The following is a 72,089-nucleotide window of genomic DNA, read 5'->3' on the forward strand; positions in this document are numbered from 1 at the left end:
AATTATACTACAGAGCTATCATAAGAAAAATAGCATGGTACTGGCACTGAAACAAACCTGAAGATCAATGTAATATAATACAATATACAGAGAAAACTCACATAGATAAAATCATCTGTTGTTAGACAAAAGTGCCAAAAACATTCATTGAAGAAAAGCCAGTCTTTGAAACAAATAATGTTGGGAAAACTGTATATTCATATGTAGAACTATAACCCCTATTTCTCACCCTGCAGAAAAATCAACTCAAAGTATATCAAAAATCTAGAAATTAGACCAGAAACTTTGCTAGTTTAAATAGCAAATGTATGCCCAACATTTCAACATATTGACATGTGGGGAGCCATGACTTGGATCAGAGAAAGTCTGTCTAACTGTCTCACCAACAGGAGGCTACACCTGCACTGAAAACTTCCTGTGCAAATGTGCAGATCCAGATTGCCCGGTTGCTATGGTGACACCTTCCTTAAAGAGATTCTGTGCAAGACACATGACTGTCAGTTTTGACCCTGAGTTCAGAAACCAGTGACCAGAGTTAGAGAATTATAAGTGCAAATTGATAATTATAATTGGTTACAAGTAATTTGATCTTTAACATACCTGTTTTGGAGAAAATTTCCCACAGAAAATTCTTTTGATGATAAAACCTATATAATAAATGTGCTGAGATAGCTCTGGGTCATTCTTAGCTCCATCACAGGATGATGTCCTATCTGATCCTAGCTTTATCTATATAAATATTTATTGGTTTTTTTTCTTATACCCCATTGCTCTTTGCCAGCTTCTGAATTAAAGGCTGTGCAGGTCACAGCATCGACACAAGAACAGACTTTCTTAACAACACTTATAAAGTACGGCAAATAAAACCAAAGATCAATAAATAAGATGATATCAAAATAAAAACTTCTGCATGCAAAAGAAACAATTAAGAACTTAGAGAGCCTACAGAAGGAAAAGATCTTTGCCAACTGTTCCTCAGGGCATTAATATCCGGAATAAAAAAAGACTCATGAAAGTAAACACCGTGAAAACAAAAAACCCCACATCACTATATAGGCAGAAGGAATAAAGAAGAAATACAAGTTTTCAACAAATATTTGAAAAAATGTTCAACATCTCTAGCTAGTAGGGAAATGCAAGTCAAAATTACACTAAGATTTTATTTAATTGATTTGTTTCTTTTGTGGGCCTCACACATGCTAGGCAAATGCTTTACCACTGAACTATATCCCTAGCCCTTACCTATTGTTTTTGAATACTGCTAAGCTTGCTCAGCATTTTATATTTCTCCTGAATCATTTTGGCAAAAGTTTTGGTAAGTATGTTTTTTCCTTTTATATGAAATCTAAACAAACATAAGAAACTCATAAAACCCAAAGACAAAAGTACAGATCCTGACAGCCATGAGACATTGCAATTATTTAAGAACTAACTTCAGTCTTTGAATAGTATGGCTATCTAATTTTTCAGTTTTCAATGAATCTGCCTGAAGTGACAGTATGCAATGTTTTGTAACACCTCCATAGTGGCATAACTTAGAGAACAACTTATTACAATCTTTAGCTTCATAACAACAACAAACTTCATAAATATCTGAGCATTTTACCTGTAACCCATGAAGAAAACCTGACAAAATACAAATGAGGATGGTTCAGAGAAAGATGAATGCAATATATCCCATATGTTCAGGGTTTTTTCTCCTAACTCCTTCCCATAAAACATGACCATACATTTTTAATATAAGAAATCAGAGAAATAAAAGTTAAAACTAAACAGATTTAATCTCACTCTAGCCAGACTGACAATTATTAAGAACACAAATAATGGTAATTCCTGGCAATGACATGGAAAAAAATGTTTATACACTGTCCCTTTCCTTGGTATATACTCAAGATCCAAAATCAGCATAATATAAAAATACAGCCACTTCAATATTTAGAGCAGCACAATTTACAAAAGTAAACTTATGGAACCAATATATGTGCCTATCAGCCCCGCCTTGAGTCTGGCAGCTTGCAGGACCAGCAGGCAGGGCTGCACCCAGTCAGAAATTTGAAAGCGATGAGGCAAGAATGGCTAAGTATGGAAATTGAGATCAAGAGTCCAGGAAAGGCAGGGTCCACTGGTAACAGAGTGGGCAGAGGATTGGCTTATTTACCACACAAGAGGAACCCAAGGAAGATTCCTGAGGTGTGGTCTCCCAGCAGGGACCTGTAGCTCCTGGGCCCTAGAGGTGCACTGACTTAAAATCTTCAGATCAATTACTGTCCAGGGGCCTACAGAGACCTAAATACCACCTTCAGAGACTTTGCCTAAGGACACTCCTCTTATATAACACTACAGCAACCCCACCCTGAGGGTGGAGCAGATATTAAACTCCAGCCCACTCTGCTTAACTCTGCTGGGAAGCAAACTGATAATTTCTGAATTCTAACTGGCATGTGATGAACAACTCAAAAAGAAGATTTTGACAGCCTGTGGCTAATACTCTCAAATGCACCAAGAAAAAAGGAGAAGAAAGAAATTTGAGAATAGATAGCAAGTGTGTGTACATATATACCAGGGATTGAGCTCAGGGGCACTTGACCACTGAGCCACATCCCCACCTCTATCTTGTATTTTATCTATAGACAGGGTTTCACTGAGTTGCTTAATGATCTACCATTTCTGAGGCTGGTTTTGAACTCATGATGTTCCTGTCACATCTTCTAGAGCCACTGGGATTACAGGTGTGTTCCATCATGCCCAAGCTGCAAATGTGTAACCTCATTGAAAATTTTTGACCACTTTAACAGAAAAAATATTTCTTACTTGAGCAGTTTAAATCTTTTTTTTTTCTTTCCTCTTCAAACTGATCATGGACACTTACATATGCACAGATTTGTCTCTTTTTTCTCATTTCTAGCATTTTTTGAAGGCAGTTATTTTTCTTGGCTCAGTGTTTTGAGGGCTAGAAAGTTTGATTAATATATTTTAGCTTTGTTTGTATGTTTTATCTTTTTCTGTCTCACTTATTTGTTTACCTTGATTCTCTTTCTTTTGTTCTGCTAACAGCCAAATTTTATACTTTATTCTCTCAAGCTTCCTTTAATTTTTGCCTTCTATTTTCTCTCCTCCTCCCTCATAATTATCACATCTTACATCTCTTCTGCTTTTTGTTGTTCACTTTTCAGAATTGCAAATCCTTTTTCAAACATACTATTTTTACTATAGGGACATCATTTCTGTTTATTGTGACAATTAACATTGTATATATTATAAGATGAAATTTTTGGTTTAATGCTGTATATTATTTCCATTGATTATTGTTATTATTTTTCGTCACCTAAACTGTGAGGTACCAAAAATCTTGAGGGAAACGCTAAACGCACAGTGTAGAAACTCTGCTGCTTCAGATCCATGTTATTATATGAGTACAGACACAAACAACATGAAAAAGCAAAGGAACAAACCACTCCAAGCAAACCAATATACTTCAATAGCAGAATCCTCTGATACCACAGTTGAAGAAATGTCAGAAAAGGAATTTTAAAAATTCATAATTAACCTGATCTGTGAGGTAAAGAATGGTATAAGGAGTGAAATCAGAGAGAAAATGCAGGAAGTAAAAGATCACCTCAATAAGAGAATGATTCTGAAAAAAAAAATCAAACAGAAATCTTCAAAATGAAGGAATCAATAAATGAATTCAAAAAAATCATTCAAAAGCATTAGAAGTAGACTAGACCACTTGGAAGACAGAGTTTAGGCAACACAGGGAAAATACATAATTTAAAAAATAAAGTTGACCAAAGAGAAAAGATGCTAAGAGAACATAAATAGAAATTTCATAAAATATGAAATAACATGAAAAGACCAAATGTAAGATATATTGGGATAGATAAACAATCAGAAATACAAACCAAAAGAATGCACAATCTTTTCAATGAAAAAATATCAGAAAATTTTCCAAACCCAAATAAGAAAATGAAAAATCAAGTATAGGAGGTAAACAGGACTCTAAATATACAAAACTACAATGGACCCACAAAAGGCATATTATTATTAAAATGCCTAATAGAATCAGAATATAATTTTAAAGCCAACTAAAGAAAAATGGCAAGTCACATTCAGTGGGAAAGCAATCCAAATTTCAACTAATTTCTCAAGCCAGCTCCTAAAAGCTAGGAGGTCTTGGAATAATATAAACCAGTCTCTGAAAGGAAATGGATGTCAACCAAGAACACTATACCCAGCAAAATCAAGCTTCAGATTTCATGATGAAATAAAAAACTTCCCTGATTAAAAAAAAAGTTAAAAGAATTCACAATTAGAAAACCTATAGTACAAAACATACTCTTTAAAATATTTCATGAAAAAGAAACAAAAATTAAAATTGAAAACCAGAAAAGAGAGGAACTATACTAGAAGAATAGTCAATAAAAGGAGAAACTGATGCAAATTAAAATCTATATGTAAAACAAAATCAAAGGGAATAAAAATTTATTTCTCAATAATAACATGAAATATATATGGCATAAACTCATCAATCAAAAGACATAGACTGGCAGATTAGATTAGATTAAGACACCATAATATGCTGTCTCCAAGAACTCACCTCATAGGCAAAGACATCTACAGACTCAAAATAAAAGGATGGAAAAACACATATTATTCACATGGATTTTGTCAACAAGCAGGGGTTACTATTCTCATATCAGATAAAATGGACTTCAAGGCAAAGTAAATCAGAAGGGAGAAAAAAGAACATTTTAAATTGATTTAGGGAATTATACACCAATAAGAACTAACAACCATAAATATTTATGCCCCACACAATAGAACAGCTACATATATCCAACAAATACTTCTCAATTTTAAAAACTAAAAAGACCACAGCACAATAATACTGGGCAACTTTAACATACCTATTCAATCAAAGGATAGACCTTACAAACAAAACTAAATAAAGAAGCTATAGAACTGGAAAAATATATAAGTTAGACTTAACAGACATACATAGAATATTTCATTCATCAGTGGATGGATACACATTGTTGTCAGAAGACAAGGATCACTTTCTATAAATAGACCATATCTTAGGCCACAAGGCAAATAATATGAATTTATAGAGAGAGAGAGAGAGAGAGAGAGAGAGAGAGAGAGAGAGAGAGAGAGAGAGAGAGATAACACCTTCCATTCTATCAAGTCATAATACAATGAAATTAGAAATCAAGAATAAATTTAAAAATAGAAGGTACTCTAACACCTGAAGACTGAATAATATGCTATCAAATGACCAATAGATAGCAGGGATGAAATTTTTTAAAAATACTTAAGAGATAAATAAGAATAGTAAGACAACATATCAAAATATATGGGATACTATGAAGGCAATTCTAAGAGGAAAGATTATAGCATTGAGCTCATTCGTTAGAAGAACAGAAAGCATCAAATAAAAAAATCTAATATTACATTTCAAGTCCTTAGAAAAAGAAGTACAAATCAGCACCAAAAAGCAGTAGAAGACCAAATAATTAAAATCAGAGCCAAAATCAATGAAGTTGAAACAACAAAGCAATAATTCAAAATATTAATGGAAAAAAGGTGGATCTTTGAAAAAAATAAAGAAAATCTATAAACCCTTACCCAACCTAACAAAGAGAAAGAGGGAAAAAACTCAAATTACTAAAATTTGTGGTGAAAAAAAAAATATCACCACAGACACTACTGAAGTACAGGGGATAATCAGAAGCTATTTTAAAAATTTATATGGCAATAAAATATAAAATCTCAAAGACATTAAAAAGTTTCTAGAGATATATGATTTACCCAAATTGAACTATTTTGATTTAAAAACTTTTGGGACTTAGGTTACATTTTAAGTTTTAGAACTCATTTTTCCAATCATCTACTTTCAGTAGCAGGAATGGCAATGTTTAATGAGCTAATGGTAGGATAAGCATTTGGGATAGTGTTTTTTTTTAACATATTTGTAAGTACTTGTGGAAATGTGTAGTTGACTAAAACCATATGTAGCAACAAAAACCAGTTTTCTAGTTCAGAATATACAGGTTTTGTGTGAATTTAGCTTACTGCATTAAATTATTGCCCTTAGCTTAAAATAAGAATTAAAATTGCATTTAAAGAGATCACTGAATGTTACTGTTTGTGAAACTGAACTTTTTGATTCTACTTATAAATAGTATCTATAAATCAGTACCTGGAAAAATTTTACTCTCTTAACCTATTGATACAAGGAATAAAATATAAAAAATTAAACAGAAAAAAATAATTATAATCATAAATAATGTAAGAAGAGAAATTTTTTGCAGGTGGGTTGTGCTGATAATTTCACAGGTATGCATTTATCTTCAAATCAACAAATTATTTATGCTGAATATGTATAGAGTTTAACGTCAATTGTAGACACCCAAAATTGTTTTTAAACAATTTTTCACCTAAAATACACAAGAATCATGATTGGCAGAAGACTGTTCAGGCACTATTATGGCCAATTTGACAAACTTCATAAAAGGAAGTGAAAGTTCTGTGAATAACTTGATTTTTGTTATTAATAAAGAAAGCAAATAACCAACCAAATAAATGCCTTCCTTTAAATTTAAAATCATATTATTTTAAGAGAAAAAAATAAGGAAACCCAGGGATAATTTACTCCTTTCTTTTAGTTACAAGTTAAATCTATGTGCTAATATTACATTAACCTCATAGATAACACCTGAATGAAACAATCTGTGACTATTAATTGATGGTTGTACTTCCATTTCACTGATAATTTAGATTTGTTAATACAATTTGTATTAAAAAAATCAGAGATCATTGGGCAGGAGCAATGGGAAAAGGTTGACGAATGGATACAAAGTTACAGTTAGGAGTAAGAAGTTCTAGTGTGCTATTTGCAGGGAGAGTGACAATAGTAAGTGTGAACTACACATTTCAAAAAATTAGAAATAGTCTTTGAATAGTTTTTTAAAAATATATATATTTTAGTTGTAGTTGGACAAAATACTTTTTTTTTATTTTTTAGGTGTAGATGGAACAACACAACACCTTTATTTATTTTTATTTTTTATTTTTTTATTAGTTGCTCAAGACAATACAATGATCTTGAAATATCATACATTTGATTCAAATGGGGTATGAATTCTCATTTTTCCATGTGTACAGATTGCAGGATCACATTGGTTTATACAGCCATGTTTATACATACAGCAATACTAGTGTCTGTTGTATTCTGCTGTCCTTCCTATCCCCCCCTCCCCTCCCCTCCTATCACCTCTCTCTACCCAATCTACTGTGACACATTTCTCTCTTTTTTTCTTCCCCCTCACACCATCATATAAGTAATTTTGTATAACAATGAGGGTCTCCTTCCATCTTCCATGCAATACCCCTTCTCCCTCCCATTCCCTCCTACCTCTTGTCCCTGTTTAGTGGTAATCTTCTTCTCATGCTCTTCCTCCATACTCTGTTTTGAGTCACCCCCCTTATATCAAAGAAGACATTCATCATTTGTTTTTTAGGGATTGGCTAACTTCACTTAGCATAATCTGCTCTAATGCCATCCATTTCCCTGCAAATGCCATGATTTGGTTATTTTTTTAGTGCTGAGTAATATTCCATTGTGTATAAATGCCACATTTTTTTATCCATTCATCTATTGAAGGGCATCTAGGTTGGTTCCACAGTCTAGCTATTGTGAATTGTGCTGCTATGAACATTGATATAGCTGTGTCCCTGTAGTATGCTCTTTTTAGGTCTTTTGGATATAGTCTGAGAAGGGGAATAGCTGGGTCAAATGGTGGTTCCATTCCCAGCTTTCCAAGGAATCTCCATCCTTTATTTTTATTTGGTGCTGAGGATGGAACCCGGGCCCTGCCCATGCTAGGCCTGCACTCTACTGCTGAGCCAACATCCCAGCCCCACTTTTGAATAATTTTGCCAAAAGAAAGTGATAAATGTTTTGACTTTATTATATGATGTATATCTGTATTTAAACATCACATGATACTCCATTAATATGCACAAGTTTTGTTTTTACGTTTCAGTCCATAAAAAAGAAAAAGGATTATAGGTCATGCCAATTATATAGGAAAGATCAGAATTGTCTTATTAAAGATGAGTTATGTCCATTCTATGCCATGATCTATACTGATCTAATTTGAATGGTATATATTTCCATAAATAATAGTGTAGAATATAGGTTTTTCTGAATCATTTGTTTCTTTTAATAAAAATTTTTCTGTGTCTATTTATTCATACTCTGATAAACTGTCTATTATAATTATTATTTTTTACAGGTCAACTTGAGCAAATTCCATCACAGATAATTGAGAAAGCAACTTTAAGATAAAGCTGATAGGATGATATCATTGTAGTTTATTAGCACAAAGATCATTTATTTTCTGAGAATACTAAATAAATAGGAATGTGCTTAGAAAACTGTCAGTTTAGTATTTTTAATTAGTCGTTTTCCTTGAATTCTTTGCACTAGATGAATGACACATATTTGAAGCTCAATTTGAAACTTGATTGAAAAGTTTTAGAGATTCTTATTTTCAATTTGCAAATCGATTGCAAAGTTCTAGAGGTTCTTTTTTATCAAAAATGTATTTAGAGAGTAAAAGTTGTATTGTAAATTTTCTTGAATGATTTTGTCATTATAAATGTTCTAATTATATTTTACCTTGACTTACAAGGTTGCTCATTGCAAGTTGATATTGATATTAATAATGCATTTTCTTTTTTGTTATAAAAAGAAAATCTGTGAATAAATGGGGTTACGGAATGTTCTAATACAATATTTGAATTGCACATCCTTGACACAGAGTTTAAGGCAAACTCAATAAAGTGTGAACTATAAAGATACTGTGTTAATGATTTTATCCTGCAGGGATATGTATGTACCTAGGTAGTTTCTATAATTGAGACAATTTTTTTTGAGAATGTAAGAACAATACAACGGATAGGGTGGTAATTTCATCATTCAAGTCCCATGATCTGACTTGAGTTCCTTAAATAACATAAAGCAAGTACCAATTTTACTATCGTGAAGTTACCAAAGCTGTTTGTGTGTTATGCATATCACAGGGAGATGTGTTTGCTTGAATTTCCTCCTTCATCAAGTAACCATTAATCCACTATGTTGTGCAAAGTTATCAACTATCCTAGGACTTATCCTATATTATATTCAGGTACCATGAATATAGAATAGAGGAGTGAGAAGAGATACATTGAGTGGCTTGAGGCCTCTAGTGAAAAATCACTAGCAACACAAAAATGCTTTAAATTTACGTAACTTTTAATTAAAAAGTGTTTTGCTTCTTTCTTCATATTATATATGTATTAGTAAATTAAAAAAAAAAAATAAGAAGTCAGGTGCACTGGTACATGCCTTTAATCCTAGCAACTTTGGAAGCTGAGGCAGGAGGATTACAAGTTCAAGGTTATCCTGGGCAATTTAGTGAGATCCTATCTCAAGATTTCAAAATATATATATTGCACAAATACTGGAAAATTATCCAAATTAACTCAAATCATTCCTTAATATTTTGAGAGTCATCTGATGCTTATTTTGTAAAGTCAATCTCTTCACATTTTAGGTAGACCATATAAGTTTAGAAAACTGGCAAAGAACCCAGCTTGGAAACAGAATATATAGACTTAAAAATGATTTCACCATACTGTCGTATTCTGGCAAGTTAAAATGAGTAATACATATTTTACCTAATTCATAGGATTTTTGTCACAATAAAATTTAGTAGGCTTACAATCGATTTTTAAATTTAAAAAAATGTTAATATGAAGCATATTGTTACACTTTCACTAATAGCATTCATGATTACATTACAAGTATATTTGTTAGGAGATATTTTATAATTTTAGCCATGTTTGATATTGCTTAACTATTTTTATGATAATCTTCCACTGGAAAAAGAGATGGCAATCCTATTTATTGGGAGTTTTTCTGCTTCTAAGTAAAGTTACAATGTTCTAATATTGAGAGAGAAGTGAAAGTCATACTGACAGAATATAGGATTAAAATGGTAAATGAAATTTGGCTTATAACATATAGTGAAATATAAATATCTTAATTTTATTCTGTATTAGTTAATCAGAAAAAAACCCTGCTTCTGAATTAGAATATTATAGGAGCTCAACGAGATAAAAATCAAACTCTAATGGACAGAGGATTAGGGGAAAATTGTCACAAACCAAGGCTTCCTTAGTAGTCTGAATTATTTCTGGTTTAAATCATACTCTTAAAATCTAGCTGTAATTTTTTAAATTAATATGAATATAAATACAGAGTTATAGTCAAGTAGCTGTCAGCCACGTGCATTCCAAGGAAAACAGTGTCTAAGCCATGAACAATCCTACTCCAGAACATAGTTGTGAGATTAGCAGTTGGGCTATTGGAAATATCTCTAATATTTCCCTTTTTTTAAAGACACAAGCAAATATAGACATCTTTCTTAGGATTGTGTTTGTTTTATTCACTGGGTAGCTTTGAGTGAAGTTTCTAGATTATATTAAGGTAACATGTTGTAAGAGAGTTCAGGTTGAAATGGAAATAATTTATCCTTAATTAAAATATTGAATTTAAATGTTGGAGATTATTGCTCAGTAGGAAATAAGTCAATTTTGAAATTAATCCAACAATCTAACTTAGTTTACCATCATTAAACTTTCTATATTCATCTATCTAAACTTTCAAGTATTTTTGAATCAGTCTTAATATCTTACTTCTTTTTTAATTAATTAATGTATTGAATAAAAATTGACAAATGACATTTACAATTTGGAAAAAAGGCATGACCTGTTCTTCTAAAAATTATATTTTAATGGTTTTAAAGATTGAACTTAGATGAACTAACCTAGCAAATATAATGAAGCTAGGCTATTCTCCTAATTAATAGAACCTCTTAAATATTTTACATTTGTTTATTCATGAAGAAAGTTAATGTTATACTTATGTAACATGTAAGAATGTGAGGTTATAAATTTGTGATGGACTTGTTTAGATGATTTATGTAAAAAATTATATAAAATTATGTTTAATATTTTGTAAATTTGAACATAATCCTCAAGACATTTAGGTAATTTAAGTGATAAAACATTAGCATAATATTATGGTGAGTTAATTAGTGGCTAATTGTTAGATGCCCAAATAATTTATAAGAAAAATGGAATGTTGAAACTGATTACTAAGCAAAATTTTAATTTACATTTCTTTCCTTCTTAATTTCACCTGTCATATCTCTGAGTCATGTTAATTTTGATGTTAATTTTTGTTGGTATTACATAGTAAAGAGGTAATGAGAATAAATATGAAAATGTTATTTCTATTCGTAAACTTTTATTTCAATTCAAAACTTTGTTGTGTATGGTAGTTAGTTTATAATTACCTTTCAGTTTTCCCAGTGAAATACAAATCAATTACTTTGTTATAATTATAATTAATATAAGTACTTTAGTATTTTGGATGAGTGTATAATAGGTAATGAGATAGATATTTGTTGTTTCTTAGGAATAGCATGATAATTTATTCTAAAATAAAATAAGAAATTCATTCTAGAATTGTAAAAAAATATATAATGAAAGATAAAATCAGAGAATGTATAGAAATTTTTGAAGGAAAAATGTTAAATTTTAAAAAGTGTATTAAAAAAGCCATTCAAGAATGATAAAGGTCATTGTAGAGGCTTCCTTTAAACTGCTCAGAAACCTATCTGAGGCATCTGAGGAAACAAACTGCGGGCTTTAGTTCTAACTCATTATTAAAGTGGAAGCACTTGTTTATAATAACAGCCTAAGTTCAGTAAAATAAAATGAGAGAAATTTAAATAATTAAGAAGAAAGGATCAATGTACCTGTAGAACATAAAAGAAGAAGATGACTTCTGATATACTCAACTAAAATAACTCATCTTTAGCTTATCTGAATTAAAGTATCTTAAAGGAGTTATATCATACAAAAAGACTAGCATATTAGAAAACAGAAACCACACAAGAAATATACAAACAAGAAATCATAAATCGTTGGATAAATATAAATATAATTTTCATTTTATGAACATACCCAGTAATTGATAGTTTAGAACAAAATATTATATGAAATGAAGTAAATATTTAGAAAATACATAAACATACTATCTAAAAGAACAAGAAATATAAATTAAATTGTATTCTTGTAGATTCTTATACACAGAAGTTGTAAGTTAAAGATGAATAGCTCAATCCTTAAAAGTAAATAAAGAGGCTTGAATAAAATACCAAGAGTATTTTGCATATGACAGTAATCTTACCTGTTTAAGAGGCTGAGGCAGGAGGATGACAAGTTTGAGATCAGCCTTAGCAATTTAGCAAGAACCTCAGCAACACATTGAGAACCTGTCTGAAAATAAGTTAGTAAATAAATAAATAACAAATATATAAAATAACAAACAAATATATAAAAATATAAAGAGTAAAGATAAACTAGGATACCATAGTCTGCTCATCAAAATGAAAGAAATGAATGAATGAAAATGGGACAACTTATGGGCAGGAATCGTGAAATTATAGAATGAAATCCTTTGAAGCTAATAGGTATGTTACTTATAAGTAGAGTAAATATTCCCAAGGCATGGACATCAAGACTGAATAATTGTTTTCAAAGACATAACTCCATGTTCTTTAAAGAATCACACTTGAAATCTATAGATATAGAAAAGAAAAAAAATTTAAATGGAAAATTATTTATATGTGAACAATATGCATAAGGAAACCTAAGATGCTATATTAATACTGCAGAAAATAAATTGCAGAAAAAAAATTTGAGCATAGATAAGGAAGAACATTTCATAATATTGAAATTATCAAGTCATTCAGATAACAAACGTGTATAAAATGAATTTTTACCTAAAAATAACTGAATATAAGAAACAAAAAATATCTAAGCTAAAGGAAGAAATAGAAAATTCCACAGTTAAAGTCAGAAATTTTAATCCTGCAATGGCTTGAACAAGTAGAAAGAAAATCAGTGAGGACATAAAATACCAGTTTAGCATCATCAAATTTTACACCCAGTGCATTTGCATAATATTCTACTCAATACCAGCAAAATATATAATTTTTTCAGTGAACATTTGTAAATCTATCTTTATATTGAAAGATAATATATTTATCATGTATAATATTATTTACATATTTATATATTTATCATATATAACATCATGTTTTGAAATATATATATATGAAATATGTATACTAATTTATATGTATGTCATTTAATTAAATCTAATTTTAAAAATGTGTTATTTCACATAATTACCATTTTGGTAGTGAGGTCACTTAATGTACATCTTTGCATTTTTGAAGAATATGATTTATCATTATAACTATTGTCACTATGCCAAACCATACATCTTATGAACTTATTTCTCCTAACTGTACTTGTACATATCATTTGCCAAATTTCTCTTCACCCCTATATCTCCCTAACTACCTCAATCTCTAGTAACAGTCAACATGCTTTAAGACAGACCACATATTGAATTGGAAAATAAGCTTTTAAAAAAACTGAAAAAAGATTAAATTTTATATAGCATATTCTCTAAATACATGGAGTTAGGCCCAAACACCAATAAAAATGTGAGACTAGAACATCTTCTAAATACTTACAAAAAATTTTTAAGTGATATATAATAAAAATAAATACCAAAATAAATTTCACAACATTTTAACCAGAATGTAACAAAAAGAACAGATCATAAAGTGTTATATGACCAAAAATAATATTTAGAAAAAAAGTGCAGCTTAAATTATTTAAATTGAAATATTAAAAGTGTATAATTAATAATTATATTTACACTTTAAAAGGTATAATAAGTTAAATTAAAAATAGAAATAAATAATAAATATGAGAGCAAATTTATAAAATACAAATAAATAAATAGAGAAAAAGTAATCCAAACAAGCTGGTTCTTTAAGAGGATTATGAGAATAAGATGCTATATAAAGATACAATGTTATATTAGATTTATATACCTTTATTTATATACATATTAACATATGTAATATGAACCATGTAGCCTTATGCTGAAAACCTTGAATGTTCAACCATACATAAATGGGTAAACAAAATAGAGTATAAGCATATAAATACATATCACTCCAAAATAAAATGGGAACATTTATACTTGCTTATTTTAAGATCAATTTAAAAATATTCTTTTGAAGCTAAGAATCCACAAAACCAAAATACTCATATATATCTGAGATCATATCAATTCTAGAAATGATTCTAAAATGATGGATAACATTAGTGGATATCTGTTCCTGGAATTAGTGAGTTATTTACTGCAAATGAGTACAAATATAGTTTTTGTGATATTAGTAATATTCTAGATCTTTATGGAGAAGTGTCGACAGAGGTATGTAAAATTGTCAAAACATGTAGACTGTAAACTTAGAATGTGTATGTTTTATGTATAAATTATTCCTTAATAAATAAATTAGTTTTATATGCCAGGCATCATGCTTTATTTTTTCTAAATTTGTTATTTAATTTTCTGATTAAATTAATAGAATAATTTATATTCTATCAGATAGAAATTATTAGTCTTATTTCAAAAGAAAAGTTAATTCTTTAAAATATTCAGAAATAGTGCCTGCTTTTCATTTCATATGATTCTGGGAACCAAGTTTCCAAATGAAACAAAGTTTAAGGGTTTGTGTTTGATTTGTCTGTTACAATCTGATAACTTTTAGGAGACATTGTAAAAGAAGCCTGGCAGGGCTGCTGATTACCAGAATAAGCACATAGGAAGTTTATATTAGTAAGTATTAAAGCAAAAACATGAACTTATTTGATTTGTTTCTCTTTCTATCCTTTCTGTCCAGTATAAAACTCAGAATGGATATTATTATTGTTATTACAAAGTTTGTAAAGCCCTTAGAAATCATAAATTAAATGTTACAAAGATTGTGGAGAAAAAATTGAAAAAGGAACTGAGACTGATGTGGCTTTCTGGTTGGGTTTCTCCATGGGTTTTGTAAAGTGTCATTTAGTTTACCAGAACAGATACTCTTGTAATTTCAATATGCATACAAATTCTTGTAATAGTGGGAGATTTTATTTACTTTTTATTTCAAAAATTACCAGTGCATTTTAATATATTTCTTTGACAAAATCAATCTCTATGAACGCAAAGATTTAAAATTACTTAACACGTTAATATTGGTTGCAGCTATTCTTCATTTTTCTTTTATTAGTGCATTTTATTTAGTGCATTTTAGTTATACATAATAGTTGGGTTCATGTTGGCAAAATTATACATGCATAGAATATAATTAACTCCATTTAAGTCCCCATTCCCATCATTTCCCTATACTCCTCCCTCTCCCTATATAATTGAGTAAAACTCCATAGTATATTGAGCATACATATAAAATTTTATTTTATTTTTTTAATTGATTTATTTGTATCAGTGTCTTGCTAAATTGCTTAAGGCCTCATTAAGTTGCTGAGGCTGGCTTTGATCTTCCTGCCTCAGCCTGCCCAGATGCTGGGATTATAGCCATGCATCACAGCACCTGGTTTACATAATACATCTTTAATCCATTCATCCATTGACAAGCATCTGGGCTAATTCCATAAATAGGCTATAGTGAGCTATTCTTCTATAAACATTGAAGTGGTTGTATCATTACAGTATGCTGATTTTAGTTCTTCTGGAGTGGGATAGGAGTGGGGTAGTTTAGTCATTGAGGAATCTTAACACTGCTCTCCATAGTGGTTATCCTAATTTTCAGTCCCAATAACAATGTATGAGTGGGATTGTTCCTCACATCATCATCAGCATTGACTATTATTTGTACTCTGGATAATCTCCATTCTGACAGGAGTGAGATAAAATCTTCATGTAGTTTTGATCTGCATTTCCCTGATTGCTAGAGATGTTGAATACTTCTTTTCACGTGTGTTTTTTGTTCATTTGCATTTATTCCTTCTAGAAATGCCTGTTTTTTTTTCTTTTGCTCATTTATTGATTGAATTATTTGAGGTTTTTCGTTGTCTTTTTTCTTCTTCTTCTTCTTTTTAGTGTTAAGCTTTTTGAGAACTTTATGTATTCTGGATATTAATCTCTTGTTAAAGGAGTAGCTGACAAAATACTTTCTCCCATTCTGTAGGCTCTCTATTCACACTTTTAATTGTTTCCTTTGCTGTGCCAGAAAAATTTTATATATTGATGGCATTCCACTTTTTGATGCCTGGGTTTATTTCTTGAGCTTTAGGAGTCTTGCAAAGGAAGTTGGTGCCTGAACCAATAAGTTGGAGTGTTGAGTCTCTGTTTTCTTCTAGCAGTTGCAAAGTTTCTGGTCTAATTTCTAAATTTTTGATCTACTTTTATTTTGACTTTTGTGCAGGGATTTAGTTTCATTCTTCTATGCATTCTTTCATTTTCCCAAGAGCATTTGCTTAAAACACTAACTTTTCTCCAACATATAATTTTTTGAACTTTTACCAAGTAGCAGATGACTGTATATTGTCTTTCTGTAAGAAATTTGTTTTTCTGTCTTCTGTTTATTGATCTTCATGTCTACTACATGAAGTCAATATCATGCTATTTTTTTTTTCTAATGCTCTGTAGTATGATTTAAGATCAGGTATTGTGATTCTTCCTCTATTGTTCTTCTTAGGATTGCTGTGGTTATTCTGAGGTCTCTTATTCTTTAAAATGAATTTTGAAACTGGTTTTATTTTCTAATGCTATAGAGAATCTCATTGTATTTTGGTGGGTAACGCATTGAATCTGTATAGTGCTTTTTGTATATGACAATTTTGACAATATTCTGCCTATCTAAGAACATGAGAGGTCTTTCCATCTTCTAAGGTCTTCTTTATTTTTTTATTCAGTGTTCTATATTTTTATTGTAAAGATCTTTCAACTTCTTGATTAATTTCATTACCATTTTTTAGGTTAATGTAAATGGGATAGTTTTCCTAATTTCTTTCTTAGTGGAAGCACTGTCGTAGTATATGAAAGCTAATGATTTTTGTATTTTGATCTTCTATCCTGCTACTTTACTGAATTCATTTGTCAGTTGTAGAGGTCTTCTGGTGGAATTCTGTGGGACATCTAGATATAGGATCATGTCATCAGCAAACAGAGATAATTTTAACTTATTTTTTTTATTTGTATCCCTTTAATTTCCTTCTCTTGCCTGATTGCTCTGGGTAGAGTTTCAAAGATTGTTGAATACAAGTGGTGAAAATGAGCATCTTTGTCTTGTTCTATTTTTAGAGTAAATGTTTTCAGGGTTTTTTCCCCCCATTTATGGTAATATTTGCCTTGGGTTTGTCATGCAGAGCCCCTACAATGTCCAGGTAAGTTTCCTCTATACCTAGTTTTTATAGTGTTTTAAACATGAATGGATACTGTATTTGTTAAATACTTTTTTCTGCATCTATTGAGATAATTATATGATTCTTGTTCTTAATTCTACCTATATGGTGAGTTACATCTGTTGATTTGCATATGTTGAACCAATCTGGGATGAAACCCCCATGTTTCATATAGTTTCAAATATTAAATGCAGTTCTTACATGTGATTCAATCATAAGAATAATAACAGCTGGAAAAAGTAACTTACTCAAGTGCAGATACTATCTGTGTAAAGTATCATTTCATCTTCATCATTTAGTACAAACCTGGCATATTTAGTGGAAAATCATGAAAGAAAATTTACAATTTGTCTCATCATTTATTATATGATTGAGTGTACTATTTTGGAAAAGTAAAACTAATTGAAAGAATATGTTGTCTGGAATTTTCTTTTAAGGCTAGGAATCAAACCCTCTTAAGTCATCCTATAAAGATAAAATACCTTCTGGAAGACACATATGGAGTGCTGATTTTACTTGTCTAGGTGGTACTAAATTATGTTAAAGCCATATTAGCTATAATAGTATATGACAAGATTTTGGATTAATGATCACAAAGCAACCCAGATATAACACAAACAAAAAATTTAAGAAACAATAAAATGGAGTTTGTGTTTCCTGGAACATTTCCATTTAACAATATGAACCAAAATAAAAGCAAAATGGAAGTAAGAAAAATGTGAGTAGAAAGAAAGGTGCAAGTTGTTTCCGGGTCATGATCTTTGCCTACCAAGTTTATCCTTCTGATTCCTATTGGCAGCAACATTGACAGCTATGTTGAAAGTTCAGTTTGTATCAAACACCAACTCAAGGTAGTACATAAAGGTAAGTTCTATTCTCTTATGAATTTTTAAATGTAAGATTCAGCCTGAATTCTCCAACTAGGAAAACTCTTCCTAAGAAACAAAAATATTTGTGCCATTATGATGTAATACTATCTTGTTTATTTTCTTAATGTTATATCATTTAGAAGGATACTTAATGTTTCAAATCAGTCGAAGACTGTAATGAATGGAATATGTAACTATAGACACAGAGAAACAAAATCAAATCTCAAGTATTATTTATGAAGAAACGATTCAAAGTCTGTCTTCTAACACATTTAATATTGCACCACTGGAAGAAAATAGTCACTCTCCCATATGGTGATGTGGCTTAGAAATATATAACAACATGCCAATATCTTCATTTAATGGTATATACTCATATGTGCACATGGAATAAGTTTGAGTGTGTTGCACTATTAGAATATCTGTGATCACAAATTGTATCTAAAACTAGGTTTTGAGGAAACTACTAGAGAAAATGCACTTGAAAATAGACAGTTTAACTCATTGACTTTTATAAGTAATTTTCCTTGACTTGAGAGTAAATATACAAACAAAAATAGTTAATTTGACAAAGTCTGAAAAGATTCTACTATTAAGCAATATGTAATTATGAGAAATCTTCATTTCCTCTTTGGGACACAGTTCTCTCATTTGTAAAATATGAAAAAGATGACTTTTATAGCTATAATGATTTATTTGTTATTTTAACACATTTTCTAGATAAGTGGAAATGTGGAATCTCTGCTGGCAAGAAATAATGTATACCCAGTATTTTGGCTTCTTCCCTTGGTTTTAAAGGGGAAGCAAGTTTTATTTTTATTTGTTTATTTATTTATTTATTTGATTATTATTATTATTGGTGCTAGGGATTGAACCTAGGGCCTTGTGCATGCAAGCCAAGCACTCTACCAACTGAGCTATATCCCAGCCATTATTTATTTATTTTTAATTATTTTTGGTTTTTTGAGATGTAGGGTGAGGGTGGGAGCTCACTTTTATTCCTGTAGGAAAAAGCAGTAAAACTCTTAATACCACCAATATAAAAACCTGATGATTGAGCATGGGTGTCCCAATAAACTTCAGAGATAGAAAATTATAGAAGAAGATTCTTCAATTTCAATTTTCAGGTGATTAGGAGACAAAATTTATTCTTTACGATTTGAGGGAAAGATTTCAAAAGGAGGATAACACATGAGAAGTCAAATAACTGAATTCAAAAGTTCTCTTTCCCATTCTATTATTTTTCTATCATTTCAATCAAAATTGAGATAAATGTGTCAGCATCTGAGAATTTGAAAAAAAATCAGTTACTCTATTATAAACACATAGAACCATTAAAAAACATACAAAGGTTGGATGATGTAATTAGATAAAGTTAATGCAAAACAACAATGAAAAAGCCAAATGATTTTTACAGCAGATTTTATAGATAGTATGAGAACATTGGAGAATAATAAAGTAGATCTTGTCTTAATTAGTGAAGATTTTTAGAAAAAATACACACATGGAAATCTCTAAAAGTCTGTATTAAAAAAAACAAAAAATATACAATCTGTTGTTTGTACAACACAGGAGCTGATCAGAAACGGGAGGTACACACATGGGAACATTTACACTCAGAAGAAAATAATCACATTCCCATTGGGGAACAACATCTGCTGAGTGAGCAGCTGAGGATCAGTGGTGTCACCCAAGAGGAAAGGAAAGCCTCAGGGAAATCACACCACAGAGTTAGGGCTGGAGTCAAACTGGAAAGGCAGTTTCTTTAGAGTAACAAAAATTTGCAGTTTTAGATTCTTAGATTTGAAATTAAAGCATTTTTTTCCCTCTAAGACAATAAAGAAAATCTGGCAATATTTTACTAAAGACCTAGGTCCAGTATCTTAGTAAAATAGTTGACTATGTGTCTATCGTGTAGACACGGCTCTTTTGGGAACAATTTTGTAAGTTTCCTTCAATGGTCCCATTCCTTAAGATTCACCATGCTGTTCTGTGTCCAAAATTAGTAGTTAATTATGAAATTTAATATGTGTGGTGATTTTCTTATTTACTTTGCAGTTGTTAGTATTAAATATATTGAAATCATGACTTTGATTTAATACTTTTGTTCCAAAGAATGAACATAACTGTCTTTCTGATGACTCTAACTTAATTTGCCAGTTAATAAACAAGGTAATCGAAAAAAGTAATTTAAAATTCTTGTTATGACAATACCATTCATATAAAATTGGAATGAATGACTTTAGTAATGGTATCAAAAATCACAATGTATCTATGACTAAATGCATACCTTCCCTGAAGACAAAATTGTATTCAAATTTGTTTCCATCCCCATACTCTGAAAAAAAAAATGCTGCATGGCACATTAATTTTATTTTTCAGGATTTCATACTTCATAAACAAGTTTTGGCAGTTTAGATGCAACTGGCATCCTGATGGTACATTCAACTATACAACATTCTCATTTACTAACTGAATTCTAATAATTCCAGTAATAAAATAATTTTGATAACCATGATGTAATTAATACAGAAACAATCTTTATGTTGCTAATTTAAGAGGATTATTTTCTTTTAAAAACCAAATACTTCTGTGTTATCTTTTTCTTCTTTTATTTTCTATGATTTAACCATACATATTTCTGATTAACTACTTTGAAACATAAAGTTACTTTCAAGGACTGTATGTATGTTTAAAAATAAAAATATATTTCATTTTAAAACACTTTGACATATGCTGAATTCCACATCCAAGTCATAACTTCTTTTTACTATGTCTTTGATTTACTCAGAACAAGTGTACCTACTACTAATAGCAAACACACAGAAAAACTGAGATCTTTTCACATTCAGAAAATTGAAGTTGATTTATCAAGTGATGGTTGTTTTGTTTGTTTGTTTGATTTTTGCCTTTTTGTTGTTATTTTTACCAGTTAAGAGGGGATTTTATAAAACTCTATGTGGTCTGGTGGTTAATCTGCTGTTTTTTAGCTTTGGCTTCAAACCCATCTTTTCACAAGGAGCTTTGTGATTCTAGGGTTGGGGCCCTGCAAACCATATTTCCTTTGGCAGTTGACTTCCTGTTGTATCCTGCTTGTTTGGGACCAAAAAAAAAAGGAAATTGTTAGGCTTGAGGAAGGAAACTGCATCTGTTTATTTCTCCTTTTTTTATTATTTCTTTAAGTGTCACAGAAGCAATAACTGGATGCCAAGTCAGAAACTATTATAGTTTTAGTAAGAGTGATTGTTTTCAGTTTCCAGCTGTTGTTCTTAGATTTCCAGACCAGTCACATTGTGTACTCTTAAGGTAGCCATACTGTACCTCAGCCTTAGAAATCTGTGCTCCAGTTCTACTGGCTGGCTGCTGGCTGCAATCTGCTGTGATTTTAAAACAACACAAGAGGACCCAGACTTCAGAGATTGTAGTTCCTGCCCCATATCCTTGCTCCCTGGTTCTTTGTCCCCTCAGTTTTAGGAGGGTGGCTGCTGTATAAGATTGTCAATTCTGTGATATTTCAGTGCTCCATTTTGCTTTTAATACATATTTAGACAATTTCTTATCATATCTCATAAACTAATTGGATTGAAACTTAACTGATGTACTACAGCTAAGTTTCCTTGCAAATGACCTCATAAATTAAGATGTTTGTCTTTTACAGTAATGGCTTCAGGTGAGTTTGATTTTATTTTATTGTAACTGTCAAAAAAATCTTACTGTGTTTTAAAATTTGTATTTACTTTTATTTATTTATTGCTCAAATACTACTGTGTCTGGAATGTTACATTTTTAAATCATTTAGATGAAAAATATCAGAAAACTTTATTTGTGAATTAGAGACTGAGTCTTTGAAGGAACAATCTCCCGTCTCAAATTTTAGAACATAGTACAGTGCATCAGGATCATAAAATATCATAATTTATGTCAAAACAATGATATGCTGACAAGACTTTATTTTTTAATGTAATATTTTAAATAGATGATAGAGATTAGTTACTTCAAGCAAAATGCAATAAACCAATTTTTCCTTCTCCTACATAACTCTTGGATGAATCTATGGCATATTTTAGAAAAAGGGAAACTGGCTATGTATATTTTGTCCAAATCAATACATTTTTAATTAATAGGCCTACAAATTATCATTGAGTAGCCAGAAAATATTAAGGCTAGTAGCTTTAGTATTTTTCTAATACTAGGAAACCTTAAAAAGAGAGAAAACAAAAATATAAATAAATCTCATAGCAGCAAGAGCTGATAGAAAACTTTAAAAAGTATTATTATATAAAAAATATGGGTACCTAAGTCATGCATTTCTCCATATCATAATGCCATAGCAATATTTTCTGAAGTAATAAACAGGAAACTCATAGAAAACATATCTTTTCGAATGTACAAAAACACAACATACACAAAGACAAACCTGAGTGACATTATCTGAATAAGAGGAAATGTTACATCACCTATGACCCAGCTCTGCCACTCTTTATTCTGTAAAACCTCACCCATCCATTGCATGGGAAGTATGCATGAAACATCTTTCATGACAGCTTCCCAGTTAAAACAACCTGAATATCCATGAATAGTGAAAGGATAAGGAATGGTGTATCCTCATACCAGGAAACATTACTCCAAAAGCTACAACAGAGAACTATGGTATGATTTACTTGATGTGAAGTCTCAAAACCTGGAAAACTATATTTTAACCTTAAAAAGTAGTACAGACACACTTTTCCAAATCAGAGAGCTATTATAATTTTTTATTATTGTTCTTTACAATGTTTATATGTTTCATGTACTATTTCATGTATATTGTATTTTCAAAATATTAATTTACATATAAATTGATTTTACATTTCAGATTAAATTTTAGTGCTCTACAACAGCTTTTACTATGAAGTTACTTTTTAAGACTTCCACTTTTTATTTTTGGTTTTACTTTTAATTTATATACAATTAAATGCACAAATTGTAAGTTTACATTTTGATAAGTATTGACAAACATGTACACCGCTACATATTTCTAATACTTTCTTCTGATACTCAGAATTCAGCATTTCCATCACACCAAATAAGGTCCTTTGCTTCTTTGCAATCATGCCTTCAAGCATGTGTGTGCCTGTGCAGGTGTGCTTGCACACAGCCCCTCCCCCACAGTCCCTGGTAACCACTGATTTAGTTTCTGTCAATAGAGGTTAACATAAATAGGAGAATTATCAACAAAGTGACTGCAGGTTTGTGTAAAATCATGTTATCAACATAGTTCTTAGTTCTCCTGAGTAGTATCCATAAGGGGAAACACTGTGTTGCATAGAAAATGCAGTTTTAATTTTTAAGAAACAGCCATAGTTTCTTTCAAAGTGACTGTACCATTTCATAATCTCTTGAAAAAATGCATGAAAGTTCTATTAACATTATCTCCTGGGCAACAATTGATACTGCCAAGTATTATGAAGATATGAGTATGAGAATTCTTTTTATATAAAAGCCCCTATATATTTTCAAATGTTGTCTCACAATTTATGACTTACCTTCTTAAAAATTCACAAACCAAAGTATTTTTATAGCACAATGTTTTAAATTTCCAATTTATCAATTTTTATGCCCTACCTAAAGATTATTTCCTAAAGGGAGGGCAGGGAGATTTTCTATTAATTTGTGGGTATATATTTTATACATAATATATTTATAATATATATGTATGTATGTATATTTGCCTATATATACATTAGGCACAATGGTTATGTTAGGTGTTTTCTTTCTTTTTCCCCCCCTTGGTTCCAGGAATTGAACTCAGGAGCACATCCACAGCCCAATTTTGTATTGTTTTTAGAGACAAGGACTCACTGAGTTAAGTAGTGCCTCACTTTTGCCAAGGCTGGCTTTGAACTCACTGATCCTCCTGCCTCAGCCTCCCAAGCTGCTGGGATTACAGATGTGTGCCACTACACCTGGATACATTAGGTTCTTAAAAGGAAATGTGATCTCAAACTGTTCAGATCAACAGGTCCAATCAAAGTATCTTCTAACATTAATTAAGATTGACATCACTATTCCTCTGAGAATATTATCAGAATAATGAAGCCCTGAGAATGAGTTATTTAAAGCTTTTTGTTTACAGCAATATTTTTTTCATACCATGATGTTATATAGTAATTGCTATATCCGGCAATGTGATGTCAGGCAATATTTTATATGCTTTGCAAGTGTTACCTTATGTAATCCCAATACTTGTCATAAAAAATAGCAATTTACCAATTTTACAAATGAACAAAACGAATTCCATGAACAAAAAGATTCCATGAAATCACTAATTCAGAACATTTCCAGGATCCCAGAAGCCTGATTCTAAAGCATGTACTGTGAATCACTGTTCATGTTTTAACTCAAACTTCCCCAGTATCTCTATTATTACCCCAATTTCTTTGAGCAGAGTATCCTTCATTATTCAACTTAAAACCTCTGGACATCCCACACTTTTGGTAAATCATGACTATGAATCATGCAAAATTCACACCCTTTTTTGGCAGACAGAATTTCTTTTTGTAACTGTTTAGAAGTTTAGATAATTTTGTAAAATTGTTATTCAACTTAGCTATGAAAATCAAATCAAAATTAGTATTCTCTTAGACACAGCAACCAAAATGTATAATGTACTAATGTGCCCAAAATAAGAAGAAGAAAAACAAAATCTTAAAAAAAAAAATTGACATAATAAGCTCTCACTTAGCTTTAGATTGGCTTTTGTGAAGCTAAGAAAAAGAGCAGGAATGAGATTATTTATATAAGAGTTTATACTTAGTATAGAGAACCTAATGTAGCAAAATGGGAGATGGTCCATTGTACTACATTTGAGTTCACCTAATGCAAGCCCCATACAAGGAAGATGTTTTAGGAGCGGGATGTTTTGACAAAGAAATATGTAAGAGTAAACTACAAATTATTCAGATAGTGTGATAACATTTTAAACCCTGGATTAGTATGACTTGATTGTATTCCTCCCTTTTCTATAACACTTATCACAGACAATATAGACCTTGTTAGGTAACAAAAATAAAAAAAAAGATACAGTTGTCCTTGGTGTTATAGAAATAGGTTATTTCAGAATTTTTCAGTTTTTGAAAATGTAAATGATTTGTTAACTTTTTCAGGAATTATAGTCTACATTTATTAATGATTTAATTATAATTAAATGCAAACATGGGCAGTGAACTTAGTCTCTATTATAGCCACTTCACTTAAAGTTCACCTTAACTTATAGTGGCTCCAGGCTTTGCTATAAGATAGGTTGAGTCTATATTTACTTAAGATAAGTTTACTCTGAGGTAGACTCCCATAAAAAACTCCATTTAGATAATTCTGGACAGGACCAGAGGTATTGAATCCTATGAGTGGGCACAACTTTACCTACCTTCCCTCTACACCCACTTTTAAACCCCATCCATCCCCTATTCTACAGGGAAACAGGGAAACTCCATATCATTTCGCTTTTAAATTATTTTTCTTTTTAGATATATATGATAATAAAATATATTTTGGCATTTTATACATACATACATACTTATTCTAATAAGGATCCCATTCTTGTATGTATAAAATGCCAAAATATACTCTATTATCATATGTATCTAAAAAGAAAAATAATTTAAAAGCGAAATAAAGAAAGAATCCTTATGACATATTTTAGTGAGATCACATTACTGACAGCTACCTGAATAAATTCTTCATGAGATTTTTCTGTAAAGCAGAAAGGGGCATGTGAGATTAGGAACCACTGAACAAGAATGAGGCACAAAAAGAAGGTTTATTGGCAGGGGCAGGGGGTGGGGGTGGGAGGCGCGCTCCCAGGTGAGATTCCCTGGTCTGTGAAAGGGTGAGGGCCAGGGAAGTCAAATGGGGGAAAGACAAGAACAATGTTAATACGGGAAACTGGAGGTAAGAGGGCCTAGGCCATGTAAATCGCAGCTATGGACCGCAGGGGGATTGTTTCTGTGTGGGTTAGTCAAGGGTGATTGAGTTGACAGGGCGATTGCTTCAGGGGTAGGAATGGGTGGTTGAGGTCTGTTGCCATTGTCAGCTTCTGGTTGGCCATTTCGGGTCTCCTCAGCCAGGTGGAAAGTCCTCGCCCACAGCCGCCATGAAAGGGGAAGGGGAAAGGGAAGCCTGCCAACCTAACATTTTCCACAAAAGCTAGCACACAGTACTTAATTTTTCTACCAAATTTATAGAGCCCACAGACATTTTAATGTTAAAAAAAAAAACCTATTAATGCAAAACATGTTCTTTCATTTTCACAAAATTCTAAGTCTCAGTGAATAAAATTGCTAAAATAAAATATCTAACTAAAGGTATTCCTTGTATAATACTTTTTCAAAATTTATTAAGTGTTTCTTTTAAGTGAGAAAACTGGAATCTAATAATATGTAATCTTCAAATATTCCTTCATTGTATTTAAAGCATTGGGTAAATTTTAGATTTGAGTACTTTTGTACTTTATCAGTCTATTTAGTGGGATATGAATTATCAAAATTAGTAGATGATTTATACTTAAATGTATAAAGTATATCTAATAATTATTTCAAGTATTTGGGGTTGGAGGAGACTTGAAACATGAACAGTACCCTCTTGACAGGTCCAGAGAACTTAGAGCTAAACTCAGTTTTTCTATTTGTATAGGTCAATGTGTCATGACTAATCTTGTTTGTTAGATGATCAGATTCCCTGTGTTCAACTGTCACATGTCTATTCCTTAGTATCTTCTAATTATTAATAGTGACACAAAGTCACCTCAAAATAGTTTGGGGGAAAATGAGAACTGTATTGACTGAAAGAATTCCAACAGTGATTGAAAACCATGGTTATTAAACATGGTTATTAAATGAAAACAGGAATATAAATTAAGTACTACCGGTGTTTTCTATTTTGGTTTTTCTTGTAAAATTCAATTTATTATCTCATTGTCTAAATGTAGACAGGGTTTCTCCACTAGGAAAGAAATTTGATTTCCAGTAGTTCAGAGCTTCTTACATATATACATTGAACACTTGAACATTTTTCCCACTAGGAAATGATAACCACAATGTCAAACTAGAATTCCTGGTAAAAGGAACTCTGGCATAAAGTGAATTAGATTACTTTCATAAAATTTGGTTTAGTTGAAGAGATAAAGAAATAATGTAAAAAATATTTTATTTGATTTTTGTAAAAAATTGCTTATTCATTATAAGTGTCCCAATTTTGTGATGTGTAAGTTGATTTAGAAATCACAAATAGGTCAGGTGTTTGGTCTCTAAGCTCAGAAAAAAAAGATTTTAGAGGGACACCAATGTACATGTTCATGAAATTCCTTTCCAGAGCTCTTGATTTATTGGGAAATTTTGCAGCCAGAGCAATTTACTATATAGGATGACAGGAGGTTAATCAGGCAATTCACTTTATACTTAAAAAGATAGAGTGACTGGAATTTGAATTATTCTGATTGACCAATTGTGCTATTGGATTTATCATAATAATCACATAATTATTTATATATAATATACCTCAGATCAAAGACAGATATCCATTTTATTATTCAGTGTCAATCCTAGAATTTTTTCCCCCAGGTATTAAAAAATTAAGGAAACTTAGGCAGTTTTTCAGGTATATTAGTATGTACACACACACTCACACACAGAATTAAAAATTTACTCAATGATATTTGCAAAGACATGGAAATTTTTTCGGCATAAAAGAAAAGATCATTAAGAGTTAAAAGTTCTGTCTGCTTTCTGTTGCTTAATTGAATTTGCATAGTCATATGGCTTAAAGAAAGAAGCTTAACTCTTCTATTATATTATGTAAGAGTGTGCTCTGAGGCAGAAGCAAGGAAAGGTGACTGTTAGAGAATGACTGTCTTGCCAATTCAATAGAGTTAAAGCCTGACAGTCACACATTTCAAATCCTGTTTTGTGCTTGAATTTCAAGAACGTGCATATTGAAAAACTTCCTTAAGCCAAACGTTGTTTAATAATGTCAAATAAAAGCAAACAAAGGTAGAGGCTTGACTATAATAAAGAATAATTTATTACAATTTACTAAATATATAAACAACTCTGGAATGAGAAATATTTTTGTATTTTCATTTTTAGTTTTTATGAGTCACGGCTTAATTTTTACAAAATACATTGGTGTTTAGTACAATGTGAGAAAATGTTAAGCATTTGTCAGATTTGAAATTTGGATATGTTAGATATCCACAGCTACATTTTCCAAGAAAAGAGATTTTTCCTTTGTAGAAGTTCAATTCTCATTTGCACAATTTGCAATTTATAACTGAATGACATGTGTGCCAAATTAGCTGGGACTGAGTAATGGATAAGAACATAAATTTATTTCTCACAGGTCTGGAAGATGGGAAGTTCAAGATCAAGCTTCCCTCATCTTACCTGGTGAGGGTCTTCTTTCTGTGTCCTCCCCTGGGAAGAGGTAGAGGGCAGATTAGCCTAATGCTGTGTGAATTGCTTTTTATGAGGGTCTAATCACTTCTTATATGCCCCAATTTGAATACTGTCACATTGACAACACCTAGTTTTATTAGGGGACATATTCAAGCCATAGAAGAGGCCTTTTATATACATTCCATAACAACTTTCTTTTCAATGCTGTTTTGATTTTTTTCTTATTAAAGGGAACATATGAAGATAACTAAAAGCAGTAGAGAGTCATGGAGCAGAGACAGATTGAAATACCTGTGTTAATGAGCCATATACTCATGCCACAGGTCCTGCTGTCCCCTTACATAACAGAGAACACACTGAGTTTGCAATAGCCCATCTTATTGACATTTGTGTCCTTTGTCTATGTCTATCACAAAATGTATAGTTGCACATTGTGAGTTTTTGTGACAGTTACAATGAGTTGCACATTGTAAGCTTGTGTGACAGTTACAGTGGACTTGTCTATGAGGAGAAAAGAGCTTTAACAACAATAAAATTTTTAGCTCCATATTCTTTTCATATATGTATGTGTGTGTATATATATATATATATATATATATATATATATATATGAATATATATATATATATCAAAGGCAACAGTGTTTCATCTTAACACAAGGATAGAGGTTTCAAATAAGGAATACATAATCTTACTTCAAAGGAACTGCAAACTAAAGCCTAGCAGAATGTGAGACATATATAAAAAGCAGAGGATATAATTTTAAGAACTTTGAGAAAAATAAAATTAATTCCATTCCAAATTGTTTTCTACTGTTCCTTTGGCATTTTATTTCTTGGCACTTTCAATTTTATACCAAAGTACCTTTTATGTATCAGTAAAAATGTCTGGGTATAAATAATATCAAGAAAAATGACATTTGTCATTTGTATACAACTTTATGTTTAATAAGACATTTTGGTACATTATTTTGGTAAATTATCAAATTAACATCAATAAGTTATTTTAATTTATTTACAAGAAAAGAAACTGAATCTTATAATAATATTTAGCCACATTTTCATCATGTGCTATACTTTGAGAGTTGCAATGCACTAAACAAATGTTTGTCTTGTCCTTGAGGTAAGAAGCCATGGGCTTCTATCTCACATGCAACCCTCATTAATACTAAATGCATGAATAAAGGAATAAGTGCAAGAGTCTCGGGCAAGAATCCATCTCTTTTGACTTCAAAGGCAATGCTAACAGAAATGATTTCACTATATATTTTTCAGGCTGCTTTTGTTCTGATCATTTGAAAAGATAATGATCAATAGCTGACATGGTAATTAATCACACTAGAAATGTGTATGCCCATTCTTCTGGGTTGGGAGTGGGGATTCATTTAGTGAGTATGTAGGGCTGAGAAGAGGGTTCACACTTATGGTTCTGCTTCTATAGCCTCAACATTGAGTTTGGTTTCTCGTAACTTTTCATTTCACAAATAAAATGATTCATAAAATGAATAATTTAGGAAACCAATTTAGAATTAAATGTTCAGTGATAGCATTCTGAATGTATTCAGGATTTAAAATATGATAAGGACTTCACAAAAAAGCTCAAGTCTGTAACATTATGAATGAATTGACAAAGTTTCCAGTTGTTAAATGTGTTTGAGTTTGCTAAGTTTAGGTGTTGAGGAGAAATATGTACATTCTTTTTTTTTTTTTTTGCTATTGGGGATTGAACCCAGGGGCACCTAAACACTAGGCCACATCCTCAGCCCTTTTTAAAAATATTTTATTTAAAGACAAGGTCTTATTGACCTACTTAGGGCCTCCCTAAGTGCTGAGACTAGTTTTGAACTCATTACCCTCCTGTCTCAGCCTCCCTAGCTACTGGTATTACAGGCCTGGGTTACCATGCCTGACACATTCTGTGATCTTTACATCAATTTTTTTTAGGCTTTGAATTCATAAAGTTTCATATTTATAAATATATATTAGCAATGAAATGTAATTTTTTAATGGAACTACTTACTGTAACTTACTGAAGCCTCCAGAAAGAGAAACCATGAGAAGGCAAGAAAGAATATGAGTTGGAATCTTGTGAGAATCAGTGTTTTGGTCTCCCTATTCAACTATTCAGTTTTTTAGGTAGTATCCTTAAACTATGTATTCATCTAAAATGTGAATAATAATAATGTTATAAAAGTCTATTATAGTACTCACAATAAGATGCTATCTGCAATTTTTCAAATACATATAATGTTGATATTAATAATTACACAGGTACTCATGGAAAGAAATATAGATAACCAAGTTTATTTTGATTATAAATGGATTACATGAAATACTTGAAATTGAATTTTTTATATCTTACTGATTATATTTTGATTAGGATATTGTTATTTAAATTGACTATAGAATTAGATCATTGTCAAATTTGACAGGGAGAAAGGAATCTAAATAAATCAGCCAATAAAAGTCTCAAATGAAATACATGTGGCATAAAATCCATAAAATTTAAAACCATGTGATTATTACTATAAATTCAAAATATTAATAATAATGAACTGGTGATTATTTACTAAATACTAAGCACATTGTATTGCTTATTTTCTAGTTTTATATTGTTTTATGTATGTCTGTGGCTCAAGGAATAAGTGCTAAAATTAAAACAAATGTGTGTATTCTGTTTGGGAAAACTGTATATATATATATGCTTTCACTGAAGTAATTTTCATTTAGAGTTTTAATAATCAGTCATATAATAATCCACAGTGGTGAGTCTTCCCCACCCCCTCCCTTCTGTGTAGCCATAGTAGAGCATTAGGTGAATCAGGAGCTTTATCTGGTGGTAATAGAAGGTACACAGAGAGCAGAACTTATATTGAACTTAATTAGAAGCTTAAGGGAGGCTGAAGGCTGTGACAAGAATAAATCAAAATTTTTGATCATGAGACTTGCAGAAGACTTGCTGCTGTTATAATTGGAAACTGGCACAAGCAATTGTCAGAGGCCTTGTCAAGCTGTGATATGCTCTTTGGGTCCTGTCTCATAGGAGGACTTTGGTGTTCCCTTGTAGCAGTGACATCTTCCTTCTGCCCTTTAAAATTGGAGAAATGAAATGACTCCTCCACTGTGGCTTTTCTTAGAAACAAACTCTTCATTTTGTAGATGTGTGGACATTTCATGGCTTAGGAAATGGCTTAGAAACTGGAACATAGTAAAATAGACTCACTGAGAGCAATAAGAGTTTGAATTCTGTTTAATGTTTGAATTACCTGGTGTTTGTGTTGTTGTTGTTTATTTGTTTGTTTTTTCCTCTCTTTTGGTTAAATAAACCATTAAGCTATCTATAGCTATAAATATAGTACTACAGTTAAATATATTTTCCATTAATATGAGATTTTGTTTAACATTTTTCTATTAATCACTGAATATCACTAATCACCAATTACTAGCAATCAGCAGGAATTGTGAAAAGCATAGATATTTGTAAATATCTTGGAGCTTATTGATGCCCTTCACTTCAGGTTTTGTGCTTCTCATAAACGATTGAAAATGAAAATTCTACATTGCCTTCAGACTTCTGTGTGAACATAGATCATTTACAGGAATTATCACTATAATGACATTATTGTTCTGTTACATCAAGTGTGCTCTGATTATTTTGGGCTAAAATATATAAGTTACAAATTTTTAGTATTTTAGCCAGGCCACATCCTCTGATTTCTTTACTATGGCATTATTTCCTGCATTTTAGAATGAGTGACTGAACTAAGAACAAGTTACATTTTATAAATTAAACATATATTTTGCTCATGTTACTGTATGCAATCATCAGTGGTTGCAAAATAATTATTAGTGTCCTCAAATATTAGAAATCCTTATTTTGTCAATATTTCCAAATACACTAGTTAGCTGATTAAGAAATTATTAATGATCAAATTCAGTTTATCTGACATTTTTGTTTGCTAGTGAAAGCAATCATAAATTTAAATAAAAATAAATTTCATTAGGAAATTAAATGAAATTAAGAAAAAAAGTATTACATTAAATAATGTAGCAATTTAGAAAGCACATCTTCCATGTACCCAAATGACAAGTAGCAGATATATCTGAATGATCTTTAATAGTGCGTCCTTGTTTTCATTAGTCTTCAAAATCTCTACCACACTTACTTGTAGAAATTCTTTTTTTCATCCTGTTACTTGCAAATACTTGTATTTACAAATTACCCTTGAGTGAGATTTGTTCTTCTAGTATCTCCTTTTATCTTTGCATCTGTGTGTTGCAACTTCCTTGTACCTACCTAACCAGAATTTCCATTTTTCAGGAGCTTATCTAAAAATAAGAGTAAAAAATATAATAAAGAGCAGCCACATTAAGAACACCCACAATACAATACCTTCTTTCAGTGAGGTAGATACAGATTTTATGTACATTTGTGGTTTAATTTCCAAAAAAATAGGTCTTATTATTATGTCTATTGAGAAATAAAGAAAATAAGGCTATAGAAAGGCTGAATGATTTTTCAGGGTCTCAAAAAAATAAAAAAAAAATAGGAGAGTCATAATTTTACCCTGATGGACCATATTCCAATAAAATACTCTTCAGCAAATAGCCAAAATGCCCTCAACCATCCATACCATATTCTCCAGATTTTAGTGAGGGCCTTGCCTCTGTTCTTAACAAAAACAAGTCAATTTTGCATAGGGAGCAGAACATTAATTTTTAGCTACCTCTTCATTCTCAAAGCCTCTGTTTTCTCTGTTTGTCACCCTTCCTCTACATTCAGAGAGGGGATTCTTTTTAAGTACAAGCCAATGAATGCATGGCATTATGGGTTGTCTGGGTCAGGTATGTGAAAGGGAAGAATTTCCCTGAATCAATATGGGTCAATACTATTAGAGGAAAGAATATTTCCCTGATGTTGTTTAGTAGTGTATCATGTTTAAGGGAATATTGTTTTTCTGTCTCTCCTTAAAAACATTACAAAGGGAAGTGTGTTGTTCAATTATTTTATGATCACAATAGGAACCCACAGCAGGAGAAAATCAACACTGAACCTATCCAACAAGGAGAAAAAAGGAATTTGGGTTTGATGTCAATCTTGACCCTATAATCATAACAAATCTGGAATCCACCCTACCCATTTATCTTTCTATTCATTTTTAAACCTCTTTGATTTCTATTTTCTGCCACTTGCGACCAAAGGAGCCTAATAGATAATGAGCTGAAAACAAATTAGCTTAATGAAAAGGTACCTTTTTATTCCTTGTATATTTAAGCTGATGCTCTGTTACTTTGCATTGACTATAGTTCCTCTACATCCCTATTTTTCCAGTCTTTGTTTCCAATTTGGACATTGCCTGCATTGCACTCCTAAATTCCCATAAGACTATTATTTTAACTATGCCTGATATCTGTTGCTCTTCTTGCTCTGCTCCTCCTTATTCATCTGTATCTAAACTCCAGCTCCTCAGGGATTCTTCAGACATTACAGATTTTTAAGCTTGATTTAGCTATTCACAATCTGTCTGCTGTAACTCACAACTCAATAATGACACCTCTCATGAACCTTCCAATTGAGATGTCAAACATTTTCATAATTTTTAAGGTCATTCTTTTAAAGTAACAATAGCAGATAACTTCTAAATGAAAGAATGTGTTAACAACTCAGGTGGCATTTTTTCATCATTTTGGCTGTACTAAACACATTATCTTATGTTGATGGTCCTAAATGAGAGATAAGGCCTAACGGGAATACATGTAGTGCCTACTTACACATTGCTTTAATTGTACTATGAACTCAAAAAGGAAAATGTGTAATCAGCAATGTTAATCATGATTACTTAATTTTGATTAATTTACTTTGTTTTACAGAGCAAGAACTTGATATCTAGAGCTTTGGTTTTAGATATGTTGCATATAGTAGCTAGTCTTGATATCCTTGATACTTCAATTTTTAAATGATTTTTCTTGATCTCTTGTCCCATTCAAGTCTCATTTTCTTTCTAAATAGTGTGTGTTATCTTTTCTAAAGATCAATAGACTCCTATAATTTTTTTCCTATTATAAATTCTTAATTTATCCTTTCATTGTGGAATATTTTCTTATGACTTTATTATAGTTAATAATTAAGTTTAAAAAGACCCCCTTCTGAGTCTCACATTAAAAATACACTACAGTTAAAAACATAATAAAATAAACATTAAAATGGAATAAAATATTTAAATGCTCAGCAAACTGACATCAATAAACCAATGCAAAGAAACTTATCTTATCCAGACTGCTGAGAAGGAAAACAACCTGTAATCACATTTGGTGGTTCCTTATTTCAAAGACAGTTGCTTCTATTTAACTGGTTCCTGTTTGTGTATGCTTCTACTTTCTTGACTATTATTGGTCATTCTGTCATTTTGAGCGATGAATGGAAAAATTTCTGGACTTTAAAATATCTGAACAGAGAGCTGGCTCCTCAAACAAAATAACATTAGTAAATGTACTTAACAATCTTTTAATAGCTAAATTGGATGACTCTATGTCTGGCTTTATTTGACTAGATCTAATTTACCTGATGCCTTCAGCATAATTAATCAGATAATGCACTTTAGTAAATGCCATCATTTCATGTCTTGAGGGTAGTGCTAAAGAGACTGGTTTTAATGTCTTGGGCATTGCTTGTCATTCATAGAACCACTTAGTTTCATTTTTTAAGATAATAAATGCAAGAATAGAAGCTGTATAATTGGTATCTCTGTAGTTTGAGTTGATAAATGGGGTGACATTTGATACTTCTTCTCCATTACCAAAAGGAGAAAAAATAATTGGAAAATTATTGAATGTTAATAAAGAAAAGCTTACTAACTCAAGAGAAAAAAAAAACAGTAGCACATTTGAGTTGTCTTTAAGAATAGTAGATGCGATATTTTTGCAATGGAAAATTATAATTAAAAAATGCCTCAGAATTATAAAACTGTCCGCAATTTTGTTTAATGACATCTATTTGTAAAGCTTGACATAAGAATTAAAACATATCACCAACAAAGGTAATCCAAACATTCAAAAATTAGATCTCTCATGCACACATAGTCCTAGTTAGATTAATTTCCTACTTCTTAAATCACTATGGAACATTACAAATCTTATAATTTTATCCCTGATTGTCTACTTTTACTCATTCTTGAGGGGCAGGTCATCAATATTTTTCCTTCACTCTTTGATAATTTGAAAACAAAATATGGAATTATACACTTAATAAACTGGAAGAATTAACTGATACACAAATTCTTATTTTTATTAATATCATTAATATTACTTGATAATTTATAACAATAATAAGACAATCATTATTATTAACTTCTATAGTGATAATGAATGCATTAAAATAAAACTGAGTCAAGGAGGAGAGTTGCTGGTGACTAATAAGGTAAATCTGATATACAGACAGAAGTGTAGGCTTGGAAAACATCTTTCAAAGCAAAGTTCAAAAAAGGGTGGGAAAAATGAGCAGAAAGTTGAGACCTTCATTTACAGAAACATATGAATCATGTAAATAAAATTATGGTGGTAAATCTCTGAGAAATAAGAGTGCTTTGTAGATTTGCTGTAATAATGAAAAATGGTGGCATGGTAGAGCTGAAACTCAAAAATGACCAAGGTTGCTCAATTTTCCCAAAGTGGTGTATCTAGACAACAATGAGTCTCACTTCTTCTCTTAATCAAAAATGGAACTCTAAATAGAAAGATCAGTAGAATAAAGGAAAGGGAACAGGGGAGGGAAAAAAGGAGGGTAAAAGTAAATATTGGGGACTTAAACAGAGCAAACTATATTCTATGCATTTTTAATTATGTCAAAATAAATCCTAATTGCTAGGATAGTTGGTGCAAATATCTACAAGCTTTGGGTTCAAGAAAAGGTTTATTGACAGAGAATGTTTGCCAGGCTGCCCTTCTGCAAGGTGCAGCAGCCTGCTGAAAAAAAACTTCTTAACCAGATAAAAATAATCCATCTGGTCCTGTGATTGTTACTTGCTGTGGTTTCAGTAGTTAGGGACTCTTTCAGGGTGGGCCTAACGGGAAAGTCATACCTGGGCAGATGCTGATTTTTAAAATGTAGTTACATTTGCCTAAGGACCTAACACTAATGTTATATATAACTATTATGAACCAATAAAGAAAAAGATTAAAAAATAAAATAAAAATAAAAAATATTGGGAATATAGCTCACTGGTAAAACACTCTTGGGTTCAATCCTCAACTAAAAAAATAATTAAATAAAATAATTATGGAAAAAAGTGGAACTCTTAAAATTACTGTTTATAGTGATCCTTTGCACTCATGTGAATTTTAAGCCTTTGGCAATTATTTATATGACTATGGCCAAAAAATATGCCTTTTTTTTCTGATTTTTCAGTCTACTTCAGTAAAAATGTAGTTTTTCTTATTTGAATTTTAGAAATTACCTTACTTGATCTATAAAAATTTAGTCAAACAATTTTAAAATGAAAAGCAGGTATAATCAATGGATTTAGTATTTAAATTATGGTTTTAGGTTTGTCTATTTGTTTGTTTGTTTGTACTGAAGCATGCTTCCAGAGCCATATCCCCCAGCATTTCTTTCTAACGTTAAGACAGAGTCTCACTAAGTTGATTAGGGTCTCATTAAATTGGTGAGGCTAACATCAAACTTACAATCCTCCTGCCTCAGCCTCCAGAATTGCTGAGATTGCAGGCATCCACCATTGTACCCAGTTTATGGTTATCTTTTTTGAAGTGCCCATGAATTTATTTATCAATATTTTTTTTGGTTTCTCAATCGTTATATAAAAATCCATATAATAAAAAATAATTTTATGGCACTTTATAGTATTTCCCCCATGTACATTAACTTGCTTAATTTTAAAAATAATATTTTGAGGTATTGTAAAAATCATAATAGTACTAAGTAATATATTCAGTAATAACTAGATTTACATGAACTTTGATAATATCCAAAGACAATTGTTTATGATCAAACTTAAAATATGCTTACTATAACCTATGAAAATGCCTGTATTTAGTACACAAAAAAACCCTGAAAGTATGCAAAAGACAAAAACCAAAAACGTAAGATGTAGGAAATAATTTATTCAATAACAATAAAGGAAGAGTGTCGCAAGCCATCCATGGGCTGTATGTGTGAGCTATGTGCACCTGAGCAATATAAGGAGACTGGTCTGGCATTGTGAGCTGATGGGCTTGCGACATAAATGTGCCATTCCTCTGGATCTGCCTGAGATCCCACAAAGCACCTGAGATGGGTGTGACTTGCAAAGATGTCAATCAACCTGATGACCACAATATATCAGAAAGCAAGAGTCTACTCTTTGAAATCCTATCTCTTGCCTTATTTGGGTGGAATATTCTATGGAATGTCTTTTCCCTAATAAATAGAGGGATTGTGGGTGTGCTCGCTCTCTGGCTCCCTTGTTAGCACTTCCCAGTGTGGAGCTGACCCTTAAGGTCTCAGAGCCATCTTGTCCTGGTTCTTAAAAACTCATGTTCCTGTTTTGCATGGTTTCTTTCATTTTCTTAGTTTATTGCTGCAGCCAGCTCCTTTGAACCCAGCTCCTCTCAACAGCCTGGCCAGTTGGCAGGAGAAAAGAACAAAGTAATGAAGGAACAGTTAATGAAATATTTCTGGGGTGTGGTGCTACCTTTTCCCACTATACACCTCAAGTTTTTATTTTAATTTTTTTGTGTCTTTTGCTGTACCATTCAGGTGAATATTTTTAACTGTTTTAAAAACTAATTTTAATTATTCATAAAATTTAATTATTTTATTTTTCTTTGTTGTGTGATGTGAATTTGCTATTTTCTTGTTTCCTTGTTTTTCATCGTCACCTGTTTTCCTTCTTTCATCTTTCGCTCCCTCTCTCCATCCTTTCTTTGTCTTCGATTCATTACTTACTTTTGTTTTGGGATTTTAGAACTAATAGATCTCAAGAAAGTAAATATTTAATATTAACATACATATGAAATTTATCAAAGTCAGTATATATCACCCTCTAAACAATTCAAGGATTGTGTGTTTGATACCAAATACAGCCCTTTTGACTCTTTTGTCACTGTTGTCATGGATTTTACTATGACTTACCTCCTGTTAACATGAATTAATGCTAGGCAACTCCTTCATTTGTCTAATCTTAAATCATGATTGTTCGTGAATATAGCTGTAGGTGTACCTGCCTCCATTGTCTTTTGAAACATCAAACTTCTTATTTTACTGTATCTTTCATATCAATATAAAAATTCTATCATTTCTCATTTATCCATTCAATTACTGTCTCATTTTGTCTTCCTTTTTCCAGTATAAATTTTCTAGCATAACTAAAATATTTTGCCTCTGTCATTCTCAGTGATTTTCATCCCATATTTCCATGAATATATTCCAATACACTTTTTCCTTTCAACTGTAAGGTCACCAGAGACATTGATTAATATCCAAAGGTTAATTATTAAGACCCATTTTCACCCTACAGCAGGATTTGATTTGCTTCCTTGAATTTAATTTTTTTAGCGAGGGCTTCTTATTGAATATACTGCCTGGATTTCCATCATTCTCACTGCTTGTTTTTTTTTTTTTCTCAGAGTCTTCTTCATATCTGTGATTAATTTTGGCCTATTCCAGGTTTAAGTCTGTGTTCCACTTATATTCTCTATCTACTCTCACTTACTTGGCAATCTCATCAATGGCATAAATCACCAGCCCAAAGATGACATCTCACAAATATTTATTTTCACTCCCTATTATTTCTCCCTGATATTCCTAACTATTTATCCAACAGCATGTTTGTAATCATAGCAAACTAATCTTGTCCAAAATTAAACATATGATCCATTCCTCCAAAACTGTTCTTGCCAATTTTAGGTAATGGCAACATCGCCTTTTGCTTTTTTCAGGCAAAGTCTTAGAATACTATTTTAAACTTCATTCTTTCTTTGAAATTGCACATACAATATATTACTAAATTTTATTGTTTTTACCATCAAAACACTTGTGGCCAATTTCATCATCCATGACAAAACCATTTGGTTTCTATTGGTGTTTTCCCAGATAAATACAATAGCTCCTTACTGCTCCAACAATCTTCATCCTCACTGGGCTTTATTCTGCTTTATATGTGTATGAATATGAGGTGCCATGTTACAATAGATCTCAAATTAGCTTACTGATCAGCTTAAATATTTCATTGGTTTTACATGTGACTGAAAAATATTCTTCCCTATGAGCAGGGTGACCATATATTTATTCTCAAAATTGGAATATTTTTTTGATCCTGGAAAAGTGGTGCCTGCCTGTAATCCCAGTGACTCAGAAGGCTGAGGCAAGAGCTCAAGTTCAAGGCCAGTCTCAGTAATTTAATGAGACCCTATCTCAAAATAAAAAATAAAAAGGACTTGGGATGTAGTTCAGTGATACAGTCCCTCTAAATTCAATCCCAAGTACTCCTTCTGCCAAAAAAAGGAAGAGCATAGTTAATTTTGAAAGCCAAAATGGACTCTATTCATAAACTACACTAGTCAACAAGTGGGGACTGGGATTGTCTTAGGCAAGCTAGGCTTATGGTCATCTTACTTCAATGGTCTTACTCAGTCTGGTTTCTTATCATCATCTCCTTCTATTCACTCTCTTTTTCATTTCTTTCCAGATATCTGGCATCCTAACTTTTCCCCCAAATACTAGCAGCACACGCCCACCCATTTGTATTGGTTCTTTGCATGCAAAGCATCCTTCTAAGATAACCAATGGTGTGTTGCTCCTTTATCTACATCAGATCATTTCTTAAGTGCCACCTTTCTCCAGGTCTTTATGAACAAGCTACCTCTATAACACTCTCTTTCCCTCTTGGTACTGTGAAATTTATCACATGAAAAAAATCATACATTACTTTTTTAATCTCTCCTCATTAGGTTATAAACTTCATGTGAGAAAGTTTTGCATTTAGGATTTCTAATCCATTTGGGATTTAGTCTTTGGGGAGGCATATACTAAACTTTAAATCTCTCATAGCTTGTTTGGATTTTGTTTCTCTCAGGTCACACTGTTGTAAAACCACCTATGTTCAAATTCATTGAGGTTTGCAAAATTCCCTCCAGGCCTCTTTCATTTTATTTTGTATCATTTTTTTCAGTATTGGCAATTAAGTCTGGGGGCTCTTTACCAGTGAGCTACAGTTTGTATCTATCTATATATTTATTTAATTTTGAGATAGGTTCTTGATAAATTGCACAGGTTGGCCTTGAACATTCAACTCTCCTGCCTCAGCCTCCCAATTGCATGGGATTGTGGGTGTGCATCACTGTGCCTGCATAAACTTTGGAAGTTACATAAAAATGTATTTTATCAGTGTGTTTCATTTTTAAAAAAAATGGTTTGAGTTAAGAAAAATTGGTCAAGTACTGCCACCAATATATCAGGAAATTAAATTTCCTAGGTAGGATTTAAAAATTGACCAAACCTAACACATGGTTGTCTTGTACTTACATTTGAATTTGTATCTCAAAGGCCGTCAGATCTGTATATCTTAAGGATTTATTTAAAATTGCATCATTACTCATGTTGTCTCCTCATATATAACTTAAGGACTTAGCACATCAGTTATTTTCTTTAATATTTCCCAATTATTTATTAGAATCCCCATATCATGTATCTCATTTGTTTGGATTCTGAAAAACACTAAAAAAAGTAACATTTGTTTTGATGCCTTCCAAGAACACTACAACTTTTATATAGTTCCCCAAAACTGGAAAACTCTTTAAATGAACGACTTTATTCTACATCTTATTATATCATATTCTATATCATAAATTTTTATGTTAGTGAGTGGTAGCATGGAAAGTTTCTTTAAGTAGAGTCACTTATGCTATGACCTGTATTTTTCCCTCTTCATACAAAAAAAAACAACAACAAAATTGGTGCTTTGAACAGATAAAAGAGAAGAAGTCATGCCATCACTCTTTTTTCTACCCACCCTTTTTGAAATATATAAAAAAATTCCCTTTCATATGACCTTGGAAAACAAGAGTAAGAATCCTTATCATTCATATTTGTGTAACAGCTTTGACTTTGACTAAAGACATTATATGACATTTACTGATGTTAAATTAGTCTCATTTTTTTCTTTCAGCAATTATCTTTTAAGGAAATAATTACTGTATTGTGAACAAAACATTTTCTATATTTTCATAATTAAATTTGATTGTGTTTCTCTATGTACATGTTTTCTTAAAATAATATTCATTTCCATAGATGAATAGAGAATAATTATTCTAGTCTATGACATGTTTATAAAAGATGTTATGACATCCCATTGTTAATGTGTTAAGTTCTCTAAAAATAAGCTGTCTCTAATCTCAAGTTTATAAAGATGACAAATATTCTTGGGCAAACTACTAAAATGCTTAACTCTCAGAAGAGTATAATTTATTATTTTTCTAACACATTATGCAGTTAAAACATTTCCTATACACATTGTTGTTCCTTGCATGATATAATCAAAGACATATACATTAAGTCTTCTAATACCCAAATATAATCTATATCTTCATACATATATGTATAAATATATTAATTTGCAACACTATTTTAGTAGCTTTTTTTGCCACTGTGACCAAAAGGCCTGACAAAAACAACTTTAGAGATGGAAATTTATTTGGGGGCTCTTGGTTTCCGAGGTTTCAGTCTGTGGATAGCTGGCTCCATTGCTCTAGGCCTGAGGTGAGGCAAAACACCATGGCAGAGTGGGTGGCAGAGGAAAGCACATCCCAGTCCACCAGAAGGAGACTTCCCTCACCAAAGACAAAATATATACCCAAATAACTCAATTCCTCAAGCCACACCCTACCTTCCTACAGTTACCACCCAGTTGATCTCTAATGCACTGATGAGGATACAGCTCTCATAATCTAATCCTTTCACACATGAACTATCTTTCATTGTCTCGCACCTGAGCTTTTGGGGGATACCTCATATATGAACCATAACAAATTGTTCATACCACCTTCATCTCAAACGTTCTAAGATTTTTGTGAACATAATTTATTTCTTGGTGCAGAATGTATGATAAAAGGAACAAGAACTCTGGACTCAATTGTTATCACTGCCTCTCAACTCACAAACTCTATAATTCTTGAAAATCAAACTCATCATCTTCTGTCTTAGTCTGGAAGTCTGGAATGGGAATTATGCTTTTGAATATGTAAACTCAATTAAACTTGTGCAAGAAAAGGAGGAGCTTGTTTAGCATGTTTCAAGACTGGTAAGATATCTCATAAATCTTGATCATGGTAATGTGACTGACATCCAAATTGATTGAAATCAATTCCTGGAGTACTTTGAAGAGGCCAGTGTGTCACTCAACTTCATATTTTATTTTGTGTTTTTCTTCAACTTTGTAGTATCTTTGTTTAATATAAGTTTACATAGACAGAAAAACACCACTTTATAAAACAGCCAGTTTTAAATTTTATCAACACATAAATATATTTACAATTTAGATTAAACTCTACTAGCCTCAAATTCCCAGTTGATAGACAAGTTATTGACCTATTTTTTTTTTTTTTTGAAGTGATCATCACTGGGGCCAATCTCTCAGTGCCAGAGCATCAACATCAAATTATACAAACCCTGTTGGTTTCTACTGCAATTGAACAGGGTATAATGAGGTGAGAAGAGAGATTTAAATAGGAAAGGATTTGTTTTAGTCAGCTTTTTGCCACTGTGACTAAAGGACCTGATCGGAACAATTTTAGAAGGAAAAGTTTGAGGGTTCACGGTTTCAGAGGTCTTAGTTGGCTCCATTCCTCCAGGCTCCAGATGAGGCAGAACATCCCTGTGGTAGAATGTGGCAGAGGGAACAATCTCATACTGTGACCAGGAAGCAGAGACTCCACTCTCCAGATACAAAATATATACTTCATAGCCACACTGCCAATGAACCACTTCCTCCAGCTGCTCCCTACTTGCCTCAGTTACCATTCAGTTAATCCAGGGATTAACCTAATAATTTCTCCTCCAAATCTTGCATTGTTTCAAACATGAGATTTTGGGGGACAGCTGACTTCCAAACCTTAACAGGAAGTCTCAGTTTACAAATGTTGCTCACTGTCATGAAGGAGCTACTTTAAGAATGAAAATAGGTTTGGAGTCTGACAAGTTATTGATATTATATTTACCCATATATAAAATAATTATAATTCCAATGAGGTGGTTTCTTGCAACACCTTCCTGAAATGATATATAAATTCCCTTAGAGTTTTTAATAGACTTTAGTAAACCAAGTGTTGTGAAAGTTAAGAAAGTTTTTTTTTGTTAAGGTCTGTAAACAAGTCTGGATGGCTCCTGGCATTTTGCCAGATGGAGTGGTTAATGTTAAAGTCTGTAAACAAGTCTGGATGGCACCTGGCATTTTGCCAGAGGGAGTGGTTTGTGAAGTAACTCCAGCGAGCCATTAAGTGTGGAGATTCCTTATTGGTTGACTGCTGTATTGAGTTTATGTTAATTAGATAAGCTGTGTGGAATGTATAAATACCTCTGTTGTCCTACAATAAACGGCTCCCACTCCTGCTGTATCAATGTACACAAGTTGTTGTCACCCCCCAGTTATTTTGCCCAGCCAGCCGGACTGCAGCAGATTTTAGGTGTTATTGAATAGTGCAAGACTAGGAATAGAGGACCATAGTAGATACAGCGTGGTGACTGAGAAGGCCTTGCTGTCTGTGCATTTTAAAAAGCTTTTGGCCTGCCCCTGCCTGGCTCCCATGATGTGGCATTGGTCACTGGACTGAGCTGTAGGCTGAGAAGACACAAGGGAAGTTGCCATCACCAGAGTTGAACTCGCTGCTGGCAGTGCCTGGACCTCCAGCACCATGCCATTTACGATTATTTCTATAACCTTCAAGCAGCGCCACAAATTCAAACAAAGAGTAGAAGTGCGACTCACCAGATAGTAGTCTCCCACCAAGATCCTGGTGATACTAGACACAAGGGTGAGAAGCAGCTGCCTGTCCTGGATAAGACCAAGTTCCTCATACCTGACCACATTAATGTGAGTGAGCTTATCGAGATAATTAGAAGGCACTTGCAGCTCAATGCAAACCAGGCCTTATTTCTCTTGGTGAATAGGAGTGTAGCGTGGTGAGACATAAACCATGCCTGAGGTATATGACAGTGAGAAGAATAAAGATGAGGACCTGCACATGGTGTATGCTTCCCAGGAGACTCTTGGAAGCAAGTTGTCAATGTAAGACTAGGATGGTGATCTCAGAGATTTCTAAGCCCTTACCAAGGCAAAAAAGAGACATGACTGACACTGACTAGTTTATCTGCTCTGGCCATCAGAACAGCTGTGTTCCACCAAGGAGCTTTAGGAGTTTTTGTGTTTCAAGCCAAAAATGAAGCTCCAAAAGAGCACACTGAGCTTTGGAAAACTATTTTTTTTTAACCCAGGCACCTTGTTTTCAAATTTTATAGGTTTAAAAATTAAATACTTTGCATCCTAAGTTGCCCAAAAAAGAAAAAAAAAAATACACCTTCAAGTTATTTGAATGTTCTTCTTTCCCCCAGTAGAATCTTGCAGTTTGAACAGCAACTTGCAGGACATTCAGAGAAACACCAAGACTCTTCCCGGTTTAGAGAACTTGGCACCTTTTCATAGAAGAGTTTCTATTGAAGTACAGCAATCTCCTTAAGTGGATATCTATGCACATGCCCCCAAACATTTTAGCTTTTGCAAAGAACAAGGTCAAAGGGAGGCCTTGTGCATGATTCAAGGTTCCTGATCCCTAGCTACAGCAAGCCATGCCCCAGCAGTGCAAGAAAGTTCTCCTTTGGGTTTCTTCTCTAGTAGGTTAACACAGGAAAGTACCACTGCTCAGTAGAAAATAGGGGCCTTGAACTGTATGTGCATTTGGCCTAGTATCTTAAAAGGCTATAGAGAAAAGGAGCATTTGTTTTTCTTCCTGTTTGGGATTTTCTCTGTTCTGAGACTTCAGATTGGAGCCTCCTTTAGTGAGTGACCAAGCACTGTGCCCATGAATTCTTAGGATGCAGTAAATAGGAGAAAATTGTACAGCCAAACAACACTGGCCTCTCAGACGCCCTCCTTTGTTTTTTGGCTTAAAGCTTCAGATACCTTTTCATGTTAAGTGTGTAATTAAAATGTTCTCAAGTTTTAAGAGAAGTTGTGAAATCCCATTAGGATGCCCCCTTTCCTTGTCCACTGGGAAGAAAACAGCAAAAGGAGACTTATGATTTTGACAAATGTTTTCATCCCAAGTTACATATCCTCCAGATCCAACATGGAATAAGCCAGCAGTGTTTCTTGCTGCCTGCATGGGGCTGTTGACTCTGTTCCCTTCTTGGGAGTGTCTCAGAAAGACCAGTTACACAACTTCAGGACAAGGTAGCCCTTGTGTCTGTGGAGTAACTCAGCAAGAACCAAACCATGCACTAGTAAGGAGGGAAAAGGAACAGGGTGACACCCTACATTTGGGCTCCTCTCCTCAGGAACCTCCCTGCTCCTTATTGCACATGTCTGTCCAGGTGGCTAGCTTTTAATATGTTTATTTTTACATTAAGTAAATTCTCAAAGCCTGTTGTTTAAACTGTATACATCACTGTACCAGGGATTCCCATAACTACTGTGTGAATATAAGATTCCTCTAATACTGCATTTTTAAAAAACAAAGCAACACACTCAGAAAGCAGTTCTTATTCTGGAATATTTAAACAAATATGCTTTTAAGGCAGCGAGTGAGTAAATGCATAAATGTCAAAAAAAAAAAAAAAAAAAAAAAACGTTCCTGTGACCCATGTAATGATTAATTATTTAGAGGTGTGTTTGAATGGAGGCTGGAAGATCTGTGGCATTAAGCTGACATAGAGAAAGAAATTCTCTTTCATAAGTGGTATCGTAAATATATTCAGATTGGAGAAAGCAGTTTGATGTACACATTAGTTTGACTAAGAAAAACCCTATCAAAATAGGTAGTGATTGCTGTGTTGCAGAAATCAACACCAGCTCTTATTTTGGGCACTCAACTGAATTATATTTCTGCTTACTTCAAGCTGGAAACAAAGGACTATGTTCTGGCCAGAGATAGAAAACATATAGAAATGTCCAATTCTGCCTATATAGTGTATTTTATGCTCTTATCTTCTTAGTATTTCTAGGTTTTTGATGGTCTAGAAGACAGCAGCAACACAAGATAAAAGAATTAGCTCCATAGGTACCTGCTTATAGCAATCGCTCAATGGGGAAGCTACATGACAAAGAATGTCTTGGCATTTGTAAAATAAATAAATAAATACTGTGTTCACCAACTAAAATTCAAATTGCATTCTGTATATCTAGTGGTTATCCTGGCTCCAATGGAAGGTTTATGATACAAAGTAGAATAAAACTCCTGGGAACTTAACAAAAAGATGAAAATATGGAAAATGGGAGCAAAAATTCAATAATTAATAAAAGAAAGTAGAGGACAAAATTAGGTTATTCAAAATCTGAAAAATGGGAGTCTCCCATCTGAGACAAGTTATAATAGATGTTGGAATCATAAACATCACAATAATTATGATAGTAATTATAATAAAATGGCCCCTATGGGCAACATTATATATGAAAAGTATCAAGTAACACTTTACCATAACATTTCATAACACAGAAAATTTAGCACTTAAAAGAGTACAGATAATAAACATGTTTCCTAGAGGAAATTAACCTTAGAAGCCAAATAATAAAAATAAAATAAAATAATTTGGCATACCCTCTCTTTGATTTTTACTGAAATTAAAATAAAAAAAAATCCTTAGAAAAGAGAAGTGTGATATCCAGAATTTTGAGATTATTTCTAAGCACACTTGTGAGGGAGACATCCCGCCAACAACAACAAAAAACAAAACAAAACAAAGAAATAGTGGCCATTCACAGCAATCAGGCAGGATGAGGGAGGCTAAAGAAGGAAGCTTGTATGGAAGTGCAGGACTCAAGTAACATCTGATGTACATTTGGGGCACTGGGAAGATTGGTGATTTCTAGTTAAAACCTGGGAAAATAAACAAAAATGAGTTATGAATTCTAGGGAAAATGTATAAGAAAGGAATTAAGATAATATGCTCTTCAACTCAGTAGAAAATTATATTTGCTAAGTCACTATAATATAAATATTGATTATCAGTTTGATCAAATATATGGCATAACTGTATTTTAAGGATCAGAAGTGGTAAAATGTGTGTGTGCGTGTGTGTGTGTGCACACACACCTGAGTGACTGTGTATAAAGAACACTAACGTGGGCCAAAACACTCACTGCTACACACAATGACAAGTCTGTGATGAATGTCTATACTCTAATCTAGAAATAAACATGCAAGAAAATTAGAAAAGTTAAAGAAAATGTTTAGAGAAAAATCTAGGTAATTTTTAAAAAATGTTATGCTTGGGAAACAAATTACAGATTAGGCAAATTTGTGGTGCCTGCTATTCAAGACAGTGAGGTAGGAAGATTTCAATTTTGAGGGCAGTCTGGGCAATTTAGAAAGAGCCTGGTTCAAATAAATAAATAAACTAACAAATGAGTGAATAAATAAAGGACTGGGGATATAGCTCCATGTTAAAGAACATTATGTATAATCCCTAGTAAGTAAAGAAAAAAAATCAGAAAAGGGATTTCTACTTTCCATATTAGCACTGATATATTTTATGTTCATGAATATCTTTAACAAAATTATTTGTAAATGAATAGGCTATATTTAGTACATATGATATGCATACACACAAGCTATCTTTGTACTTATTTTACATTTAATTTCAGTTACAAGATATATATGATCTTAGTATGCACATATAATCCCAATTTAATGTATATTTTAATTGGCTTAATTGATAGAACTAAGTGGGTATATATTTTAGAGGACTACAACTCCTTGTTTTCTTCATTACTGTAGGGAAGATCACACCCAGAAATATTTTGACACAATTAAGCCTCAGACAGCTTTGTACTTAAGAAGGGATTAATTTTCTGAAATGCTCCAGGCGATCGGTTATTAAACAAATCCTTTCACCCAATTCAAGCACAGTAGACTATGATTGGCATTTTATCCTGTGGTAAGTGACAACTATTCATCAGAGATGTGAAAAAAGACTTGACCTTAAACATCCAGACTCAGTCCAACACTTTTTAAACTGAGATGGGAAAGATGTAAGTCAATGGATTCAATGACTAAACCCAAATCAATTTCTAATCACAAAATGTTTATTTTATATTTTCTCTTAACACCTTATATATTTAATTGACAATTAACGAAATGGAGAAAATTACAAAGAAAAACATATCCAGTACCTTTTCTATTCAAAACAGCTACTGAAAATACATTGGCCTATTTTCTCTCACTTACTGTTTGAGCTTTTAGCTCTAGTGATTATACTGTGCACATGTTTATCTTTTAATCACTTAATATTATACTATATGAAATTATTTATAGATTTTTATAAATGGAATTTTAATGATTGCAAAATGTATCATCATATCAAAAATGTCATAATGTATTTAGCAATTTTACTTAATGTTGAACATTCATTTTTCAATACCACAGTTAATGCTGCATTGGATGTTAACATTTTTGAAGATATTTCCTATGACAAAATCATCAGACATGGATTTAGCTCATTTTCAAAATGATAATGAATGCATACTTTCCCAAACATATATATCTAAACTCTAATATTAGTATCTTTCCATGAGCACGCTTTGATGGAAGCAACTGGTAGCACATGGGGTTCTTAGTCAATGGATATACTTCCCCATATGTGATGGATTTGCTTCTGTCCAGATAAAAGATATGTTGAAAACCTGACCCTCAGTACTTCAGAATGTGAAGTATTTGGAAATAAAGTGGTTGAAGATTAGGTGGTGATTAGGTCATGCAGGAGTAGGGTGATTAGGTCATGCAGGAGCTTCATTTGTGAACAGTGTCATTTAAAAAGAGAGAGGGAGACACAGATACAGGGGAAGACCATGCCATGAAATAATGGAGGCAGGGACTGAGGGTTCTGCAGTACCAGTTAAAGGACACCAAAAATTTCAGGTAAGCCATCAGTAACTACAAAGAAACAAACACTTTCTCTCACATCAGTTTCTGGGCAAGAATGAATTTTTGATTTTTGATTTCTAGCTTATAGAAATATAATAAATAAATGTTTGTTGTGTTAAGACACCTGGTAGTTACAACAGTTGTAGGAAACAGATATGCCATGCAAATTCATTCTTCAACACACACTACCCCACTACACACACACACACAAACACACACACACACATACACACACACACTATTACACACTCAAAACATAATCCCTACCCAATCTTCTCATGCTTTACTTCTCTACTAATTCTTTCTTCCTCAGGTACTGTTCTGTCTATATTTCTATCTCTAATAAATCTTTCCTGTTTCAGTCTTTGAGCTGATTGTATCTGGTCACATAACCAATCTCCTGTGCTGAACTCATCTTGCTTCAAAACCTCTAGGATTATTCATTTCTAGAGCATAAAGTCTCTTCTTACATTTTCTGATCCTCTAGAAAAAAATGCTATTTTTTAAAATCAGTCTCTTCATTTGATATCACCATATTTAATCAACTTTCTGACTATTTAGGCATTTATTGAATCACAGTGTTAGCAAAAACATACAAACAAAAAACCCTCTCATACTTATATTTTGGTTATTCCAGGTTCCTCCTAACAAAAATAAAATTTACATAAAGTTAGAAGGAATAAGGAAGTTTCTAGCATATTTATTATGAAAATAACTTTTTATTCATTGAGGGAAAATATCTTACAGCTACCAGGGATCAGTACTGAGCTTATGCAATGAGTTATAGTTTGAATAAACTTGTTATTTACATTTGAAGCCTTCATTTTTTTCAACTTTCAATGTTTAAAATGAATTTTAATAATAAACTGCCAAATTATTCATTTCACTTGATTTATAGCAATGTTTAGAGAACTGAGAAAATTGATTAAAATAAGTTGCTGTTGTGTTTGTCATCCAGAACTATAAATTTTGTAGTAGTTTTAATAATTCCTTTTGCTCAAATATAAACTAAGTCTTTAGTTTGCTATTATTCAGGACTAGTATAAAGCAGAAGGGGAATACACCCCCTCCATAAATTTTATGAAGTCTCTAAGGCCTGAAAAATATTTAATCTAAGTAAAAATAGTTCTTTTCCAGTCAGATGCCCCATCAAGACAAGTGTCTGTGTCTCTTTTCTAACAACCTTACCTTTTTTTTTTTTATCTCTTTGGATATATAAACTCCAAAGCTCCCATTGCTATTATTGACAGTTTTTCCCCAAAGTGGCAAAGAATCTCTCTTTGATCAAATTTTGGCCAGGTTCCTCTGACCAAAAAAGAGTTCTTTTTTGACTAGTTCTTTTTGGGGGCTATGTGTTCTTCCTTGTATAACACGGTTTTATTAAAAACTTTTCTAAATTGGTTTACCCTCCATACCTGCATTTCTGATCAAATTCCTTATTTTCAAATGTGGATTCTGATCATCATGGCCTTTCTTTGGCAATAATCCCATTAAATTTGTTGAGCCAGAATCCCATTCTTACCCTGGTGCTTCCTTTCAGTGATTTCCAACTGACTGGCATTCTGCTGCTTAGCTGAACGCTCTTCTCATTCTGTTTTTAGAACCAAGCCCAATGTTATACTGAGGCCTCTTTTTTCCTATTATAATGATTTTGTTTCTCTTTGATAAAATTTGTCTTTATCTCTTTAACTTCTGTCTTGCACTGGTCTTCTTTAACAAATGTAAGACATTTTCTTAGAAATATCTAGAAAAAAATGTGATATGTTTACTCTAAAAATCTTTTTGATTTTTGTCAATAACTAACAGGCCATGTTGAAAGATAATTTTCCATTTTTCTCATATTTCTACATAGTCTTGATCTACTAATATGAGGATGAGCATTAAATAAGAGAAAGATGCTTAAAGACATCATACTCCCTGAGAAATCCAGTAAGTAAAGATATAGATCTCTCCTTCCCCAAGCAGATGCCAGAATATTGATAAATCTTTCTCACTCTGATGGGGAATACATAGCCAATGGATTTATTAACTTGAGGGTTACTCTATCATAAAGCTTTCCATTACATGTGTGTGTATTATCTTTCTTGCACCATGTTTGAAGCATGAAGTATGGATGCAAACTCTTCACTTTGGCTGCTGATTTTGCAGTGGGTGATAAACTATCTTTGTCACTGACCCACAGACAGATATTCATGCATATATGTCAATATGAAATGTTTATATACATACACACATACACAGTACATGTTTATATGTACCATAACATACATAATGACAGGCTAATTTATTAGCTTACAGTAGGACAAAAACTGAAAACACTTCTGACTTAACAGGTCTCTTACATGTCTACAAGATTGAGAAAAGTTTAAAATTTCTTGGGTCAAATTTGTAATATAGGATACCCATTAGATCACAATATTTCATATAACTAAATTCCTTGATTTTGAAAATACACTGTGGGTATGTAAGAGACTGTCCTGAGTTTTAGAAAATATGCACTGAAGTACTACAGAATAAAGAAGCATGATATCTGGGACTTATACCAAATGATTCAGAAAAAAATAGTGAAAAGAAAAAATTGTGAAGTAAATGTAAGGAATGCTCTCAATTAGTGAAACTTAGTGAAGGTCATTAGGGAGTTCCCCAGGTTTCAGAAAATCTTAATAATCAGACATAAGTACTTTTATCAGACCTTAAGGGAGACTACCAAGTGTTAGTGATTTTTCAAAAGGGGTAAATTAGGAAGATAATAAGGTGAATTTTACAGGAAGAGAACTGTTTGGGATTGGGGGACATGATAACAACATGCCTTTGAGTTGGTGAGCACAGTAAGAGGACAGTCTTGTTGTGATTCTCAATGGTTTTGAGTGATCTGTTATACTTGGTCATAGTCTCATTCTCTTGAGTAGGTACTTTCGGAAAGAGCAGCTCACATATTTTTACCAGACTGTAGTTTTTTAATGGGACAGGTAATTATATTGGTTTCAGGACTGATCTTGCAAGTTTTAGTAAATTGTAATTATAGCAGAATGAATTTTTAAAAAATCTTATTTTCACCTTTTATGTAATCATTAGGGATATAAAATATTTGATAATTGGAAAAGATTGTTCAAAAATAGAGACTGAAAATTAAATGGGCAAACATAGTTAAAATAAAGGCCTCTATCATTTTAGTTATCACAATTCCTTGGCCGTACAAGGGTAATTAATTTCTTAACTACATTTCATTTTTGCTTTAGTGACATTACTGATTTACATAGTCAAAGATCTCTATTATCCTATGAATAGTTTGTTTTGTTCTGTTGTGTTTCTTATATTCTATTCAGAAATAAAGTCTGAATTCACAAAAAAACATGTTGCCAGAATTCATATAATTTCATATAAAATATAAGTAGCCAATGTGAAAAGCATATCAGCCTGCTTCCATAATTAATTACAACAACAAATTATAATTAATTATGCTGTAGCTGCTTGACTCATGTTTGTATTCACTGTTTTGTAAAATAATGCTGAGAGTTACTTGTCAAGAATATTAGCAACCATAAATACCTACTGTGTAATGTTTTATTCTTCTCCTTTCACAATATATTAAATTCATGAATTTATTGTGTGAAGTTGCTCAAAAATGATAAATATATTTTGAGTCAAGGAAACCAAAGTTATTATTTTAAATTTTGGGATATTTTCTTGTCATCATTCTACAAATGTGTAAGTATCACATTGATGGCACAACAATCTTTAAAAATGAAGACTGTCATTGCATTTTCAACATCCCCAATGTACTACTTCACAACTTATATTTATATACCAATGTGTTTATATATACATGTATATGTATTGTCCCCCACATATCTTCATATAAAACATACATTATAAAATATGATACACAGAAATGCATACTCAACATGTTGTATCTTCAAAATTGAGGTAAAACAACAAATTATTCTTAACTCATTAACTATAATATCTCTGTTTCTCTCTCTCTCTCTCTCTCTCTCTCTCTCTCTCTCTCTATATATATATATATATATATATATATATATATATAAGATTAAACTCAGACATGCTTTACAACTGTGCTACATCCTAAGACCAGATTTGCTCCAAGTTGGCCAGGTTGTCCTCAAGCTTGTGATCCTCCCGCCTCAGCCTCTCAAGTCTCTTGTATTACAGGCATATACCACCATACCCAGCATGTATTTACTTATTTATATGCAGCCATATGCTATTTTAGAGTCAAATTTCTCAGCCTTATATTTTAATGTCACCTTTTGCTCTTTAGCATGTTTATTTCCTTAGAAGCCTAAGTACCAATTCTCAGCTTCCTAAATATTGTCTAATGTTATAGGAAAAACAAGCAAAAGTGTTATATAAAAGAGGCCTTCTCAACATTCTCAAGCTTCCTTTATGGATGAGCATAAATTCTGGAGACTCATTTGCATTTTTCAAAGTCACATTTACACATTTTCCTGTTGCATGCATCTGTGGTGACACATTCACACTACACTTCTTAAAGAATCATCACAGAAATAGTTTTATAAATAATTGAGATAACTGAGCTGGCCCAAACCACAAAAATATAATTTAATGCATTCATAAGTAATACATCTGCATTTATATATATCTAATATCATAGAATTTTATGTTAAATTCATGAATAACTGTCACATTAAAGATTGTCTTGATCAGCAACCACCTTCTGAGTCTGTTCATTATTCATGACTTTTTTAGACAGTTTTCTTTTTAATAGTCCTCCTTGATGGTTTGAGTTTTTGCTACCATATAGTTCTTTTGAAAAATAGACTCTAGTAAACTTTAATTAATCCACTTCTACTTGGAGAGAAAAATTTCAGTTTCTACACTCATGGGGTAAATTTAGATATATTATTTAACTTTGTGTTAGTTCTTATTTTTTTTTAAATTAGGTTGCATGTTAGCAGAATAATGGAATTGTAGTTAAGAGGAAGGCTGTGGAGAGAGATTGAGTTGGAATCCATGTTCTGCCATGTGTACCACCTGCATCATCTTTGGCAAGTATATTTATCTTTGTGCCTTAGTTCTTCAACTGAAAAGAGATTCTCAAACCAGAAAGGCTTTATGGAGATTAAAAATGAATTAATCCGTGTTAAGCATTTAAAAATAATACCCTTCTAAATGAGTGAATAATTAATTGGCATATATCAAAGACAATAATGCTATATGGTATTCCTTGGAGGATAGAAACAGGTGCTATCATACAAAGTTTATAGAAGTCACTTTTCAAAAAGTATGTAACCTCAACGTTAGATATTCAACTTGGAAATTATAGAACTATTTACACAAGTATGCAAAGATAAATGCCAAAAGTTTTATCACCGATAATACTGAAATATAGAAAAAGAACTAATTTTCTACAATTAAAATAGCCAATTAAAATTTTTGCAGTTCATTGGTTCAATATCTTGTAGCTGATGCAAAAAACAACAAAGGAAAAAGTATACATATACTTTTAATGAGGTAAAAATATGAAACAGTATGATTCCATTTTAAAAAAAAAATATGTAACTATTTAAATGTAAAACATGGAATACATACCAAAGTGTGATGAAAAAGGTAATATCAGAACACCTTTTAAAACAACAACAAAAATTCTCAATGCATCAACTAGCCTATGGCATATAGAAAAACGCTGATCATAGATGCATGCTATATTCCAGAGTTTTCAGTAGATATCTTTGGTGAGCAAGGTGCAGGAAGCTATGGTTTTCTATTTAATAAATGCCTGTATTGTATAAACTTTTCAAAATAGACATTCATTACTTTTGTAATAATAATAATATTTGGCATTAATATACAGAAAAAACATGATGATCAATATACGGATTTAATAGTTTGGGGACTTAGTGCAATTACTGCCATTCTAATGAAAAGAATCAATATATTTATTTTTATTCTTTACTTTTTCCCAAATGATCAGGTATGGGTAGTTTAGCTTATCCAGTGCTTACAAATATGACTTCACAATTGTGGCTCTGTTTATGCTATTATCCAGGTCTACACTTGTCTTCTCTATTCAAATTCTAATTTTTTAAACCACATAATTATTTTTTATGAAGGTTCGTTTTCCTGTTCATAGTTTCATAAATTCCTTTGGAAGTTTTGGCTGTACCTTTTGATTTGACTATCCTATATCTTAAATTGTCATATTTTATTAGTATTTCTTTTTATGATTATGTATGTATGTGTATTTGTAAGCTTTTTTTTATGATAATGATATACCTGAGGTCACTAACTTTATAAAGATAAAAAGCTTATATAGCTGCATTTTTGGAGGTTCATAGTCCAAGATCATTCAGGTATATTTGGCCCCTGGGGAGGGTAGCCAGTGATAACACAACTTGGCAGGAATTCTTTATGTGTGTGTGCACACACGTATCTGTGAGAGTAAGGGTTTATATCACCAAAAAGGAAGTGAGAGAGGGAGAAACTGGCACCCCATAATCCCTTCCAAGGGCTGACCTTCAAAAGCCTGAGTTCTTCACACCAGACCCCCACTTCCCAAGGGTTCTGTAACCTCTCAGCATCCCACTCCAGAAACCAAGATTTAATCCCAATGGACTGTTGCAGGACACTCAGACCACACTCAAACCATGGCATTATTCCTCATACCTTGGGGGCTAGCATTCTGCTAGCTTCTACACTGTATTTAACATGAAATGATACTGGATTTTATCAAAAGCCTTTTCTGCATCTACTAATATAATCATGTAATTCTTGTACTTAATTCTTCCTAAGTGGTGAATTACATTTTGAATGTGTTTTGCTAACATTTTATTAAAGATTTTCACATCATGTTCATCAGGGATGTGTCTTTGATTTCGTACTAGGGTTATATTGGCTTCATAAAATGCATTTGGAAATGTCCCTCCCTTTAAATTTTGTGGAATGTTTTGAGAAAGATTTGTGTTAGTTCTTCTGTAAGGGTCTGGTAGAACCAAGTAGAGAGTACATAAGATCATGAAATTTTCTTTTTTGGAAAGCTTTAAATTGTTTAATTCCAATGTCTGTTTAGGTTTTCTATATGTTTTTAATTCAATTTTGGCAAGCCAACTGTGTCTAGAAATCTGTAAATTTCTTCTAGACTTTCTAGTTTGTTGGGGTACACATATTGAGCCTTTGGATTTCAGAAGTATCTGTGATTATATCTCCTTTCCATTTCTGGTCTGGTTGATTTGACTTTCTTTTGGTTATTTTGTCAATCATATTTATTTTTTTCAAAGAACTAACTTTTCATTGCACTGATCCTATGTATTGTTTTCTTATTCTCAATTTTATTGATTTTAGCTCTGATCTTAGTTATTTACTATTTTCTACTGGTTTGAAGGTTAGTTTGTTCTTGTTTTTCTAAAGCTTTGACGTGGAACACAATTTTATTTAATTTAGATCTCTCTAGTTTTTTTTTTTTAATGTAGGCACTCAGTGCTATAAATTTTCATCTTAGAATTGTTTTCATATGTCCCAGAGATTTTGATATGCTGTGCCTCCGTTTCCATTCATTTTGAGGGGTGGTGGTACTGGGAATTGAATCCAGGGGCATTCAACCACTGAGCCACATCCCCATTCCTATCTTGTATTTTATTTAGAGACAGAGTCTTACTGAGTTGCTTATTGCCTCACTTTTGCTGAGGCTGGTTTTAAATTTATAATCCTTCTGCTTTGCCTCCTGAGCCAATGGAATTAAAGGTGTGTACCACCATGCCAAGTGCTTATTCATTTTTAATAATTTCTGATTTCTATTATCATTTTCCCTTAATTTATTCTTTATTTAAGAGAGTATTGTTCAATCTCTGTATATTTAAGTGGCTTCTATTATTTTCCTTGCTGTTGATTTCTAGCTTCATATCATTATGATCTAATAGAGTACATGGTATTATATCTCTTATCTAATAGCATACATGACATTATGTTATTTAGTTTGGAAATATTTTTATTGATTTTCTGTTTTGATGATCCTTCTATTGATGATATGGGTTTATGGAAATCCCTCAGTACTATTGTCTTTGGGTCTATGTGGAATTTAATATCATGAATTTTTTTTTCTATGTAATTGGGTATGTTAACATTTGTAGAAGAAATGTTTTTATCATTATATCTTCCTTTTGGATTTTTTTTTACTAGGATGCAGTGGCCTTCTTTGTCTCTTCTGATTAATTTTTGCTTGATATACCTTTTTTTTAAAGATATGAGAATAGCTACTCCAACTAGTTTACATGTTTTTTATGCATGGAATATTTGTTTCATCCTTTTGCCTTCATCCTGTGGATATCTTTGCCTCTTATAAACAGCATATAATTGAATCTTTTTTAAAATCCATTTTGGGCTGGGGATGTGACTCAAGCGGTAGTGCGCTCGCCTGGCATGCATGCTGCCCGGGTTCGATCCTCAGCACCACATACAAGCAAAGATGTTGTGTCCACCGAAAACTAAAAAATAAATATTAAAAAATTCTCTCTCTCTCTCTCTCTCTCTTTAAAAAAATAAATAAAATCCGTTTTGCTAATCTATATCTTTTAATTGGGAAATTGAGACCATTAATATTTTTTTATTTTATCAGAAATGTAATTTTGATGCAAAAAAATTAGAATACAGCTAAGACAAATGTTTTTGAAAAATACATTTCATTTGAAATCAAATCAAGCAGTTTACATTAGAATTTTTATATTAAAATATTTTAAAATAAACATCTTGAGCAAGTTGAATTCAAATCAGCAATATAAGAATTTTCTTAATATAAAAAACATCTGTTTCTATAATTGACCAAAAGATACAAAGAAAAAATACATCTTTATGAAATAGAAGAGGCTTGTGATAAAATTTTCCATACCTATTCAAAAAAAGTCACAGAACAATAGAAATAGAAAAATAAGAACAAACTGTATTCCTACCAAATATCAAGACTAGAAATAATTTTTATATACCAATATTAAGATTACACTCCATAGTTATCATTGGATACACTCTAGTTTAAATCAACAACCAGGAAAGGATGTCCACTATCAGTGCTTCTAAGAAAAATTTACTGGAATTTTAAGGAGGATAGGAAGGGCAGCAGAATAGAATTGACAATATGATTGATGTATGTACATTCCATGTATGTATTATATGTCAAAATTCATTCTTCTGTCATGTGTGAGACCATTAATATTCAGTGTTAGTATGGATATATGTATGTGAATTCCTGCCATTTTAAGTTTTTTGCTATATCTTACCCTATCTTGATTATTATTTAGTATACTAGTCTTCTATTTAACTTCCTCTGTTCATTAACTTTGGGAATTGGTTTTTGGGTCCTCTGTGTGAACGTTACATTGAGTATTATTGGTTGTGCTTGTCTCCGTGCTCATGAATTCTTTTATTCTTGTCATATAAAGTTTTTATTTTTCCCTCACACTTAAAACTGAGTTTTTCTGGTTGGCATTTTTGTTTCTTTTAGGGCTTATAATATTTCATTCTAGTCCCCCTTTGATTTTAGTGTCTAATCTGAGAAATCAGAAGTGAGCCTTATTGGTTTGCCTCTGTAACCTGTTGTTTCTCTCTTGTGGCTTTTAATATCCTTTATTTTCTGATATGCATTTTGACTATGATATGTCTTGGTGAGCTTCTCTTTGACTAGGACTACTTGGGGTCCTGTAATATCCTGTATGTGAATGTATATCTCATTTATAATATGGGAATATTTTCTAGAACTATCTCATTGAAAATGGCCTTTATGCCTTTAGTTTATGTCTCCATGTTCTATTCTATCCCAGTGCTTCTCAGGTTTGGTTCTTTAAAGTTGTCCCAAAGTTTTTGTATATTCTGGTCATGTTCCATCATTTTTTGACTATATTGAATTCTGTGTACTCAATGTAACATATACACTCTTCAAGGCCTGAGGTTCTGTCTTTAAGGGCTTAGGTCCAATTTTCTATGCATTCTAATCTGTTAAGTGAATTTTTAACTGATTGGTTGTGTCTTTCATATGTGGGAGTTTTGCTTGTTTTTTTCTTTTTTAACTATTTCTATTGTTTCATTAGTGGTCTTTCATCTCCTGTAATTACTCTCTTAATTCCTTCCTTAGAATTTTTTTCAGTTCATTGGTAATTTTAATAATCAGTGTAATAATAATTACATCAAATAATGCTAAAAATATAAAATAAGTACATATGTCCCTGAACCATAGTAAGGATTCACACGTGTGTGTGCATGCTTGCAAACATGTGCATGCTCGCGCACGCGAGTGCGCACACACACACACACACACACACACACATACCTGCACACGTAAAGAGTAAACAGTGAATGAAAATTTTTAAAAATCAAAGAAGAATGAAAGGTCTCCACTGAGGTTGTCAGAATAGTTGACCAGATTTGGTGGTCATTGTGTGTCCAAAGTCTATCTTTCTAATTCTTCTTGAATCATGTATTCATAGAGAGAGCAATGGGTAGGGGGACTGTTCACTCTTCCCTGTTTTGGTGTTGCTCTCTGAGCTGCCAGTTGGAGAGACTTAAGATTGAACCTGTTTGCTATAAGACTGCATTTGATATTTTGTCCATTCAAAATAGTTTGATGCACTCCAAGGTACAGCTTCTACAGCATTCTGTGAGATGAATTCCAGTAGATGGGGCTTAGACCTCATTAAGCCTAAGGGACTTTGTTGGGTGGTGCCTTCTTTGGAGAGACTAGATTGACCAGCACCTAGGGCTTGACAGCAGCTGATCTATGCTGCTGGTCTGATTCTTGGGAGCATTCCAAGAAATTCAATTGCTGGGCAGGGGGCACAGATCCTCCACACACTTCTGCTCACTAGCACAGCCTTCCTTACTGAGTGTATTCACTCATGCTCACTCAGACTCCCCACCCACATGAGCTGCCAGACTTAAATCAGAAGAAAGTTGGGCTCCTCTTCATCCATTGTACTCAAATCCTCCTGAGTATAGTCTACTCTGTGCCTATTTCACTCACATTCCACCAGGCATGGCCTAGATTACATGATAGGCACCTGCTGGGAGAGTATGGCAGCTCACTCATCCCAGGATGACTCCAGCCTCAGTTCTCCAAGGCCAGTTGATACACAGAGCACATTTTTCAAGCAACAGCACTGTGCAGCCTCTGGATCAGCTGATATTAGGTAGAATTTTTGATCTTAAGATTTTCCATAACAAAACTGTTCCCTCCCTGTGTCTGAGGTGAATGCATACTGGTGGCACCTATGTGGCATCTGGGTTGGCTCTGATGTATTCTTTCTTCTTTGTTTATTGTGCCCAAATGTGTGACTATCTGAGCTACTTTGAGTGATCAATATTGAATTTTAGTGAAATCCTTCTTTCACTCATTGTAAAAGCTGTATACCCTTTGCTTTGGTCCTTACTCATCACACATGTTGGAATGCAGCTTTCCTTTACTCTGCCATCTTCTGTCCATTCGAGGCATCAAATAAGTATATTTCTGATCATGAAGACACCTTATCTCTAGTCATAGATTCAATGGTATACTTAATAAGAAAAAAATTACAAATGTATGCACTAACTTTCACATTAGGAATGAGAAAGTTAAAGTCCAGAAAGTTTAACTGTTGTGAAAAGTTAGTGATAGAATTTATGTTTCATGGTCTTGTATTCTGTATTGTTTCCATGTATCTCTTATGGCACAAAACTACAGAATTTGCCAAAATATTATCAGAATTCCTGTTTGTAAAGTAAAGCTAATGTATTAGGAGTTGGTAAGGAATCCACAATCTTCACATGTCTCAAAAGGGGAGAAAAGATAGGGTGTTACCAAGATTTTTGAGTTTTGAACAAGTGGATTAAGGTAGATATTTAAAAATGGTGAATTTACTGGGATTAGACAGTTTTCAAAATGATTATTATAGGACTGGTAGACACAATGAAGAGATTATCTTAAAGTGAATCTTTTGGAGACTAGGAAGATTTTTTTCATCACAGTTTGGGACATAACTATTCTGACAATAATGTTGATTTTTCTAGGATAAAAGAAGCCTTGGATATTTCACTCTAATGGCTTACTAAAGAAAACAAAACACAGATCTATATTGATGTAATATATGTAGTTTTTGTTAGTGATAAAGATAAAATGACATCAAGTTGAATACCATAGAGAAATGAAGGATGATTATATTATTTGTGGCTTTAAAGTCATGAACAAATCAATATCCATGTCAATTGGGTCCCCTGACATGAAGAATAGGAGTTAAGGATGGCACATACAAAGTATGATTTTTTTCTCTATTAGATTTTCAGCTATTGATTTTAGTCCTTCTTTAGCTGCTAGTTTTTGAAGACATTGCACACATTTAAGTAAACATATAATTTGATTGGAACCTTGCATCATCTCTACTAATTTCATTAAAATCAATGGAAATATGCCCTCTGTAAGTCTAACTTTTCATGGAGATTTTGTATTTGGCCTGGATTTGAACAGTGTCCAAACTAGCTTTAACTCAATTATGAATAAGATAAGATCAGCATTCTCAGGAGAAAGGCCATTAAAGAGAATATCTAACTTGACAATTAATTTTACCTAGTAGATGCCTACTTTTTATGTTAATGGAGTGTGTCTCAAAGAAAGAAAAGAACGTTTCTTTGTTCAGGATCTGAAGGTGACTGTTATGGAGAGTGTGTGGACTGTTAGAAATACCTACAGTAATAATGCTGAGGGAGAGGTAGGAGATTTACCTGTTTATGATGGATAGTGTGTTCTCAGTATCAAAACACATCCATAAAATTTTCTTTACCATTGAGAGAAAATTCTCCTTACATATTTAATACAAAATAGTAATATTTTACACTTAAATTAGTTTCATTTTCATCAATTTTATTTTCCCTTTCAGTTTTTTAGCACAGAACTCTTGTTGTTGTTTTTTTTTTTTTTTAAAGGCTGATCTGTCTACAGTCTTTCCCTGTATTCTCATGAAGAGACTTCATTCTGATGCTTGATGACAGACAAGGAAGCATATAACTGATAAAAGTATCAATTTATTTTGAATCCTGTTTTTGCTTCAATGTTCTTTCTAAGTGTTCAATCACACAACTTCAAGACTATTTATTGAGCCATACGAAACCAGACAGGAGATATTTACCATGTTCTACACAGCACTGTTGAGGCGAGAATCCTTCCTGTTTCTTTCACCTGTTCCTTCCAGGTATCACCCATAACTCACAAATCTTTGATGCCAGTAAATTTCATGTTTTCTCCTCAATAGCATTACTCTTCCTCTCCGTTATTCTCCCCACATATCACCTTTCATTTTAATCTTTCCACCCTCCTGAGCACACTTAATTTTTTGTGACCTAGAATTTAAAAACATAATTTTGCTTATATTTTGAACTGAACTTCACTTGCTTTGTTATTAGTACCTTAGTGAAATTATTGTTAAAATTATTTTAAACTAAACTAACACAAATCCTCAGCACAATGCTTCAGGGCATTTGTCTTCATCATCCTGAAATATAAATAGATATTTCTCTTCCTATCCTTATCTTTAATGTGAAAATTTTGGCCTCTGAATCAAATGCATCCTCTTGTCCAAAACTCCCATCCTTGGTCAGGTCAATTTTGATATGGATGATTCAACATGGAGTTATTTGATCTTGTTCTCAACATTCTTGACCTTAATTTAAAGTATATATAGGCATGTGTAAGTTTGTATTTGTAAAAAGTATATGAAAAACATGTGAAATCCCAGCAACAAAATAGTTCAATTAAGAAAAATTAAATTGAATTCTTTTATCTGTTCTGATCCCAGGTATACAATATGGAATACAAGTTTCTACATAGACCAGAACAAAAGGGACAATTATAATACATTTGCCTATACCTAAAGGCTATTACAGCCTCTTGAGTAAACATATTTAAAATTAATAGCATTTAACCTGAGAAATATTCTTGGCGAACAGGAAGTATATGTGAAGGACAAATTGTATTTACAAATTTTCCTGAGTGAAAGGTGAGATTATTTAATGCTAAAATTTAAGATGATCTTGGTTTCTTTTTTCTAAGTATATGGGGAAGAAACATGCATATGAATAACCTTACCTATAGGTTTACATTTAAAATTAATATCCCTTTCTTTTATATTAAGCAAGATTTGCAAGATATACTTCAGTGAGCTCTCCCATAATGAACTTTGAAAAGAGCTATTTTTCTTTTACAAGCTTAGAAGATGACCATTTTCACTGTTTATTAGGTAGTTATATATTTTAAAATTAACTAATGCAATTATAGTTCATGTATTTAGATCCTGTTATTTTCTTGTGTTCCAAGATCTACTTGATATTCTTTGAAACTTAAATTAGTTTCATTATCATCAATTTTATTTTATTTATTTTAATTTATGAAATCATCTTCTAAACTTTTTGATAAAAAAGGAAACTACATTCATTTCTTTTTCAAAAAAAATCTATTATTAAAAATCCACTTGTGTGGGCTGGGAAGGTTACTCATTAGTGGGGTCCTTTGCATAGCATGTTGATCCTTATCATTGGAAAAAAGAAAAATTCCATTATGTTTTAACTGTATCCTGAAGAGAATATGAAATCAGCAAGGTGTTATCTTTGAATCAGAGCTTTGGCTAAACAGTATTCCTGTGTGTGAAGGGAGACATAGTACAACCATGTAAATTATGTGCCCCAAATCCATTGTAATATTTCCTTAGCCATAACTAACATAAGTGACACAAAGAAAGAGTGTCCAGAAAGTGAGTTCATTCTTGTCTTCTCCCTCATCTGTTTTCCGTCTTTTTCCTGGTGAGGCCACACTATAAAGGGACAACTTGAATGATGACTACGCCCACTCATGTCTCTGGGTTAGATGTGATCCAGGGAGCATCATCATCAACTGTACATTTTAAATATGTGAATTACCTTCCAATGAACTGTTGAAAAGAGAAATCATTATCACTAACTTATACTGCTTTCCTTTTCTGAATACAGAGCTTCCCTTGAAAGGCCAATTTTTCTACTTGTATTGCACAAGGTCACCCTTAACAGATTTTTTTTTTTTTTAAGACAGACAAACACAGGAAATCCCAAACTAAAAGACAATTTGCTATTAATAAAAATGTCATCAACAAACATGTAAATAGTTATAAACTAAGATCTTCAGCAAAAAGCAAATTAGATCTAAACTCTTCTAAAGTAAAAAATGTTAAAAAACAACCTATGATGTTTAATCTTAAATCTAAATTATAAATATATATATATATATATATATATATATATATATATATATATATATATACACACATATGAACGTTCTCTGTTTTCTGAAAAAAACTATGTATTTTCTAACTCTGCTCCTTAAAAAGGTTTACAATGAAAACAAAAAAATCAAGTGGGAATCTTAGGGGACAAATGAGACATTAACATTAAACATAACCTGTGAGAGTTATTTGCACCTCTGTATAATCAACAATAAAGTAAAAGTAAAATGTTTGTTGGGAGGTAAACAGAGATATTTAAATTTGAGTTAGATGATATTGAAAAATATGTTATTTTTTTCAGGTTGCAGGAACCATGCTTATATAAAAAAACAGATGTTTACATATACATACATAATTACATATGTACATATATACATGCATATATTTATGTGAATTACATATTAATTTATATGCAACTTTCTATGTGTATACAAACAGAGAAATTCTGGGAAAGAAAAACAACACATATTTGGTGATTATAAATTGTATCTGAAAATAGTGGAATGAATCTGACATAATTTTCCTATGTACATATACAAATACACCACAGTGAATTTCAAAATTGTGTACACACACAAGACAGATATCCTAATTAGAATATGGTATATTCCATGCTTGTAAAAATATATCAACACAGATTCTACTGTCATATATAACTAAAAAGAAGAAATAAAAATAAACATAATTTGGGGCTGGGGTTGTAGCTCAGTGGTTGAGTGCTTGCCTTGCACGTGTGAGGTACTGGGTTTGATCCTCAGCACAACATAAAATAAATAAATAAATAAATAAGATAAAGATATTGTGTTCATCTACAAAAAAAAATATTAAAAAATATAATTTATTATCATAGTTTTCTACTTTTGGCTATATTTATACATTTATATAATATTTTTAAAATTAACATGCTGTTTGTTCTATTGTAAATTTATAATACCATTTATAGAGTGTTTATATGTTAAATAGAATTAGTTAAGTTCAAATATTATTCGATTATGGGTCAAGAATGGGAAATTATCCTCCCAAATCTCATCAGATCATCCTTATTTCCCTTTGTAACTTTTTTGAAGAGTAAAATAAGCATTTATATGAAGACTTCTTTTTTGAATAAAATTGCAGTCATTTTATTTGCAGCCATCCTTCATATATTAAAGTGGAAGAAGGAAAAAATTTGGTTAGCTCTGGCTTAAAGGTGAAGCTGTTTTACCATTAACTTGTATGCATATGTAAAAATCTGTATTTTAGTTGCACTAGTAGTTTTGTATGTCAATGTCAAGTACTTTGCTAAAAGTATTTGACACATACATTATATCTCTCTTATGTCTCTCCTTATTACATCTATTTTGACTTCCTTCTGCTACCCATCACTTATGAACCATAATAAAATTTGCCTTCAGATAATTCAAATTACTCTTTTTCCTAATCAGAATATAGCATTCTAGATGCAAGTGTTAGTCAAAGTTTTCCAGGTGGTAAAAAACCACAGGAAATCTGTGAGGTGTGATATCCTGCACTGCCAACTTGAATACAATTATAATGATAAGGAATGTATTATACTAGTTACTCATTTCCCAAAACATCTTTCAAATGCTAAAATAAAGCTGTGCTCTGGAAGCAGATAATGTTGATAAAGACAACACAGGTCTTTTATATCTGTGGTTAAATTAAAAGTGAAATAAACTGTTATCATCTAAGCTGTTTAATTTAAATCAATAGATTCCCCTTTATGTCTTTATGCCTCTTTACGAAGAGAATCATTTCCTCCAGGAATGGGAAAGAAATGGGGTAAATCGGGCAATACTTTGTGGTGGTCTAGAGCATGTGCTGTTCATTTGGTTGAACTCCCACTTTAAGAGTCAAACAGCCTTAAGAGACTATTGAACTGCCTAAGCCTTGCTATCATGATATTTTTGGCTGGTAAAAGCAAACCTTATGATACATGTAATTTTAGATTTTAAATAACATTATTTCCAAGCTTCTTCCATGAATCCACTTACATTTTCTAATGTCCAAGAGGACTTTTGTTTTTTGCTAATAGGATAGTGAAAAAATATTTTCAATGATTGGAAGGAAAATAGAAGTGTATCAGTCTGTTGCTAAACATAACAATTTTATTAAACATAACAATTTTAACAACATTACTAGTTGTTAAACCAAACAATTTTGAAAATATGAAAAGATAAAAACATATATATATATATACATTCGTTATTCTGTAAAAATTTTTTTAAAAAGTTGTATATCAATGCAAAATTCCTTTCTAAGAGGTGATTCAGTGACTCAGCCTGTTTCCATCTTTTGGTTGTACCAACTAGTGGTCCTCCTAATTGCCTTAGTTGTAGTACTCAGAGGAAAATAGCACAAGATAGTATGCAGAAAACTCACCCTTTTTTAATTGCCTCAGCCAAAAAACAATGTATAGCAATGTCATTCACATATTTGTGATAGTTTGTAGGAGTCTATTTAGGAGCAAAGCAAATTGGATGATAGAGTCCTTACAAGACAGCTTCCTTTCAACAACACTACAATATGAACATAATAATAGATCCTTGATCCATTTCTGATACCAGAAAATTTGGGGAAGACAATAAAGTATGTTGGTTTGTTACAGTTCCTATAGATAGGGAATATGACTTATTTAGCAAAAAGTATACTCTGTGTGATCAACTTGGTATAAAAATTGAAAAACAAAACCTCATTACAGAAGAGAGCAGAATGGTTATCTTTGGAGTGTTAATATGTTTAATGCAGCAAGAAAATGGACTTTGAGTCATAGCAATACCTTTTTTTTTAAAATCAGTACATTGATTAAATATGTGTGCTTACTATAAAATTCATCTAGCTATATATTTCAGGTTGTGTATTTAATATGTAAAACATTTCACTAACAATTTGTATTTAAAATTAAGCCCTTTTTTATAATTTGAAAGAATCCTGTGGACACATCAATACCAGTTACAAGAAAAAACTACAGTATGATATAATACATTTGGGCCAAGTTCTACCAGATTCCAGATGTTCATCCAAGGGAACTTTTAATGATATTTCTAGTTGAATGGAAAAATAAATAGTTTGGGAGAGAATATGCTAATCTAGAATATGGTTAAAGGGTCATTAATTAGTACTGAGAAGCAATAAATTTTGAGAAAAACATGGGAAGCTTATCAAATAAGAAGGGTTGATTAATTTCTGGTAGGGAAAATATGTTTTAAGTGTATTATTTGTCTTGAGTCTAATTTTCCCACTATATTAGACATATGCTCTCAAAAATTTACAATTTAGTGAGACAATGTGAATGTTAAATTTTATAGCACTGTCTTAGCCTCTCATATATGTCTATAGAAGAATTATGAGTTTTCTTATTCAATTTGAAAATTATCATACCCGAGAAAACATACCTATTTTATAAGATTGCAACCAAATTTTTATTTTAGTTTATCGATTCTTAAGTGCACACTTTCTAAAAAAGACATGTTAGAAAAAAATTTGGACAGAGTTCATACCAAAAGCATTTTATTTTGAAAAGGCTTTTGATCTGTATGTTGATTTATAATGCCAAAATGATATGTCATTTTTTTAGTTTTTACTATTGTAAGGTAAGTGGCTTATGTTATAGCTTTCTTTTAAAAACAGCTGAGTATCTGGACTTCAGATTTTTTGTACTTTGAATATTTTTATATGTTTAATATAATTGTTGATAGGCCCCAATTTTAAACAAAAATTCCATTTATATTTTATAAAAAATTAAAAACACATAGCCTGAAGGTAATTTTATAAGATACATTTATTTTACCCCATCTTGTATATAAAAAACAATATGAGGATAGGTGTGGAATTTTTAACTACTGGGGTCGTATTGGCACTGGGAAAGCTTTAGATTTGGGAGCATTTCAGATTTCAGATATTTGGATTAAGGATTCTCATTACATGAAAACATAAATGCATTGAAAGATGAAATAAAGAAACCAAATGGGTATTAAGGGATCAAATTACATGTGAGGTGTTGATTACTAAAGTAATAGACTTGTTCTCACTGTGAAACATTGAAGTAACAATGAAATGTCAAAAATAAAAAAGATAGTTTTGCTTCCACCTAAGAACCTATATTTCCATGGTCCCCCCAAAACCTATTCCCTATATATATATATTTAAATAATATAGCATATGTACATAAATATTAATTTATGTATAGGTGTTTAATTTCCACCTAAGTGTTCATTCTGATTTTTCTTTTTTTCTTTATCCTTAACTTAATTCCATATCTGATGTAATATATCTTGAGATTCTTAATTTTGGGGTTTTCAGTTACAATTAGTATTCTTAAAATATTTCTATTTTTATTTTTTAATATTTTCTATAACCTATGTTTTATTTGATATAAATAGTTTAGTTTTCAAAGTTTTGGAGAATTGCTAGAGGGTTTTCTGTTGTTGATTATAATTTAATTCCATTATAGTCTTAGAATATACTCTGTGACTTGAAACCACTAAAATTTAGTGAGTTGAATTCAATGTCCCAAAATATGGCCAGTAAACATTTTGTATGCTTCTGAAAAATGTGAACCTCACTATTGTTTTTTTCAGTATGATATAAATGTCAATTATACTTTGTTGCATTTGTCTATTTGCAATGTTAATAACTGAGAAAAAAACTGAGAAATTGTGGTCTTCATATAATTGTAGAATTGGATATTTCTCCTTGCAATACTATCAATTTTTTTGTTTTATGTATATTGTAGCTGTATCAGTAGGTTCATCAATGCATAGGATGATTACATTCTCTTTTTCAATTGCCTGATCAATTTATCAAATTATATTTATAATCAATAATAATTTTTACTGTGATATTCACCTTGCCTGACATTGATATATTTGCTCACATTTATTTTGCTAATATTAGCATGATATGTCTTTTCACATTTATCTGCTTTCATCTATTTGTGTTTTTAAGTGTGAAATATAATTTTAGGCAGCATAAATTTATTATGATTTTTTTATATTGGGTATTAAATGTAGGAGGTTTAATCCCCGAGCCACATCCCTAGCCATATATATATATATATATATTTTTTTTTTTTTTTTTTTTTTTTTTTTGAGACTGCCATGTGAGACCAGGGATCAACATACCTATGTGGGTCCCCCACATCAGTAATTCCTGTACATTGCCTAATAATGAATAGTGACAAGACCAAGTATCAATGCCATAGAAGAGATGATGTGATTCCTGTCTCAACTTGTCAATTTCAAGTGCTTGGATCTGTACCAGTATCTAATTAGAGGAGAAGAGCTTCAGGACCTTCACCATTACTAGAGCAGCCAATTCCAGAAATCTATTCAAGTAACAAAGCCAATATAAAAAATGCCCATCACCTGATAGAAGCTACCACTTCCATTATAAGAGTAGCTACATAAGGTGCACAATATATACTCTGCTATCTATACCATGCCTGACTGAACTGCAAGAGTATGCCCTCCTTTCTGTGACCTGTAAAGACAGTGGTATCTCCAACTCTAATATAGAGTATGCTGTACCAAAACTTACTAATCACAACCAAAGAAGCTATTGAGAAATTATGCTACAGTATCCAGCTACAAATAAACACAAAATTGCATAATAAACGGATACCTCAAGGCACATCTTCAGGAGAAAGCTGCTTACTTTGAAGATTATCCCATAAAATGGTAGAAATATCTATTCCATCAGATGGGCAAATGTCAAAATAAAAACCCGGAAATTTGGAAAAATAAGTAATATGATATTTCCAGATGATCATAACTCTGTAGTAACATATTCTACAATATCAAAGTGGATTAAATGCCTAATAAAGATATTTTTAATGATTTTTAAAAGCTTGATGAGGCTCAAGATAAAACATATAAAAATAAATAAGTAATAACTGTAGAATTTGAAAGAGAAATCCAACAGTGATAGAGATTTTGAAAAAGAACCAATCAAAAATCTTGGAAATGAAGAACTCAATAAGTAAGATAAAAATTCTATTGAAAGCATCAACAACAGACTGAATTAAGTATAAGAAAGAATATCAGAGCTTGAAGACATTTTTTCAAAATACTAAAGAAATAACAAAAAAAAAAAAAATAAGCAGGAAAGAGGCATACAAGATCTTTGGTACACCATTCAAAGATTCACATCATCAGCATACCTGAAGGGGAAGAACTAAAGGTCAAAGGCAGAGATAATCCATTCAATAAAATATGAGAAAACTTACCTGATCTTGGGAAAGATATGGATTACCAGATAGAGGATGCCCATAGAATTCTAAACAGAGAACAGAACAAAACCCTCACAATGACATATTATAGTCAACCTGTCAAAATATACATGACAAGGAAAAAATTTCAATATCAGTGAGACAAAAGTACAAATCACATTCATATTTAAGGAAAAACTTATTAGACGGAACAGCAGTTTTCTCATCAGAAACCCTGGAGACCAGGAGGTTATGGAAAGATATATTTCAAGCAAAGAAAGAAAATAACTCATAATTAAGGTTACTATGCTCATTAACACTATCCTCAGAATCAAAGAAGAAATAAAGAAGGTAAGCAAAAACTACTAGAATTCAAGAGCAGTAGATTAGCCTTATTAAAGATGATTATGGGAATACTACATGAAGAGATGTGGGAGAAAGAAAACTAACATTGTAATAGCATTTGAAAGTGTAAATCTCACTAGCAGACTAGATACACAGATGAGAAATAGAAAATAATCAAATATTATGAGTACAGTAATTCATCAAGCCACAAAGATGAATAAGAAAGGGAGAAAAGAATAATGGACACTCAAAGTAACCCTAAGAAAATAAACAGAAGTACAGGCACACATCCATACCCATACAGTCTAATTATTAGTTTGCAACAACAATGGACCCAAAATATGCTACTTGCAAGAAATTTAACTTCACCAGTAAGAACATAAAGACTAAAAATAAAAGGAAAATTATATTCCAAGAAAACGGGACCCATAAACAAACAAGAGTGTCTGTAGTCAGACAAACTAAATTTTAAGTCCAAAACACTA

General features: G+C 31.9%; 1 pseudogene; it reads left to right on the top strand.

Moving 5' to 3' along the window:
- Positions 1-44,589: 44,589 nt before the first annotated feature.
- LOC114105068 (microtubule-associated protein 1 light chain 3 beta pseudogene) lies at positions 44,590-44,967 on the top strand (annotated as a pseudogene).
- The last annotated feature ends 27,122 nt before the right edge of the window (positions 44,968-72,089 follow it).

This window comes from Marmota flaviventris, chromosome 9 (genome assembly GCF_047511675.1).
Source record: "Marmota flaviventris isolate mMarFla1 chromosome 9, mMarFla1.hap1, whole genome shotgun sequence".
NCBI lineage: Eukaryota > Metazoa > Chordata > Mammalia > Rodentia > Sciuridae > Marmota > Marmota flaviventris.